The sequence below is a fragment of the Triticum urartu genome, chromosome 7 (genome assembly GCF_003073215.2).
Source record: "Triticum urartu cultivar G1812 chromosome 7, Tu2.1, whole genome shotgun sequence".
Classification (NCBI taxonomy): Eukaryota; Viridiplantae; Streptophyta; class Magnoliopsida; order Poales; family Poaceae; genus Triticum; species Triticum urartu.
The window spans coordinates 282,415,662-282,487,750 of NC_053028.1; positions in this window are offsets into that span (position 1 = coordinate 282,415,662).

Below are 72,089 nucleotides of genomic sequence, written 5' to 3' on the forward strand. Positions count from 1 at the left end.
AGATGCATAGCAATGAGAGGGGGAGAGTGTGTCCACGTACCATCGTAGACCAAAAGTGGAAGCATTATGTTAACGCGGTTGATGTAGTCGAACGTCTTCACGATCCAACCGATCTAGTACCGAACGTACGACACCTCCGAGTTTAGCACACGTTCAGCTCGATGACGTCCCTCGAACTCTTGATCCAGCAGATGGTCGAGGGAGAGTTTCGTCAGCATGATGGCATAGTGACGGTGATGGTGATGTGATCCACACAGGGCTTCACCTAAGCACTACGACGCTATGACCGGAGGAGTAAACTGTGGAGGGGGGCACCACACACGGCTAAGAGAACAACTATTTGTTGTGTGTTCTAGGTGCCCCCTCCGCACATATATATAGGTGGGAGGGGAAGGGGGACAGCCATGGGGCGCCCCAAGTAGGAGGAATCCTACTTGGGGCCTTGTCCAATTCGCCCCCCACCCTTACCATCTTTTCTGGAGAGGGAAGGAGGGGAGAGAGGAGGGAAGGCAGGGGGAGGCCGAATTGCCTCCCCTTCCTGCTCTCCTCCCCTTTTCCTTTCCCCTTACTATTCGGCCAGCAAGGGGGGTGCAGCAGCCCATGCTGGCTGATGTGTCTCCCCTCTTGGCCCAATAGGCCCAAATCTTTGCCGGGGGTGTCCGGAACCCCTTCCGGTGACCCGATATGTACCCCGAAGCACTTCCGGTGTCCAAATATCATCGTCCTATATATGAATCTTTACCTCTGGACCATTCCGAGACTCCTCACCATGTCCGTGATCTCACCTGGGACTCCGAACAACATTCAGTCACCAAATCACATAACTCATATAATACAAAATCGTCATCGAACATTAAGCGTCCGGACCCTACGGGTTCGAGAACTATGTAGACATGACCGAGACACCTCTCCGGTCAATAACCAATAGCGGAACCTGGATGCTCATATTGGTTCCCACATATTCTATGAAGATCTTTATCGGTCGTATCGTAATGACAACATACGTTATTCCCTTTGTCATCGGTATGTTACTTGCCCGAGATTCGATCATCGGTATCTCCATACCTAGTTCAATCTCGTTACCGGCAAGTCTCTTTACTCGTTCCGTAATGCATCATCCTGTAACTAACTCATTAGTCACATTTCTTGCAAGGCTTATTATGATGTGCATTACCGAGAGGGCCTAGAGAGACCTCTCCGATACTCGGAGTGACAAATCCTAATCTCGATCTATGCCAACCCAACAAACACCTTCAGAGATACCTGTAGAGCATATTTATAATCACCCAGTTATGTTGTGACGTCTGATAGCACACAAGGTATTCCTCCGGTATCCGGGAGTTACATAATCTCTTAGTAAAAGGAATATGTATAAGTCATGAAGAAAGCAATAGCAATAAAACTTAACGATCATTATGCTAAGCTAACAGATGGGTCTTGTCCATCACATCATTCTCCTAATGATGTGATCACATTCATCAAATGACAACACATGTCTATGGTTAGGAGACTTAACCATCTTTGATCAACGAGCTAGTCTAGTAGAGGCTTACTAGGGACACTGTGTTTTGTCTATGTATCCACAGATGTATCAAGTTTCTGGATGATAGAATTCTAGCATGAATAATAAACATTTATCATGATATAAGGAAATATAAATAACAACTTTATTATTGCCTCTAGGGCATATTTCCTTCATGATGTATTCCGTGGGATCGAGTTGGCTATTCAGGGTTTTGGACATATATGATTTGGAGAAAGTGGTTGAGGGTTTTTGGAGCAATATCATCAAGCACTTGAGCAGAGTCATAATCAAAACCTCATTCCTTTTTAATAGTATTAGCTTTCCTATGGACTCAATGTGATCTTGGATCACTTAACCAAAAATTTAGAGTCTTGAAGCTTTGTCAATGCATGTCCTCTGCATTTTGAGGGGTCCACATTCTCATGTCCTTTCCATGCCAATTATTGATCTTTTCTGAAATCTATTTTCAATAAACATTAGATCAATGATATATATGTTGTTGTTATAAATTACCAAAACCACCCAGGGATTAGTTGCACTTTTAATCTCCCCCCTTTTGGTAATTGATGCAACATATAGATCAAAGCTTCGACAAATGATATAATCAATGAAATACATCGCCGCTTTGAGAAGTATGTGATAAGCAAGAGCTCCCCCTAAATTTGTGCATTATTAAATTTTTTCCATTGAATGCAAATGCACAATCTATTAGGATCATGGGTCACTCTTCCATGTCACATTTATCTTGGCGGAGCACTCAAGATGATATGATTGCAATGTAACAAGCACTCATCACCAAGCACATAAGTGAATGATCATACAAAGAGCACATGGATAGATATTTAAGCATGCATAGAAATGATGTATGCTACCTCTTGAGCATGCGTTGGTTTTCCCTTGAAGAGGAAAGGGTGATGCAGCAAAGTAGCGTAAGTATTTCCCTCAGTTTTGAGAACCAAGGTATCAATCCAGTAGGAGAAAACACACAAGTCACCTAGTACATGCACAAACAATCAAGAACCTTGCAACAAACGTGATAAAGGGGTTGTCAATCCCTTCACGGTCACTCACAAAAGTGATATCTAATAGAGATAGTAAAGTAAATGTTTTTGGTATTTTTGTTGTATAGATTGGAAAGTAAAGATTGCAAAAATAGTAAACGAGATGCGATGTAAATAAAAGAGATGTAATATAATAGGAAAGAGACCAGGGGGGGTGATAATCCCCAAGTGCAGGGAATCATCGTAGCAATTCCCAAAGGTGGAAGTGATAAATATGGAGTGTCGGACCCACAAGGTGCTAAAGGTAAGATCAATATTATCTCAAGCCCTATCTGCCACTGATACGACTCTACGTACACTCAACGTTTGCTTCCAACTAGAAATGAGAAATAAAACTACATTGTGGATATGAAGAGGATAACTTTGCATGATATCGGAGAGCTAAAATATAAAAGTAGGTGCTGTTATCATAAAGTTAGAATATATTACTAAATATTATAAATAGCGAGTGTGGAATAATGATGGATCGGCGTGTGGAATTGTCTTAGGCAATTGTTAACAAGACCGATAGTCGTCATTGCAATTTTATATGAGGGAGAGGCATAAGCTAACATACTTTCTCTTCTTGGATCATATGCACTTATGATTGGAACTCTAGCAAGCATCCGCAACTACTAAAGATCATTAAGGTAAAACCCAACCATAGCATTAAAGCATCAAGTCCCCTTTATCCCATACGCAACAACCCCCTTACTCGAGTTTATGCTTCCGTCACTCAAGCAACCCACTATAAGTGAATCATGAACGTATTGCAACACCCTACATCGGGAATCTCTCACGCTTGCGTGACACGGAGGGCACAATAGGACAACACCAAAATAAAACATATGACTCATACCAATCTAGATCATCAATCAACCAAAGACAAAGGATATCTACTCAAAACATCATAGGATGGCAACACATCATTGGATCATAATATGTGGCATAAAGCACCATGTTCAAGTAGGGATTACAGCGGGGTGCGGGAGAGTGGAATGCGTAAAAGAGATGAGGATGGTGATGATGATTGTGATGTTGATGAAGACGATCACCGTGGCGATGATTCCACTCCCCATGGCACTCCGGCGCCACTGAGAGAGAGGAGGAGAGGTTCTCCCCCTTGTGCTTCCTCCTCCATGGCCTCCCCCTAGATGGGGAGAGGTTCTCCCTCTGTTCCTTGGCCTTCATGGTGATGATGGCCCCTACGGGATCCTCCTCCATGCCCTCCGGTGATGATGGCCCCCTCCGGCAGGGTGCCAGAGAGGGCCTAGATTGATTTCTCATGGCTACAGAGGCTTGCGGCGGCGAAACTTCCGATCTAGGTTAGTTTCTGGGGGTTTATGTATTTATAGGAATTTTTGGCGTCGGTTTCACGTCAGGGAGGTCTCCGAGTCGTCCACGAGATAGGGGTCCACACCCAGGGGGGTAGGGCATGCCCCCACCCTCGTGGAAAGCCCGGGACTCTTCTAGCCCAACTCTTTTACTCCAGGGGCTTCTTTTGGTCCATAAACAATCGTCAAAAAATGGCATGTCAATTGGACTCCGTTTCGTATTCCTTTTCTGTAAAACTCAAAAACAAGGAAAAAACATAAACTGGCACTGGGCTCTAGGTTAATAGGTTAGTCCCAAAAATCATATAAAATAGCATATGAACGCATATAAAACATCTAAGATAGATAATATAATAGCATGAATACTTCATAAATTATAGATACGTTGGAGACGTATCAGCATCCCCAAGCTTAATTCCTGCTCGTCCTTGAGTAGGTAAATGATAAAAGAAATAATTTATGAAGTGTGAATGCTAGGAGGTGCACAAGTTTGATCAATGATAATTTTAATCACCTTTTCTAGCATCATTATATGTCATAACAGTAGCTCATTTCATAAAACTTTTCATGATCAAGTAACAAGCTATTCACATGTTAAAGTATAGATCATAAAATTTCTTGAAAACTAACAGACCATGCTCTTAGTCATCAAACAATTGCAATTCATCTTATTTTCGGGAAGGGTCTATGTAAGAGCTTTGATTCAGCAAACTCCACATACTCAACTATTATTTAATCTTTCACAATTGCTAACACTCACGTGATATTTATGGGTTCAAAGTTTTAATTGGGCACAGAGAAAGATAGGGGCTTATAGTTTCGCCTCCCAACCTTTTACCTCAATGGTAATGTCAACAATAATAATTTATGAAGACCTACATCCAAGTGGATATATATATCCGGATCGCTCCAACACAAAGTGCTTGCCAAAGGAAAAAGTGTAAAAAGGAAAGGTGATGACCACCATGACTCTTGTATAAAGTATAGGACAAAAATAAAAGATAGGCCTGTCGGATTTCGGGTTCCGGCAGACCCTTGAGGTTCAAACACTGGGGTGCGTGTGGAGATCTCTCCCCTACCGATCTACGTCTGATCCTCTCATGCGAACTAAGATGAAAAAATGATGAACAACACAAGAGACACGAGGTTTATATTGGTTCGGGTCACCGTTGTGGTGTAATACCCTACTCCAGTGTGTGGTGTGGTGGATTGCCTCTGGGCTGATGATGGACAATACAAGGGAAGAACAGCCTCGCAAGAGGTGTTCTTGAGCTGGTGCGATGAACTGCTAGGGTGAGTTCAGTCGCCTCTCTCTCTCTCTCTGCTAGGGTTCTACCAGATATCTCCTTGGCCCCCTTTCTTCTGTGATGGCTAGCTCTATTTATAGAGGCCCTGGGCCTCTCCCCAAATAATGAGCGGGAAGGGCGCCAACAATTGGCCATTTTGAAGGGGAACATGTAGTACAAGTTATCCTGACCAAAGGCGGTCTTCGGCTGCCAAAAGCACTGGCGATGACGTCGTCTTGGGCTCCACGATGACCTCCATCCTGTCGTCCGGCTGGTCTTGGTCTCGTTGCACCGGAATGGTAACCTTTGCCTAATACCTTGGCCTGTGCTTGCCCCCTTTGCACCAAAGGGGAAACAAGGACCCTATGCAGGCCGGCGCCCGCCTGGCCTTGATCGTCATGGCTTGCGTCATGGGATCCTCGCGAGGTACCCCTGCCTTGATCTCTCCGCCTCCTCGCGAGCCTGCCTGATGAGGCTGCTCTTGAGGAAGCTTCCGGTCGTCCGCCCCGTGAGGATTGGCCCCTCGCGAGGGTCTTGTGCTTGGGCTGATGAAGATGGGCCGTGCTGGGCCCCCACCTGAGCCACACCGCAGGCCGCAGGCAGGCAAGTCTGGGGACCCCCGTTCCCAGAACGCCGACAAGGCCCTTCACAGAGGGAAGCAGAGGTTGTCATGTGTTTTTATGGTTGGATGCATGAAATCTTAGTGGAAAAGAACGCCACTTTATATTGCCACTTGTGATATGGACCTTTATTATGCAGTCCGTCGCTTTTATTTCTTCCACATCACAAGATCGTATAAATCTTATTTTCTCCACACTAATAGATCATACATATTTAGAGAGCAATTTTTATTGCTTGCAACAATGACAACTTACTTGAAGGATCATACACAATCCATAGGTAGATATGGTGGACTCTCATGGCAAAACTGGGTTTAAGGGTATTCGGAAGCACAAGTAGCTAGTATCTCTACTTGGTGCAAAGAATTTGGCTAGCATGAGAGGGAAAGGCAAGCTCAACATGTTGGATGATCCAAGACAATATAATGTTTCAGATTTCGGAAGACATAACCCATTAAGTTGTCTTCCTTGTCCCACATCAACCTTTTAGCATGTCATATTTTAATGAGTGCTCACAATTGCAAAAGATTTCCAAGATAGTATATTTATATGTGAAATCTCCCTTCCTTCAATATTCTTTCATGAATTGTTCAAGTGACCAATTCTGCGTTTGCTAACTTCCAATAAGTTTACTACCTATAATTATTATGTGTGAAGTCATTATTCCCCATGTTTTAAGCATATGAAACGTATATAAATTCAAATTTATGACATTCAATTCATTCAACCTTTTACTCATAGGATATGTGAAGCACGTGAGTATATGACAAACTACTCCAAAAAGATATAAGTGAAGAATACTGAGTAGTCAAATAATTAAATAGCCATGGGAGGATTCTTCTTCATTCAAGATTTCAGATCCAATGATTTTACTCAAACAGAAAGTAAAATTGAAAATACGCTCCAAGCAAGACACATATCATGTGACGAATAAAAATATAGCTCCGAGTAAGGTATACCGATAGTTTTGAAGACGAAAGAGGGGATGCCTTCCGGGGCATCCCCAAGCTTAGGCACTTGAGTATTCCTTGAATATTACCTTGGGGTGCCTTGGGCATCCCCAAGCTTAGGGTCTTTCCACTCCTTATTCTCCTCATATCAATATCTCACCCAAAGCTTGAAAACTTCAATCACACAAAACTTAACGGAACTTCATGAGATAGGTTAGTATGATAAAGGGTAAACCATTCACTTTGGCACTGTCAAATACAAGGTTCATAATTGTTCTCACACAATGCCTACTGTACCATATCATTTCTACAATTTATATTGAGAAATATAAGCCATAGAAACTAGAAAACAAGCAAACTATGCAATGAAAACAGAATCTGTCAGAAACAGAACAGTCTATAATGATATGAACACCAACCATACTTCTGCTACTTCCAAAATTATGAAATAAATTGTTGGACGTGAGAAATTTGTCTATAATCTTCTGAAAAAAGAATCAACTCAATCTCACTCTCCTGTAAAAAATGACAGCTAATCTCGTGAGCGCAAAGTTTCTGTTTTTTACAGCAAGATCACATTAACTTTCACCCAAGTCTTCCCAAAGGTCTTACTTGGAACTTCATTGAAACAAAAGATATAATACATGATTAATACAGTAGCTTAATCATGATAACACACAAAAAAATAGTAAGGGTAAATATTGGGTTGTCTCCCAACAAGCGCTTTTCTTTAATGCCTTTTAGCTAGGCATGATGATTTAAATGATGCTCACATAAAAGATAAGAATTGAAACATAAAGAGAGCATCATGAAGAATATGACTAGCACATCTAAACCTAACCCACTTCCTATTCCTAGGGATTTTGTGAGCACACAATTTATGGGAACAAGAATCAACTAGCATAGGAAGGCAAAACAAGTATAACTTCAAAACTTTAAGCACATAGAGAGGAAACTTGATATTATTGCAATTCCTACAAGCATTTATTCCTCCCTCATAATAATTTTCAGTAGCATCATGAATGAGTTCAACAATATAACCATCACATAAAGCATTCTGTTCATGATCTACAAGCATAGAAATTTTACTAGTCTCCACATAAGCAAAATTCTTCTCATTCGGAGTGGTGGGAGCAAACTTCTTCTAAATCCACTTTAGATGATAGTATTATTCATACTCCAAAAGATATAAGTGAAGTTCATGGAGCATTCTACAATTAATATAGACTAACCAATATCCATACTCAAAATATATAAGTGAAGCACACGAAGCATTCTATAAAACCATACTCAAAAGATTTAAGTGAAGCACAAAGAGCAATTCTATAAGATCATACTTAAAAGATATAAGTGAAGCACATGAAGCATTTTATAAACCAATAAAGGGCTATCTCATACTAGCATGCTTCTTAAAGGAAAAACAAAAAACACAAAGGACACAAATCATGTGAACAAAACAAAAACCGAGGTATACCGATAATTGTTGAAGAAGAAAGATGGGATGCCAACCGGGGCATCCCCAAGCTTAGATCCTTGAGTATCCTTGAAATATTTACTTGGGGTGCCTTGGGAATCCCCAAGCTTGATCTCTTGCCTCTCTTTATTCTTCTCACATCGGTAACTCCTCATTCTTCAAACACTTCATCCACACAAAACTTTAACAAAAACTTTGTGAGATCCGTTAGTATAATAAAGCAAATCACTACCTTTAGGTACTGTTGCAAACTCATTAAAATTTCATATTAGAACTATATATACTGTATTCCAACTTCACCATTGTTCATACCCCCCGATACTACCCATAGATTCATCAAAATAAGCGATCAACACATAGAAAACAGAATCTGTCAAAAACAGGACAGTCCGTAGTAATCTGGAAGTTTAGTAAACTTCTGTAACTCCAATTTTTTTAAAAGTATGAAAATTTAAACAATTTGTACAGAAGTAATGTGCAAACAGTTTCAGGCCCATTTGACTTCCCATTAAAAAAATGTAAAATCACGCGCTACAGCCAAAGTTTCTATTTTTGTACTGTACATAGTAAACAAGCAATTTGATCATCCTAAAACCGAAGCTTGGCACATTATTTTTATAATACAATGGGTGTACACAAGGGGATAATTATTTTCATAGAAGCTTCCATGAATTTTTTTACATTGTTTCCATGAGCATGAACACAAGTGTTCAAGGTCGACCCTCACTTCTCCAATGCATAACCTTCCAATCACTTCTCTTATTGAAAACCTTTTTAGGTGTGAGAGGCAAGTAAATGTTTTTGTATTTTCATTCTTTTAATTTTTTTGTATGTTTCACCCACAACTAAACAGAAACAAAAAGGAAAAACAAAATCTACTTAGTGAAGAAAGAAAACAAGTATACACAAGAATATCAACCCCACGCTATTGCTCCCCGGCAACGGCGCGAGAAAAGAGCTTGATAATCCCCAAATGCAGGGAATCATCGTAGCAATTCCCAAAGGTGGAAGTGATAAGTATGGAGTGTCGAACCCACAAGGAGCTAAAGGTAAGATCAATATTCTATCAAGCCCTATCTACCACTGATACGACTCTACGTACACCGAACATTTACTTCCAACTAGAAACGAGAAATAAAACTACGTTGTGGGTATGAAGATGATAACTTTGCATGATATCGGAGAGCTAAAATATAAAAGTAGATGCTGTTATCATAAAGTCAGAATATATTACTAAATATTATAAATATCGAGTGTGGAATAATCATGGATCGGTGTGCGGAATTTTCTTAGGCAATTGTTAACAAGACCGATAGTCTTCATTGCAATTTCATATGAGGGAGAGGCATAAGCTAACATACTTTCTCTTCTTGGATCATATGCACTTATGATTGGAACTCTAGCAAGCATCTGCAACTACTAAAGATCATTAAGGTAAAACCCAACCATAGCATTAGAGCATCAAGTCCCCTTTATCCCATACGCAACAACCCCCTTACTTGGGTTTATGCTTCTGTCACTCAAGCAACCCACTATAAGCGAATCATGAACGTATTGCAACACCCTACAGTGGGAATCCCTCACGCTTGCGTGACACGGAGGGCACAATTGGACAACACCAAAATAAAACATACAACTCATACCAATATAGATCATCAATCAACCCAAAGACAAAGAATATCTACTCAAAACATCATAGGATGGCAACACATCACTGGATCATAATATGTGGCATAAAGCACCATGTTCAAGTAGGGATTACAGCGGGGTGCGGGAGAGTGGAATGCGTAAAAGAGATGAGGATGGTGATGATGATTGTGATGTTGATGAAGACGATCACCGTGGCGATGATTCCACTCCCCATGGCACTCCGGCGCCACTGAGAGAGAGGAGGAGAGGTTCTCCCCCTTGTGCTTCCTCCTCCATGGCCTCCCCCTAGATGGGGAGAGGTTCTCCCTCTGGTCCTTGGCCTTCATGGTGATGATGGCCCCTACGGGATCCTCCTCCATGCCCTCCGGTGATGATGGCCCCCTCCGGCAGGGTGCCAGAGAGGGCATAGATCGATTTCTCGTGGCTACAGAGGCTTGCGGCAGCGGAACTTCCGATCTAGGTTATTTTCTAGGGTTTTTTGTCATTATAGGAATTTTTGGCGTCGATTTCACATGAGATAGGGGCCCACGCCCAGGGGGTAGGGCGCGCCCCCACCCTCGTGGACAGCCCAGGACTCTTCTAGCCCAACTCTTTTACTCCGGGGGTTTCTTTTGGTCCATAAAAAATCGTCAAAAATTGGCACGTCAATTGGACTGCGTTTCGTATTCCTTTTCTATAAAACTCAAAAACAAGGAAAAAAACAGAAACTGACACTCGGCTCTAGGTTAATAGGTTAGTCCCAAAAATCATATAAAATAGCATATAAATGAATATAAAACATCTAAGATGGATAATATAATAGCATGAATACTTCATAAATTATAGATACGTTGGAGATGTATCAGGGGCATAGGTTTCACTAGTGGCTTCTCTCAAGATAGCATGTATTACGGTAGGTGAACAAATTACTTCCGAGCAATAGATATAAAAGCGCATAGTTATGAAGATATCTAAGGCAATGATCATGAATATAGGAATCATGTCCGTGTCAAGTAGACCAAAACGATTCTGCATCTACTACTATTACTCCACACATCGACCGCTATCCATCATGCACCTAGAGTATTAAGTTCATAAGAACGAGTAACGCATTAAGCAAGATGACATGATGTAGAGGGATAAACTCAAGCAATATGATATAAACCCCATCTTTTTATCCTCGATGGCAACAATACAATACGTGCCTTGCTGCCCCTACTATCACTGGGAAAGGACACCACAAGATTGAACCCAAAGCTAAGCACTTCTCCCATTGCAAGAAAGATCAATTTAGTAGGCCAAACTAAACCAATAATTCGAAGAGACTTGCAAAGATATCAAATCATGCATATAAGAATTCAGAGAAGAACCAAATAATATTCATAGATAATCTTGTTCATAAATCCACAATTCATCGGATCTCGACAAACACAATGCAAAAGAGTATTACATCAAATAGATCTCCAAGAACATCAAGGAGAACTTTGTATTGAGAATCAAAGAGAGAGAATAAGCCATCTAGCTAACTATGGACCCGAAGGTCTGTGGTAAACTACTCACGCTTCATCAGAGAGGCAATGGTGTTGATGTAGAAGCCCCCCGTGATCGATTCCCCCTCCGACAGATCACCGAAAAAGGCCCCAAGATGGGATCTCATGGGTACAGAAGGTTGCGGCAGTGGAAAAGTGGTTTCGTGGCTCTCCCTGATGTTGCTAGGGTATAAGAGTATATAGGCGAAAGAAGTACGTCGGTGGAGCTACAAGGGGCCCATGAGAGTGGGGGGTGCGCCTACCCCCTCGGGCGCGCCCTCCTGCCTCGTGGCTTCCTCGTGGAGTTCCAGACTTCGACTCCAAGTCTTATGGATTGCTTTCGGTCCAAGAAAGATCATCACGAAGGTTTCATTCCGTTTGGACTCCGTTTGGTATTTCTTTTCTGCAAAACTCTAAAATAGGCAAAAAACAAAAACTGGCACTGGGCCTCCGGTTCATAGGTTAGTCCCAAAAATAATAAAAAAGAGCATATTAAAGCCCATTAAACATCCAAAACAGATAATATAATAGCATGGAACAATCAGAAATTATAGATACGTTGGAGACGTATCAATGTATGGTATGATCAAGCACAAAGTAACGTGGTCTCATACAAGCATCAAACAAAAGTATCATGAAGTAGCATGAAACTCGAGGAAATCAAACGAGAAAAATCAAAGCACTCTCTCTCTCTCTCTCTCTCTCTCTCTCGAAGCCCTAATGATCTATACTAATTCTCGCCCTTTAGCAACAAGTACCAAAAAGGTCGAAGAAGTAAAGAGCTAATTAAACGTCTCTCTAGGCTCGATCTCCGGCAGCTCCTGGTGATGAAGTCCTCTGACTTGCAGTGCCAGTGTGCATAGTCGTTGTTGGAGTTGAGATGACTGTGTCTGCAAAGATCTCGGCTGATGTCCGCTGAGTTCGTGGTGTAGAGACCGCTGAAGGAACTGACGGTGGATCAACTATGGGTGCAACACCTGGAGCTGAGACTGTGGCTCTGGAGTCGGTGACTGACACGACTTCTGACCTAGGTGACGGTGTCCTGGATTTGGGAGTGCCAACCTAGTTAGCCCATAGTCCATGGGCCGAACTTATGGCCCACCATTCTTATAAGGAAGGACTCTGAAAGCCTTGAACTTTGGCGTGATCAAGGTGGACTCTGCCGAAGACTTGACATACACTCCAAGGACCAAATCGGCCGCCGACATGTGTATCCCTAGATTGGCAAGCGACCATGTGTAACCCTAGGTACCCCTAGTGTCTATATAGCCTGAGGGGTTTAGTCCATAGAGACCACGTTCACAATTACAACCATCTAGCCTTAGGGTTAGAACAAAACTTACGGTCTCAAGGTAGATCCAGCTTGTACTTGATACATCATCATCAATACAATCAAAGCAAGACGTAGGGTGTTACCTCTTCGAGAGGGCCCGAACTTGGGTAAACATTGTTCCCTTCTTATATTATTACCCATGAATCCAAGATCAAGAGCTCGAGGCCCCCTACCCGAGGTCTACCAGTTTTAGTACCGACATTGGTGCTTTTGTTGAGAGTTCCGTTGTGCGATCGAAAAAGGATCAATGGGATTGTCGGTCAACGACCTAGATCTTCATGGTGTGACTTACATGCCTGAATCTTCTGTCATCATATCGCACCTCCTCCATCAAGAGCCAGGCCATAATGAGCGGAAAGTAAAACCCGAGCCCTTCGTTTCTTCACCTACCCCGGCCAAGAATCCCCCCATGGAGGACCAAGGGCTGAGGTATTACCTGGTAAGCGACCTTGAAGGTGACCGGACGGAAGAAGCCGAGGAACCAGATCTCAAGATCAATCCGGCCAATCCATCATCAACACATCCTTCTCAGGACAACGTTGTCAGAGCTTCGAGCCCATGAATGATGGGGATCAAATTTTTGCCCCCACCCACCTCCCACATCGAGTACTGCCCGAATGACTCAGGGCCATCTGATGTCTGGGATCTAGTCTATATACAACAGTTGCCTGACGAAACAATTAGCAATTCTGGACTAGGTTCATGTTTGTCAAGAACAAGATACCGGACTGTTGTGACTCAGATATATTAGCAACTTTTCAGCAAACCTGCAAAGACGAAGGCGTTTTAAACGCCCTTGCCTAGCCCACGTCCAAACGTTCTCTAAATTATCAGGTCTCGTATCAAAATTCTGCACCATAGAGGACGCCTGGATGGCTCAAAAAGAGTAAGCAGATTCAATCTGCACCGAGAGGACAAAGTGTGACAAGCTAGCATGCCGGTAAGAACGCTCTTGCCACGCTTGCGTCAGTCGACCAACCTCGGAAATGGAAAAATCCTGTCATAGGATTCAAGACTGCCCTTGACGACCTGCTGGACAAGCCGTGCCCAATACACTCTGTTCTACTCAACACCAGCCCAACTCAAAATCTTCGAGATTGCCGGGTGGTGAAATAGGTGGCTAGGGGAGCTGAGGCTCTCCTTGTGCACAAGCACGACCAAATGCATTCGGCAGCATCCTCTGACTTGTAGTGCTGGTGTGCATAGACATTATTGGAGCTGAGATGAATGTGTTTGCAAAGATCTCGGGTGATGTCTGCTGAGCTGGTGGTGTAGAGACTGCTGGAGGAATTAACGGAGCAACTTTGGGTGCTACAGCTGGAGCTGAGACTGTGGCTCTAGAGTTGGTGACTAGCACTGCTAGTAACTGATGACCCGCAAGTATAGGGAATCAATCGTAGTCCTTTCGATAAGTAAGAGTGTTGAACCCAATGAGGAGCAAAAGGAAATGACAAGCGGGTTTCAGCAAGGTAATTTCTGCAGGCACTGAAATTGTCGGTAATACACTGGTACATCGAGGTGCTATACAAATGGTTTTCAACCCCTTTCCGCGACGAAATTTAGAACCGTCGCCAAGTGAGTGTGGGCGATAGGGGGGTTCCTTCCCACACGACCCAAAAACCATCGGGGATATGCCTTCCAGGCACACACGCTCGGCAAAATGAGGTCGTGTGCGACCGGTGAGCGCTCAAATACGATTATACATACAATAATGTTGTTTCCGGTCATAAGCACACCCAACATAGTCAGTCCCCGCTAAACGTTTCCGTTCGTATGAACATCCCACACAGTCGCTCGACGAAAAACGTTTCCCTTCGCAGGTACAACACACACAATTTTCCCCGTTAAACCGGTTGTGATAGTGTTGCCATTGCAGACGATATTAACAATTTTATCGTTTGTGTTATTGAATGTATCACACATGGTGCATAGAAGAAACTGTGTGGCAAAGGCTGTCCATCACACACAGTTTTTATGTGGTAAACGTTTGCGCAAGGTGGCCTAACGCAAACAGTTTTCAAGAGAATGTTGTGTGTGATTGTTCATTGATCCAACACATTTTATTCCTAGAAACTCTCCGTGTTGCCTGAGGTGATCGCCCATGGTGTTTTCTGAATAACTATTTGCAATAGAAAAACCAATTTCCCTATTAGTAATAATCCATTTATTAATCAAATGGACATTCATATTAAGCACATAATATATTTTATTTCCATATTAAGTGTCGGAGTAATGGGCCACGGGTAGCCTAACCCGAGCCCCTGAACCTTTCAAGACAACGGGGTCGGTTGCACCCCTCAAGACGTCAAGATAGATCTCCGCCTCCTGGCGGCCGGTTGGCTGAGCGGCCGACTGGCCGGAGGTGGCCGAGTTCCAGAAGACGGCATCACGACAGGCCGACTCCTAGTGAGCGGCCTCCAGAGAGGCCGGCCCCTAGCAGTCGGCTCGTGGCGCCCTCAAAGTCTGCGCCATCATCAAGGAGACAAGATAGTGTATGGCCACGGTGTAACCCATCCCCCCCCCAATCCAGGGCCCGACGTGGCCACAGTGCCTCGTACTAGCGGAGATCTCCGCCCGGCGCGGCACTGTTGCCACTCTGCCCTTGACGTCACTCCTGTCAGGAGAAGTATTGTCCCCACTACTGCCTGTCGGTACGGCCCGGAGATGGTGGGCCCTGCCGGTTAGCGAGAGCCCGGAAGACGGCTGGGGACACACCAGTCGGACCCGAGGAAGGCCGGTTCCCAGCAGCCGGCCTGGCCCTTCCTCAGGGACCCACGCGCCGTTAACCAGACCAGATGCAGAGTGGCTACAGTGATCTCCCACCAGGAGGCAGGACTGTAGCCACGCCTCCCTGACCAAGCACGCGTCATTAGCAACACGACTACAGTAATCCGTAGCCGGCAAGACCCACGAGCGGCGGAGGCGGTCTGTCGGCTCCGTACCAGACCAGCCGGCGGGGCCCACCAGGCAGCGGGCCCCAACAGTCGGCGGAGAAGCCGACGACCAGAGAGACCGACAGCCGGGCCCTACGCTCGGCTGGATTACCATTGTACCCCTGGGGGGTAGGCCTCTATAAACCCCCCAGGGCACCCATGCAAAGGGTCCGGACCTGTTAGGACTAGACTCATACCTAGAGGAGGAGAGAGCGTGCTTGCCTTCTTCCACCTCTAGCAAACAGCTCAAGGAGCACCATTGTACCACTTGCGCCTTAGTGATCATGTGGAGACCCCGCAGAGCAGGACTAGGGGTGTTATCTCCTAGGAGAGCCCCGAACCTAGGTAAAGTACGCCGGCGTTCGTGTCTACGCCTCATCCCACTTCTAGGCACCGGCGACGTTCTACTCACTCCCACCATGATAGGCCATCCATTGGCATATGTCGCTCCCAACCCCCAACATTTGGCGCCCACCGTGGGGCCAGGTGCACCGTCTCCCGGAGACCTGTTCTGGACGGGAACGCTGTTCCTTCCTGGCGAGCGCAGCCAGCCCGACACGCCAGACACCGCGCTGCACGCCACGGAGATTGCCTACGCAGCGAGCTGCCTCGCCAATCTTGTTGGTGAGATTCGCCTCTCCGACGAGCCCGCGTCTGATGCGGGCACCAATGACCCCGAAGGCCGCCTTATGGGCCTCCTCGATCAGCTCCACGTCGCCAGCGAGCCTGCTGCTGACTTGGAGTCGGTTGGCTCCACCGACCCGATGTTGGTCGAGTCTGACTCGGCTTCGCTCGACACGTTCCCTTCCAATGTGGTGGTCTACGACGAGCCGCTTCCTCGCACGGACAACGGCGGCAGCACCGTCATGAAGGTGCTCGTGATCAGCCACGGCGAGCACTCTGGTGGAGGTGGCCAGGACCCGTTACAGACGGAAATGCAAGACTTGGCTGCGCCAATCCTGGAAGACGCCGACGCCGAGACGCTGGAAGCACGCCACGTCCAGCTCGTCGAGAGCGCCAACCGGTTGGCCAGCATGAGAGGCCTTTCGGAGGCCTACCAGCGGGAGATGGACCGTGCTGTCGGCGGCACGCCAGCTCCTAGCGGGCCTAGCGGCGTTGTCTTGGTCCGGCAGTGCGGCGCGACCATCGCTAGCATGTTCGGGACAGATCGTCCCGTCTACGCCACGCCTATAGAAAACATACGAGCTGCCCAGGCGGCAGCAGACGAGCTAGACAAGCTCGAGGGCGACGAGCGTCGCCACATGACGGAGCGAGTTCAGCAGCTCCCCGACGCGGCTGCTGAGCAGCAAGATGCCGGGTGCCGCACCGAAGCGCCCAACTGGCGAAACGACGACCCTCCACCTCGCCGAGATCAAGGCGCGACATTCTGGACGCCAACTGGTGGCATCCGTGATAGAAGAGACAAGGAGCCGGCTGCCAGCCGCAGTCGGACTCACGTCACCATCGAGTGCGACCAAGACGGCTGCCCGAGAGCAGTGCGGCGGCGAGACGACTACCCACCTCCTCCTGCCTACCGGGAGAGCCGCATTTCCCCGCCGCCTATTGATCACCCATCACTCGGCGACCACCTTGGCCACCGAGAAGGAATCAGAGAAAACGATGCTCGCCATCGGATCGACCGCCTCAATTGATCCCTGGCGCTAGAAGAGGATAATGAGTTGGCTCCGCCTTGTTTTGGCCCCCGCATCCGAGATGAGCCCTTTCCCAAAGGGCTCACTCTCCCAAGAGATACGCCCAAGTACACTGGCTCTGTGAAGCTGGAGGACTGGATGGTCGACTACTACACAGCCGTCAGCATCGCCAACGGCAACAAGCGTGTTGCCGTGAACTATGTTCCCCTCATGCTCTAGGGTACGACCCGGACATGGCTGAACAACCTGAAGCCCCGCAGTGTCAACAGCTGGGTTGATTTTACTGAAGCATTCATCCACAATTTCACCAGCACGTACAAGCGGCCGCCCAAGCCTCGCCAGCTCTCCCTGTGCGTCCAAGGCCCCAATGAGTCGACCCGCGACTATCTCACACGCTGGGCCGAGCTGCGCAACTCTTGCGAGGGCGTGCACGAGGTGCAGGCCATCAAGTACTTCACTGTCGGGTGCTGAGAGAGCACTCTCCTCAAGCACAAGCTCCTCTGCGACGAGCCGGCGACCCTTGACGAACTGCTGATCATAGCAGACAAGTACGCCACGCCCGACTCCTCCATGAAGGCAGAGATTCGAGTCAATGTGTCGAGCAAGGTGGCCCCCCAAGTCCCTCGGACCCCGTCTGGAGACGCCAGTCAGCGCAACAACCAAACGACAACAAGCGCAAGGCCATGCAGCTGGCTCCCACGAGCCGGCAGGTGGCAATAGTCGAAGATCAACGGCCAGAAGGGCAGCCTCCTCCCAAACGCCAAAAGGGTGGCAAGCCTAACTGGCTACCGGCCTTCTCGTACGAGCAGACTCTCGATGCGCCCTGCAAGTTCCACAGCGGCGTGAAGCCGTCCAATCACACCACTCGGAAGTGCCATTGGCTCACCAGGATTGCCAAGGGTGACGGACTCCAGCCCTCTCCGCCTGCCGGCCCGCCGCCTCCTCCTCCACAGCAGCCGGCGGCTCGGCCGGCCGGGGCCATACAAGATGATTATCCTGAAGAGCATGGAGCCTACGTCGTGTTCACTAGTGTGGCCCACGACAGGCACAGCAGGCGGCAACAACAACAAGAAGTAAACGCAGTAGCGTTAGAGACCCCGGAATTCATGCATTGGTCAGAGAAACCCATCAGCTGGAGCAGAGCTGACCACCCGGAGGTGATGCCAAACCCCGGCTCTTATGCCTTAGTGTTGGATGCCACGTTTTCCACAAAGTGGTGAGCTGCTTATTTCTCCCGAGTCCTGATAGATGGCGGCAGCAACATCAACATTCTGTACAAGGATACCATGGAGAAGTTGGGAATCAAGCAGAGACACCTTCAGCCCAGTCGGACTGTTTTCCATGGCATAGTTCCTGGCCTTTCCTGCTCACCGATCGGCAAGACTCAGATAGATGTCCTCTTCGGGGACAAAACTCATTTCCGCCGAGAGCCAGTCTGGTTTGAGGTGGTGGACCTTGAGAGCCCTTATCACGCACTGCTTGGTCGGCCTGCCCTGGCCAAGTTCATGGCGGTCCCCCATTATGCTTACCTGAAGATGAAGATGCCGAGCTCCAAGGGAATCCTGACCATAGACGGGGACTACAAGAATTCGTCTGCCTGCGCAACAGAGAGGAGCCGGCAAGCCGAGTCCCTTGTGATCGCTGCCAAAAAACGGCTCCTTGACCGGGTTGTGGCAATGGCAGGCAAGCAGCCGGAAATGTCACCCGACCCCAAAGAGTCGGAAGCCGAGGGCTCATTCAAGCCGGCCAAAGAAACAAAGAAGATACCCTTGGACCCGGAGCACCCGGAGAGGTATGCTGTCGTAGGTGCAAACCTTGACAGCAAATAGGAAGGCGAGCTCGTCGATTTCCTCTGTGAGAATCGGGACATCTTCGCATGGTCCCCCAAAGACATGCCAGGTGTACCGACGGATTTCGCCGAGCACAAGCTACACGTTTGATCTGATGCCAAGCCATTCCGGCAGCCTTTGCGCCGCCTCTCAGAAGAGAAAAGAAGAGTTGTTGGAGAAGAGATAGCCCGGCTTCTGGCAGCCGGATTTATCATGGAGGTGTTCTTTCCGGAGTGGTTAGCCAACCCGGTCCTAGTGCTAAAGAAGAACAAGCAGTGGCACATGTGCATCGATTATACCAGCCTCTACAAAGCATGCCCCAAAGACCCGTTTGCTCTGCCAAGAATCGACCAAGTGATTGACTCTACAGCCGGATGCAAGCTGTTGAGTTTTTTGGATGCATACTCCGGGTATCACCAGATCAAGCTGGACCTGTCCGACAGGATAAAGACCGCCTTCATCACGCCATTCGGAGCCTTCTGCTACTTGACCATGACGTTCGGCTTGAGAAATGCCAGTGCCACCTTTCAGCGTTGCATGCAGAAGTGTCTCCTCAAGCAACTTGTCTGAAACGCTCATGTCTATGTGGACGATGTGGTGGTGAAGACTGAGAAGCGTGGGACGCTACTGGAAGATCTCAAGGAGACTTTCGAGAACTTGCACCGATTTCAGATCAAGCTCAACCCGGAGAAATGCGTCTTTGGGGTGCCAGCCGGCCAGCTTCTTGGCTTTCTGGTCTCATAGCGCGGCATAGAGTGCAACCCTGTGAAGATCAAGGCCATCGAAAGGATGGAAGTGCCCATCCGACTGCTGGACGTGCAAAAATTTACCGGCTGCCTGGCATCCATCAGCCGTTTCATCAGTCGGCTGGGCGTGAAGGCTCTTCCCCTGTACCAGCTCATGAAGAAGACCGCTTTTTTCAAGTGGAACGACAAGGCGGATGAAGCTTTTCTGCAGCTCAAGAAAATCTTGACCACCCCGCCTGTCTTGGCGGCCCCGACTCCTAAGGAGCCAATGCTCCTCTACATTGCCACTACCAGCCGGGTGGTTAGCACAGTCATAGTGGTGGAACGGAAAGAAGAAGGCAAAGCCCTACTAATCCAGAGGCCGCTGTATTACCTGAGCGAAGTACTGTCCGCCTCCAAGAAGAACTATCCCCACTATCAGAAGATGTGTTATGGCATGCACTTTGCTACCAAAAGGCTGAAGCCATACTTCCAAGAGCAACCAATCACTATGGTCTGTACAGCTCCTCTTGCCGATATTATTGGAAGTCGAGATGCCTCTGGCCGAGTGGCCAAGTGGGCCATAGGTTTGGCCCCCTACAGCATCTACTACCAGCCTCGCACCGCCATCAAGTCACAAGCACTGGCCGACTTCCTCGTCGACTGGGCCGAGACCCAGTACTTGCCGCCAGCACCAGATTCCACCCATTGGCGGATGCATTTTGATGGTTTAAAAATGCGCACTGGTTTGGGAGCCGGCATCATCCTCACTTCTCCCAAGGGCGACAAGCTCAGATATGCGCTGCAAATTCACTTTGCCGGCTCCAACAATGTTGCTGAATACGAAGTACTCATTCACGGGCTCCGGCTTGCCAAGGAACTCAGAATTCGCCAGATCCTGTGTTATGGAGACTCCGACTTGGTGGTCCAGCAGTCATCGGGCGACTGGGACACCAAGTATGCGAATATGGCCAGCTACCGCTTCCTCGTACAGCAACTCAGTGGATACTTCGAAGGGTGCGAGTTCCTCCACATGCCAAGAAATGACAATGAGTAAGCCGACGCCCTGGCACGAATTGGCTCCACCCGGCAAGCAATACCAACCGGCGTCACCCTACAACGACTCCTCAAGCCGTCCGTCAAACCATCGCCAGAATCAGATTCCATCTTTGTGCGGGCTCCTCCCGAAGCAGTCGGATCCGACTTGAGAACCCCGGTAGCCGGCACGGGAACTTCGGCAGGTGGCCCGGGGATTGCAGCAGTCGCACCTGGCCCTGGGACCTCAGAGCCCGGCCCGGGGATTGCGGCAGTCGGCCCGGGGACTTCATCAATTCACCAGGCGGTGGCCGACTCCAACCCACCGCCTCCCAGCCCAACCACCCTCGTGCAAGTGGCAGTCCTGGCAATCGAAGAAATTACAGCACCTTCATGGGCCCATCCCATCCTCAACTTCCTGGTAAACAAAAAACTGCCGACTGATGAAATCTCGGCCCGGCAGGTGCAACGCCGGGCAGCAGCGTACACAATCGTCAACAGAGAACTTGTGAGGCGCAGCATCACTGGTGTTTTCCAGCGCTGCGTGGAGCCGGAGCAAGGCCAAGCAATCCTCAAAGATATCCATCAAGGCGAGTGTGGTCACCACGCGGCTTCAAGAGCACTTGTTGCCAAAGCTTTTCGCCATGGTTTTTTCTGGCCGGTTGATCTAGAAGACGCCAAAGACTTGGTCCAGAAATGCAAAGGGTGCCAGAAGTTCCGCTCCAAGCCTCATCAGCCGGCTTCTGCACTCAAGACTATCCCCATTGCTAGGCCCTTTGCTGTACGGGGCCTGGACATGGTGGGACCATTCAAAACAGCACGAGGTGGCATGACTCATCTGCTTTCGCGGCGGACAATTTCACCAAGTGGATAGAAGCAAAACCAATCAAGCAACTGAATGGTACGACTGCTGTGACTTTCATCTCTGACATCACCATCCGGTATGGAATACCACACAGCATCATCATCGACAATGGCATGAACTTCTCCAAGGGCGCCTTGGCCCGTTTCTGCGTGACGTAGGGCATCTGACTGGACCTAGCGTCCATTGCTCATCCGCAGTCAAGCGGCCAGGTGGAGCGAGCAAACGGCCTTATTTTGTCTGGCATCAAGCCCCGACTGGTCAGGTCTCTGGAGTGTTCGGCCGGCTGCTGGCTTGACGAGCTGCCGGCCGTCCTCTGGAGTCTGTGCACAACCCCAGACAAATCAACCGGCTTCACCCCTTTTTTCTCGTCTACGGTGCCGAAGCCGTCATCCCGACGGACATAGAATTCGACTCCCCTCGAGTCACCATGTACACCGAAGAGGAGGTAGAAGAAGCACGACAAGACGGTGTCGATCTGCTGGAAGAGGGACGGCTATTGGCACTCAGCCGGTCCACCATCTACCAGCAGAGTCTGCGCCGATAGTACAACCGAAAGGTCAAGCCAAGATCTTTCCAAGAACGAGACCTTGTGCTCCGGCTGATCCAGCGAACAACCGGCCAGCACAAGCTCTCGGCACCTTGGGAAGGCCCCTTCATCATCACCAAGGTGTTGGGAAACGACTCCTACTACCACATCGACGGTCAGAAGCCTCGAGCACGCAAAAGAGACGACTCCGGCAGGGAGACGGAGCGTCCATGGAATGCGAATCTCCTTCGAAGGTTTTACAGTTAAAAAGCAGTATGTATCATACCGACTTTTGTATTAAATACGAAGACTCCGGGTCCCCCGAGAAGAGCCTGAGGACTGCCCTCCTTTATCTATAAGACAAGTATTACGTCTCTCGTTTGTGTTCTTTCATTAATCTGTCTGGCACCGGGCTCGACCAGTCGACCCGGGGACTTGCCGCCTTGTACTATGAAATGCTTCCTGCAGCCAGACAAGTAATGTGTTGGAACCCAAGCCTTCTCCTGCCAGAAGTTGTAGCTTGCAGAGCGACTGTTCGGTCGGCAGGAGTTAAGGCAGAAAGGGTGACCACATGAAAAATGGCTAAGGACCCAAAGCATAAACATAGTCCAAGCCAGCTTCCCGCCTCGCCGACCGGCTGTCAAAGCAGCCGGCCGGCCGGTTTCTACTTAACTTGCCAAGAAAACTCTAGCTGGCTAAGTACTTGCCTTCCCGAAAGTGGCTAAGTACTTGACCCAGCCATAGTCCGCAGAGCGACTGTTCGGCTGGCAAGACGGCAACCAAGGGAAGGCGGCAAAGGAAAAAGCCAAAAGAGCAGAAAGCAAGGAAAGATAGGACTCGGATAAGATATTTACACATCAAAAGGCCCTTGGCCGACATCCAACATAAGTTTGAAATACACCCCACGGGTGGAACTGTGCGAAGTTAACAAAGTTTGTTGAGACTAATAAGCAGGAAGAAATAAAAGTAAAGTGGCAGCCTAGGAAGCAGCAGACGGGTTCAGCGGAATGGTGGAGTCGGTGGCGCTAGCTGGTCGAGCGGCCGGCTGATTGGTCTCCGCTTGGTCTCCTTCAGTAGCAGCCGGCTCGCTCGGGCGTGGCTCATTGCTGGAGGCGCGGTCGAGTTGAGGTTGGCCGTTCGCTCCGACCTCTGGCGCCTCCTCTTCGCCTTCCTCCTCCTCCTCGTCCTCTTCCTCATCGCTGGAGTCGATCACCTCGACTGAGTCCTCGCCCTCCTCTGGGTTCAGCCCAAACCACTCTGGCGGCACCTCGGCGCCGTTCTCGGCCAGCTCCAGGATGAAGATGCCAGTGTCGGTGTACTCGGCGATGGCTGCCGCCCGCTTGACGAGTTCACCCTCCACTGCCACCAGCTCCTCCTGGGCTTCCTGTCGGAACGTGGTAAACTGGGCTAGATTTAGCCTAGGGTACCACGCCTTGACGAACTCCAAGGCCCGGCGTGCTCCGGTTCGGGCCGAGGAGCCCTTCCACGCCTCAAGGCGGCCAGCCGCCACTGATACGTCCATTTTGCATCATGCTTTTATATCAATATTTATTGCATTATGGGCTGTTATTACACATTATGTCACAATACTTATGCCTATTCTCTCTTTTTTTACAAGGTTTACATAAAGAGGGAGAATGCCGACAGTTGGGATTCTGGGCAGGAAAAGGAGCAAATATTAGAGAGCTATTCTGCACAGCTCCAAAAGTCCTGAAACTTCACGGAAGATGTTTTCCAAATATATAAAAAATACTGAGAGCAAGAACTTCACCAGGGGGGCCACACCCTGCCCACGCGGGTGGGGGGCGCGCCCTACCCCCCTGGGCGTGCCCCCTACCTCATGGGCCCCTGGTGGCCCTCCGGTGGCCATCTTCTGCTATATGGAGTCTTTCGATGGGAAAAAAATCATAAGCCATCTTCTCGGACGAAACTCCGCCGCCACGAGGCGGAACCTTGGCGGAACCAATCTAGGGCTCTGGCGGAGCTGTTCTGCCGGGGAAACTTCCCTCCCGGAGGGGGAAATCATCGCCATCATCATCACCAACGCTCCTCTCATCGGGAGAGGGCAATCTCCATCAACATCTTCATCAGCACCATCTCATCTCAAAACCCTAGTTCATCTCTTGTATCCAATTCTTGTCTTCAAGTTCGGGATTGGTGCTAGTAGGTTGCTAGTAGTGTTAATTACTCCTTGTAGTTGATGCTAGTTGGTTTAATTGGTGGAAGATCATATGTTCAGATCCTATATGCATATTAATACCCCTCTGATTATGAACATGTTTATGCTTTGTGAGTAGTTACTTTTGTTCCTGAGGACATGGGAGAAGTCTTGCTATTAGTAGTCATGTGAATTTGGTATTCGTTCGATATTTTGATGAGATGTATGTTGTCTCTCCTCTAGTGGTGTTATGTGAACGTCGACTACATGACACTTCACCATTGTTTGGGGCTAGAGGAAGGCATTGGGAAGTAATAAGTAGATGATGGATTGCTAGAGTGACAGAAGCTTAAACCCTAGTTTATGCGTTGCTTCGTAAGGGGTTGATTTGGATCCATATGTTTCATGCTATGGTTAGGTTTACCTTAATACTTTTGTTGTAGTTGCGGATGCTTGCAATAGAGGTTAATCATAAGTGGGATGCTTGTCCAAGTAAGGGAAGTACCCAAGCACCGGTCCACCCACATACCAAATTATCAGAGTACCGAACGCGAATCATATGAACGTGATGAAAACTAGCTTGACGATATTCCCATGTGTCCTCGGGAGTGCTTTACATCTTATTAGAGTTTGTCCATGCTTGTCCTTTGCTACAAAAAGGATTGGGCCACCTTGCTGCACCTTATTTACTTTTGATACTTGTTGCTTGTTACAAATTATGTTATCACAAAACTATCTGTTACCACTTATTTCAGTACATGCAGAGAATACCTTGCTTGAAACCGCTTATCATTTCCTTCTGCTCCTCGTTGGGTTCGACACTCTTACTTATCGAAAGGACTACAATAGATCCCCTATACTTGTGGGTCATCAGCCACCTCCAGCCAGTCGGCAGTCTGGCTGGGGGTGCGCGGGGCCGGCATGTCGGGCCACAGGGCGGCGATCGCGTGGGCGCCGACATGCTGAAGGTGGTGCAACATCCGATGAGTCGGCCGAAGACGAGCCTGGATGTTGAGAAGCTGCTCATGAAGGGTGTGAGGGGCATTGGCGGTGACTTCCTCGCCTTCTGCCCTTCGTCCTTCGCGGTCGGCCTCGATAGCCTAGTTGGAGGCACCAGAGTGACCTGGGAAGAAGTGTGCCAGGACCAAAAGCAAAGAATCAGAACAAAAAGAGAAGCCGTCTTGATCAGAGGCCGGCAGTTTAAAAGAAGAGTAAAAAAGGCTGCTTACCGTCGACCATGTCCTCGATCTCGCCAAAGCCGGCCGTCAGCATCGCCTCCTTGTCGGTCTAGGCGGAGTGTTCGATATCGAACTCATCCAGAAGACCCGCCTCCTTGTCCTCCGCCTCCTTCTGAGCCTTCTGGAGAAGCTCCGCTTGCTCCGCCAGTCGCGCGACCAGCCGGTTGCGCTCTTTGGCCAGCTTGCCGCAGTCCACCTCCTTGGCATGAAGTGCGGCGTTGGCTTCGCCCAGTTGCCGTTGAAGGGTGGCATTGGCCTCTGAAAGAAGTAGAAAAAGAAAGAGACGACAACAATCAGCAAAGAAAGATGAAGTTGCCAGGAAGATCCGGCCTGACTGCTTAGCAGTCGGCCCGAATCTCGGGGACTACAGCCCGCTGGTGCACCAGCGCGCCCCCGCAGAGAAAGAACAAGACTTACTCTGGCTCTCTGACAAGTCGGCGGCACGTTGATCTAACTCCTGGACTCCGGAGTTGAAGGCGGCCGCATGGAGGTTATGATAATCCTACAGCAAATATATTAGTGCTTGGAGCTCGCTAATTAGAGTTCCGAGCCGCCTGCTCAGCAGCCGGCCCGTAACTCGGGGACTACACCCAGTGGGTGAGCTGGCGCGCCCCCACGAAGAAATACAAGAATTAAAAGAAAAGAAGCAAGAAGTATACCCGGACGGCCTCTCGCGACTCCAGGAACGCCTTGTTGCAGAGCTTGAGAGCGTCGGCCTCGGCGTGGAGTTTGGCTAGAACGTCCAGAATCGCCTTGTTCAGAGGGCCCGTCCCGCCTCCCCGCACCCACCCAGTGGGCGCGACGCTAGTCGCCTCGGTGTCCGGGATCGAGGAGCTTGCGGTGCCAGCCTCCAGCGGGCGCGGGGCCGAGGCCGCCTTCGCGAGCTGGCGGCGTAAGGGTGTGCGGACCCCGGGAGTCGGGCCCGTCACCATCTCGTTTTCGGCTGGTGGCGCCGGCGGGTCAGCTAGCTGCTTGTCTCGCGCCTCCTCAGAAGGAGGTGGCGGGGGCACGATCACATCCGGCATGGCAACGTCGCCGCTGTCCCTTTCCATGATAGGGTGCTCGCCGCTGGCTTCCCCAGTCTGCGCCACGAACTCCGCTGGCGGCGGCGTAGAGTTCAGGGGGACAACAAACACCGCCGACTGACGACGCGCGGCTTCCTCAGCCTGCTTCTTTAGCACAGTGGTGGCTTCGGCCTCCGCCAGCTTCTTCAGGGCGGCGGCTTCCGCCCTGTCTGCTTCCGCCTTCTCCAGGCGGGCGGCTTCCCGCTCTTCGCGTGCCTCCCGCGTGTTCCGCTCTGTCGCCTCCCGGAGGTCAGCGGCCAGATCGATCCGCCGGGTGGTGGTGGAAGTCTCCGCCGACCCCACGATGGAGGCGGCGGCCGACGCCTCAAGAGAGAGCGGGGCTCTAGATCAAGGGAAACAAGGCGAAGAAACTCAGACAAGATCAGCAAAAAAGGAGAAAGTACGAGAGGAAGATGATACTTACGCGGAAACCAGCTGCGGCTCCTTCACCGACTTGCGGAAGCGATTGGCTTTCGCGGCCGCTTCATCCCGCTTGGTCGCCGCGGCCGAGCCCCTGGGCTTCTTCGGCTGGCTACCGAACAGGCTCGGTGCGGCCCTGCGCTTATGCGCACCACCTCAAGCTGCTAGCGCGGCAGACGAGCTCGCGCCCTGCTGGTCTGACCCCGGCTGGCGGCGCGGGACGACTTCCCCTGCGTCATCGTCTGGCCAGTCATTGAAGCTGGCTCCGAGCCCTGAGCCGCCCACTGCGCTGCCCCCTCCCTCGGTGTCGTCTTCCAAGGCCGCCGCCCCCAAGTCGGGGTCATCCACGTCGCTCTCCGCTCAGTTAGGGAGAAATTGACGTTCCAGCCTCGCGGCGCCGGTTGCCGGCTGGAGGAGGGCGCTCTGTTCGGAGAGCCGGTTGGTCAGGTTAGACAAACGGAACTCGGCAAAAAAAGACAGAGAGAGAGAGAAGGAAAGGAAGTTCACCATAGGCGGGATTTGGCGCGAGAATACGTCTCTTTGCCGAACCGCGACTCTTCCGTGAGCTTGTAGTTCGCAAGGTAGTTCACCATATGAGCTACCTCTACGTGAGGCATCTCTTTGGTGCACAGCCGGCTTGGGTCCCGATGCCTGCTCATCTGACAGATCATGTGAGGGAGGCCCTGGAGCGGGAGCACCCGGCGCGCCACGAAGGCGGACATCAAGTCGGGCCCTGTCAGGCCCTTCTACTGTACCAGCACCCGGAGCCGCGCCATGGCGGCGGCTCCAGAAGGTGATAGCGTCTTGGCCCGGTACGACTAGTTGGGCCGCCTCCCAGCCGGCGGGCCGGCAACGTAAGCCGGCAGATTGACCCAGTCACCCTCTGCGAAGATGCTCTTCACATAGAAGTATGACTGTTGCCACATCTTCACCGTCTGGATCAGCGTGATGGGAGGAAATGGATTGTCGCCCCCAGCCTCCGCACCGCAATGAAGGCGCCGCACTGAGCTGGCACCCCCGCGACGACGGTGCCGAGTTTGGTGTAGAAGAACTGCCCCCAGAGCTCGATAGTGGGGAGGACGCCGAGGAAGCCTTCGCACAGGGTGACGAAGGCGGACAGCAGCACCACCGAGTTCGGGGTGAGGTGGTGCGGCTGGAGATTCTAGAATTCAAGGAAGGCCCAGAAGAAGCCGCTCGCCGGCAGGCCGAGGCCGCGCAGGCAGTGCGGGAGGAAGACGACCCGCTCGCCCTCCTCCGGCGCCGGCGATATCTCCCCCTCCGGTGCGAGGCGAACCCTCACGTAGTCCGCGCTGGGCAGCCGCTACGTCTAACGGAGGAGTCGATGTGGTCTTCATGAACTGCGGAGCCGTCCTAGGCTCCGACGCGCGCCATGGGGACGAGAGGTTGACAGATGAGCTCTATGGAGACGAACTGCGGCAGCGCTTCGGCGGGTTCGGGGCGCTGCGGCGAGAAGAAGAAGAAAGGAGGGAGAGTGGGGTAGAGGGGCGCGCGTGCTTCACCGCTCCCTCTGCTCCCCCTACTTATAGCCTACGGGCTACGAAGCCGAGGGGGTGGGTGTGGGATCGTGGGATTTACTGTGCCCACGACCCCACGCTCCCGCTTTTACCGCACAGGTACTGCGCGTAGTAACTCCGCAGGGAAACCCAACCTCCCGCCTCGGTCGCAGCGGATCCGCTCGCGGCCCGAGGCCCGGTAGTGGCGGGCCCGGCCTGCAGTCGCATCCCGTCACAGACGTGGGCGGGCAGGCCGGCCTGGCTGACCGGCGCCATGTGGCACGCCCACGACGGGCGGCGGGCAGAGAAGCTTGGCAAGCGCGCCACCTCGTTCCCACTGATGCATTCGAGATCCCAAAAGGATCCGACTGGGCCTATGCGACTCCTGCCCGCCGGCTCCCCAGTAGTCGGATGGAGCTTCCTTCAGAGCACCCGGGGGAGGAAACTGTTGAGGCTCCCCAGTTCGGCAAACTGTGGTCCCTCACCAGCTTCGGGGACTACTGTCGGAGTAATGGGCCACGGGTAGCCTAACCCGAGCCCCTGAACCTTTCAAGACAACGGGGTCGGCTGCACCCCTCAAGACGTCAAGATAGATCTCCGCCTCCTAGCGGCCGGTTGGCTGAGCGGCCGACTGGCCGGAGGCGGCCGAGTTCCAGAAGACGGCATCACAACAGGCCGACTCCTAGTGAGCAGCCTCCAGAGAGGCCGACCCCTAGTAGTCGGCTCGTGGTGCCCTCAAAGTCTATGCCCTCATCAAGGAGACAAGACAGAGTATGGCCACTGAGGGAGTCCTGGATTAGGGGGTGTCCGGATGGCCGGACTCCTGGACTATGAAGATACAAGTTGAAGATTCCGTCCAGATTGGGCCTAAACCCGATCTGAGAGATTAACTCTCCCCATGTCACCCATCACGTTGCCGTGGTAGAGGGACAGTGCGGCGACCCTTCATCTATCTTAAGGACTCGCTACGTCCGGATTCCCGATCCCTCCAAGCCGGATACCCGCGGAGGGGAGGATATCACTCAAGACCTGAACTTAGAGTCAGGCGACGGGCTGGATTCATTGGACAACATCCAGGAATCCAAATTTTCGAGTTCGGAAATTCCTCGGCCTCTGAGCCTCAGATGGGGTGAGGCTTCGGATTTAATTCCACCCACCCACCCCAACATAAGCGATCTATCCAAAATCAGGCAAGAACCCGATGAAACAGTACATCATTACTAGGCCAGATTCCTCTTGGTTAAGAACAGGCTAAGGGACTGCCGTGAGGAAGACACAATCTCAATCTTCTGCAATAATTGCACGGACAAGGGAATACTCAACGCCATAAGTCGCCGTGATATTACACACTTCGCTGACTTGGCGTCCATTGTATGAAAGTACTGTGCGATGGAAAGCGCCTGGAAAACCGAAATAAAATTTTGGGACAATCTGGCCCTGAATACAAACCCAGTCCGAAATAAAAGGGTGAATCATCACCACACACCCGGGTCAAGCACTAAAAAGCAAAAACCCTCTACAGGGCATGGAACCGTACTGGAAGGATGGCTTAATGGACCCTGTAAAATTCACAGTACAGAGGACGCCACACCAACTCACGGCCTCAGAGCATGTTGGATACTCCGGCAGGTGGCCAAAATTGGCGAAAATCTCCTAATTCCAGAGGCCACAGAAAGCCACCCCAGAGACACCAATACGGTATTAACAGTCTTCGAGACTTTCGCATCAAATAATATGCGAAAAAGGACACTCCGCAGCCTTGCCGAAGTCTACCAAGTAGCAACAATAAACCCATGGAGTGATACGGCTATTAACTTTAACGCCAGTGATGAACCTAAATTCCGAATAGCCTGAGCACCAGCCGCATTGGTCCTCAGTCCAATAGTGGACAGCTTTCGTCTTACCAAGGTACTCATGCACGGCGGCAGCGGATTGAACCTCATTTATGAGGAAACCCTTCAAAAATGGAAATAGACTGGAACCGCATTGAGCGAAGCAGCACAACCTTTAGAGGAATAATCCCCAGTCGGGAAGTGCGCTGTACAGGAAAAATCACACTAGATGTGGTGTTCGGCACGCCGGATAATTACAGGTCCGAAGAGGTCACGTTCCATGTGGCTCCGTTCAACAGCGGTTATCACGCTCTGCTAGGGCGGGAAGCATTTACAATCTTCCAAGCAATACCCATTATGGGTACATGAAGCTCAAGATGCCCAGGCCTAACGGGATCATCACTCTCGCTAGTGACCCGGACATAGCACTCTACGCCGAAAACAAGACAGCCGCACTGGCCCTCAAGGCACTATCCGAAGCCCTGGCGGCTGAGGAACTGACTGCGCTACGCTCTACGGTGAATAGGGACGATGTGGTACTCAACAAAAGATCCAAGTCCACCTCCTTTAAACCGGCGGACGAAATAGTCAAATTCCAAGTCCATCCAACGGACCCCAATAAAACAGCCTCCATCCGGGCACAGTTAAACCCTGATGTAGACGCCGCAGTGCGAGAGTTCCTACGAGAGAATTGGGACATTTTCGCCTGGCACCCTTCAGACATGCCAGGAATCCCACGCAGGATGGCCGAGCACAGCTTAAATATCCAAACAGGATTCAAACCTGTCAAATAGGCTCTTCGGCGTTTTTCCGAACCTAAGAGACATGCCATGGGAGAGGAGCTAGCAAAGCTATTGGAGGCCGGATTCATCAGAGATATAAAACATCCGGACTGGTTAGCAAACCTGGTGATGGTACCAAAGAAGGACAAATCCTGGCGCCTGTGAGTTGATTTTAAAGACCTTAACAAGGCTTGCCCAAAGGATCCCTTCCCCCTCCCCCGCATCGATCAAATTATCAACGCTACCGCAGGACACGATTCATTGTGTTTCCTCGATGCATATTCTGGCTACCATCAAATCAAGATGGCAGAACCAGACCAAGCCGCAACGGCATTTATCACACCATACGGCCCATTCTGCTTCAACACGATGCCCTTCGGGCTCAAAAACGCCGGCGCAACATATCAGCGCATGATTCAGACATGTCTGGCAAGCCAGATCGGCAAAATAGTGGAGGCATATGTAGATGATGTGGTCGTCAAAACAAGACATTTTGAATCTCTAGTAGACGACTTGAGGCTCACATTTGATAACCTCCGAACATACGACATCAAGCTCAACCTGGAAAAAATGCATTTTTGGCGTTCCAGCCGGAAAGCTCTTGGGCTTCATTGTATCCGGTAGAGGAATTGAAGCAAATCCAGCCAAGATCCGAGCTCTGTCGCAACTGGATATCCCAAAGGACCTCAAACAAATACAAAAGTTAACCGGATGCGTGGCGGCTCTAAGCCACTTTATCTCCCGCTTGGGAGAAAAGGCCCTACCCCTTTACCGCCTCCTTCGGCGCATCGAACACTTCAAATGGACGGATGCAGCCACGGCCGGACTCGACCATACTGGCAACAAACCCAGTCCTGGCCGCGCCAAACATTGGCGAACCAATGCTATTATACATTGCAGCAACACATCAGGTTGTAAGCGCAGTGCTCGTCGTCGAACGAGAAGCGGACGGACACAAAATCCCCCTTCAAAAGCTGGTCTATTATGTGTCCACTGTCCTCACTCCCTGCAAATCACGGTACCCGCATTATCAAAAGATTGCGTACACGGTATTCATGGCATCCCGGAAGCTACGACACTACTTTCAAGAGTGTTCAATAATAGTAGCCTCGGAAGTACCACTTAACGATATTATAAACAACCGTGACGCAACGGGCCGGATTGCAAAATGGGCCGTTGAGCTCCTCCCGTTCGACATAACTTATAAGCCATCGCGAGCCATCAAGTCACAAGTCTTGGCCGACTTCGTTGCAGAATGGACGGAGGCCGAACTCCCTAAAGAGTACGGCACATATTCAAATTGGATCATGCATTTCGACGGCTCCAAGATGTTGGCCGGACTGGGGGCTGGCGTCGTTTTGATGTCCCCCACAGGAGACACAGTTCAATATGTACTCCAGATTATGTACACGGACTCCAACAATGCAGCCGAATATGAGGCCCTTTTACATGGTCTCCGGATGGCAGTATCCATGGGTATTCAACGCCTAGAGGTGCGCGGGGACTCGAACCTCGCAATATCCCAAATAAATGGAGACTTCAATGCCAAGGATCCAAAAATGGCAGCTTACCGCAACGCCATCCTAAAAATGTTAGCTCAGTTCGAGGGGCTTGAATTTCACCATATAGCCTGGGAAAATAATCAGGCGGCAGATGTCCTGGCACGCATCGGTGCAAAACGAGATGTAGTCCCCCCAACGTCTTCTTGGAAAGGCTGTTCAAGCCATCCGTAGTACGGGAAGGTGAGCTGAAGAATAACATCCCGGACCCAACCGCACTGCCCAACATCGAACATTCTGACACAATCGGAGGCTCTGCCAATGAAATAACACCTTTAGCCCACGTAATAATGGCCGTCATCGCCCCGTGGACAGAACCATTCCTCGCCTACCTTACTAGGCAGGAACTCCCCGAGGACCAAAATGAGGCACGCTGCATAGTGCGGCGATCCAAAGCCTACAGAGTCCATGAGGGAGAGCTTTATAAGAAAAGCACTACCGGAGTCCTTCAAAGGAGCATCTCCGAAGAGGAGGGGCGGAACCTCCTGGCTGAAATTCATGCCAGACTCGGCAGTCATCACGCTACAGCTTGGTCCCTTGTAAGCAAGGCCTTCCGTACAGGCTTTTATTGGCCGATGACTCGGGCAGACGCTCAGGACTTAGTCCAACGATGCACCGGTTGCCAGCTCTTTGCAAACCAAAGCCATATGCCACCCACCACCCTCCAAACTATCCCCATTACTTGACCCTTCGCGGTTTGAGGGCTTGACATGGTTGGACCCCTTAAAGGCGGAACCCACAAGCAAAAATACTTACTGGTCATGGTGGATAATTTCACCAAATGGATAGAAGCCAAGCCTGTTAAGACGGCCGAATCCGGACCGGTGATAGACTTTATATCTGGGGTTGTACACCGTTACGGCGTCCCCCACAACATCATCACTGATAACGGCACGAACTTCACGGCCGACGAGGTAAAACTCTCGTGCAAAAACATGGGCATCAAGCTCGATTATGCTTCCATCTATCACCCACAAACTAACGGCTAGGTCGAACGTGCAAATGGTCTTATCATGAGCGGCATCAAACCCAGATTAGTGCGGTCCCTCAAGGAATCTAACACGCACTGGGTAGAGGAGCTCGACTCCGTACTCTGGGGGCTGCGGACCACGCCGAATCGCACCACCGGATACACACCATTCTTTATGGTGTACGGCGCAGAGGCAGTTTTGCCTTGCGACATAATTCATGACTCACCTCGAGTGCGCATGTATGAAGAAAGAGAACCCGAGCTCGATCGGCAGGACAGCTTGGACGCATTGGAGGAGGAGCGTGACGTGGCAAAAGCCCGTTCCGCATTCTATCAACAACAGGCTCGAAGATACCAAAGCAAAGAAGTACGGGCCAAAAATTACAACGTTGGCGAATTAGTTCTACGACTACCGAACAAGAAAAAGGACAAACTCAAGCCCAAGTGGGAAGGTCCCTTCATAATTGACCAAGTCCTGACTGGTGGAGCGTACCGCCTGCGGGATGCATCGGATAACCAACTCGAGCCGAACCCATGGAACGCAGCCCGTCTCCGAAGATTCTATGCCTAGCGCCGGACTCTGTGTTCGTCTCCTTCCTTTGACCATTTTTTATATATTTTCCGTCTTACATTTCTCTTCTTCTCTCTCTCTCTTATAGCCTTTAAAGGCTCATAAAGTGACGCGCTATCCGCGCTCATTAAACTTGGGGGCTTCTTTAAACAAAAGCTTATTCATACGGGCTTCATGCCCAACACATGTGTCACACTTCCACATGTACCTTTTATTCACCATTATATGCATCGATATGACTTAAGTTTTGGCCAAGCTGGGTTGCCTGGCTCCTGTGCTTACCCCTACATTCCCGATTGTTCGGCTAGGTGGTAAAGGGAGCACCTCTGCGATTGTTACTGCCGGGTCAGCCGGACGTGTACCTTAGACTGGGTGAAGCCGAAAGCTAGCGTTCTTAAGGGAATATTCGGTCGGTGAACTAAAGATGATCTCTTTTTATTTTTATGTATACGCCCCTAGATGTTTTTCCCGCGTTTCTTTTCGCAGCATGGACATGCACCTTAGGGCATACCTCCCAGGGAAAGCAACCCCTAACGGAACTATTCTCCCTGGAAGATGTTTCTTACTAACCATGTAATATAACATAACTAGTCGGGCACTTGTCTGTTCACGCACTAATGACCCCTACACCTGGTCTCCATGCATTCCCCGGTTCCTATATAACCGCATGGGAATTCGGACACACTCTGGACCGTCAGGTCCCGAGGCTGAAGCGAAAAGGTCGGCCATGACAAATGATCTACAATCCGGCTAGAAGGCATTATAAATGTCAATTAAATTACATAGTCATTTTGACTGATTGTATTCCTCTTCAATACCATCTAACAGGCTGTCTAATTTACAGTCCTGCTGGGAATACTTAGCGACCAACTCTACTTGGCCGTATACTAAGCTTACAGGGATCTCCTTCCCATCGGGCCCTACAGGACCGACCTCGGCCATGTGGTTGGGGTTAGCCTTTGCGTACCGCGTCTTCACCATGGCCCAGGCCTCTCTAGCGCCTTGACGGCAGGCTGATATCTTCCACAATCGGAAGCACCGTTGTGCTCCCTTTAGCTTCTCTGCAAGCTCTCCAAGACCTTCGGGCATGGAGACGGATGGCCACAGGGCCTGGGCGACGCCTTGCATCGCCTGCCGAACTCGATCGAGCAGTTGCGAGAGCTCGGGAAGAAGGTCACCCGTAGAACCGGGCATCTCCTCTGCATGACGACCTGTTAGCACACCTACAGACATTGCTCTGTTAGTCGACTTCCCCGCCGAACTTTCTTTCAAAGGTTTGTTCAAGCACTTACTAAATATGCCGCGCCGAAGCCGTTGATTCTCCTTCACGGAGTCTGACAGCTGGGCATGAACATCTTTCAGCTCGACGCCCAGCTTGGTGTTGGCATCTTGGAGATCGTTCTTCTCCCGCCTCACCTTTGTCGGCACCTTCTCACCAGCCTTTAGCTAGCGTAGGAGGTGTTGCCTTTCCGGATTCAATCCGGCGCCATCTGCAATTTCATTTTTCAGATTCGCACCCATGCCGTGATTTGCAAAATACTTATCTTTCGAAGTGTATATTACCAGAGGGGGTATCCTTGGGCTCCCCTGCCGCGGCTAGTGCGGCCTCAAGTTGGGCTTTGCACTCTTCCAGCTCCTTGGACAGTAGGGAATTCTTTTTTGTAAGAACCTGCATAACAAATGATCCTTAAATCAGTTATTCTAACTGTTTCAAGTCTCGGGGGCTACTGGTATATATATATAATTACCAAAATTTTCTTACCCATATGTCTTTTACATATTGCTCCGTGGCTCTGGCTAGACCATTTTGAGCGGCACGGAGGTACGCATCTCCCGAGTTGAAGGCATCTAACACCCCTTGGGAGAAACAAGCGTCGCGAAGAATTGTCCGGCGACGCCTGTGGTTCATGGCACTCTCCACCTCAGAGTTGGTGGCAGACAACCCGTCCACATCCTCCGTCGGAGGAGCGTCTGGCGCGCACCTTGCGTTCGCCTCCGCCTCCAGACCAGGCTTTGGAGCCTGGCTGGTGGAGGCGCGATTGGCAGCCTCTCCGGATATAGTCCGACAAGGTCTCTTTGTCCTGAAGAGAGCACGAGTGTCAATGTGCCTCGAAGGTATAACACCTGGGATAAGGGGGCGCGCCATACCTTTGCGCTGACGCCTCGGTCCGGACTGCACTTCTTTTTTGCCCACGGGGCCTTGTGGCCCCTCGTTGGCTTGTCGCCGCAGGTTCGGCCTTCCGCCTTAAAAACCTCCCCTGCAAAGTTTGGTTGTAATCAGGAAACTGAAAACACGAGAGGGCGCACACCTATTCGGGGTACTGGGACTTCGATCTCAGTTACCTGGGAGGCCTGGATTAGCCCTGGGTAATCGGCCGTAATGGCCACCAAGGCGTTGTCCTTGCTCAATTGATGGAACACTCCATCAATCAACTCCACAGATATGTCCGGATCCTCTTGAGAGGCCGGGTCGAGGGACCGTCCTGGGTCCTCGGGTTGTGGAGGAGGGCTGCTTATTTCCTTAACATCCTGGCGCAGTTCCTACGTTGAAGTCGTCAGACTGAATATTTAACAATGGGAATACAAAACGGATGGGCAAGTAAATACGACCGCTTACCCAACTTGGGGGATTGTGCATAGAGAATCCACCATGTGGGTTGACGCGGAGAAATTCCTTCTCTTCTCCCTTATACAAAGTGGACAAGATCTTTAGTAGAGCGGCAGCTGAATCCGGCCCCTTACGGTTGTAGCCTCCCCATTGAAGTCCCACATGGGGTGGCTTCTATACTGAAGCGGTTGCACCCCCCGCATAATGCATTCGGCCATAACCCCGATCATGGTTAGTACAAAATGGGCTAACAATCTTATTCGGCCCATCAGGTAAATGATGTCCCTGTCACTTTCCCTCTGAGGGCTCCATGGACGCCAGCTTAGGCGCTTCTTTAAGGGAGCACTGTCGAATTCAGGGAGGCCGATCCGGACAGGATCCGGTAGCGGGACGTCTTCTATATAAAACCATTCCGAGGGCCAGTCTTCGGACGCCTTCTTTGGGGTTCCGGATAGATATCCGGTCCCAGCGATGCGCCACACTTCGGCTCCGCCCACTTGATACATTGACCCCTCCTTAGAGCGGGGCACAAGGCATAATAACCTTTTCAATAGCCCGAAATGAGCCTCGATACCCAAAAACAGCTCGCAGAGGGCTACGAAGCCCGCGATATGCAATACGGAGGCAGACATGAGATTGTGTAGCTGGAGGCCATAGAACTCCAGGAGCCCCTGGAGAAATGGATGGATTGGAAATACGAGCCCCCTTATTAAATAAGGGACGAGGCACACCCGCTCTCCTTTGGAGGGATTAGGGGCACTCTCCACTTGATCTCCGCCATTATAGATGGCAAGGCCGGCTCGAACCGGGACCATATAGGCCGGGGGGAGAAATCCCTTGGTCTGGAGCGTCACTAGCTCGCTATGCGGGATGGAGCATCTCTCCCAATATCCAGGCTGAGGGTTGGAAGGGCGAGAGGAGGAGTCGCGACGGCTGGCCATGGTGGAATGGACCTTTGTCGGATGCGCTCTGATGAACACTCGCGAAGGGGGGAAGATGTGGTTTGGATCTAAATCCTCGTCCCCTTAAATAGGTCAGCTCGTTTACGCGGCTAGGGGTGTGAATGTAAAAACACTCAGACTTTTCATATTCGTTTGACACGTGGGAAGCGGCCATTATTGGGCGTAGAAGCCAAGGAGCGCAACATCTACAAGAAACCGGACTTTATTCAACAGGTACACGGAATTTGAAGGAGAATCCGCCTTGCAATGCCGAAGACAATCTGCGTGCCGGACTCATCGTCCTTGAAGCCTGGTTCGGGGGCTACTGAGGGAGTCCTGGATTAGGGGGTGTCCGGATGGCTGGACTATACCTTTGGCCGGACTCCTGGACTATGAGGATACAAGATTGAAGACTCCGTCCCATGTCCGGAAGGGACTTTCCTTGGCATGGAAGGCAAGCTTGGCGATACGGATATGTAGATCTCCTACCATTGTAACCGACTTTGTGTAACCCTAGCCCTCTCCAGTGTCTATATATACTGGAGGGTTTTAGTCCGTAGGACAACATACACAACAACAATCATACCATAGGCTAGCTTCTAGGGTTTAGCCTCTCCGATCTCGTGGTAGATCTACTCTTGTACTACCCATATCATCAATATTAATCAAGCAGGACGTAGGGTTTTACCTCCATCGAGAGGGCCCGAACCTGGGTAAAACTTCATGTCCCTTGCCTCCTGTTACCATCCGGCCTAGACGCACAGTTCGGGACCCCCTACCCGAGATCCACCGGTTTTGACACCGACAGCCACGGTGTAGCCCGTCCCCCTCAAATCCAGGGCCGGGCGTGGCCACAGTGCCTCGTACCAGCGGAGATCTTCGCCCGGCGCGGCACTGTTGCCACTCTGCCCTTGACGTCACTCCTGTCAGGAGAAGTACTGTCCCCACTACTGCTTGTCGGTACGGCCCGAAGAAGGTGGGACCTGCCGGTCAGCGAGAGCCCGGAAGATGGCTGGGGACACACCAATCGGACCCGAGGAAGGTCGGCTCCCAGCAGTCGGCCTGACCCTTCCTCGGGGACCCACGCGCCGTTAACCAGACCGGATGCAGAGTGGCTACAGTGATCTCCCACCAGGAGGTAGGACTATAGCCACGCCTCCCTGACCAAGCACGCATCATTAGCAACACGGCTACAGTAATCCGTAGCCGGCAAGACCCGCGAGCGGCGGAGGCAGCCTGTCGGCTCTGTACCAAACCAGCCGGCAGGGCCCACCAGGCGGCGGAGAAGCCGGCGACCAGAGAGACTGACAGTCGGTCCCTACGCCCGACTGGATTACCACTGTACCCCTAGGAGGTAGGCCTATATAAACCCCCCAGGGCACCCATGCAAAGGGTTCGGACCTGTTAGGACTAGACTAATACCTAGAGGAGGAGAGAGCGTGCCTGCCTTCTTCCACGTCTAGCAAACAGCTCAAGGAGCACCATTGTACCACTTGCGCCTTAGTGATCATGCGGAGACCCCGCAGAGCAGGACTAGGGGTGTTATCTCCTAGGAGAGCCCCGAACCTGGGTAAAGTACGCCGGCGTTCGTGTCTACGCCTCATCCCGCTTCCAGGCACCGGCGATATTCTACTCGCTCCCACCATGATAAGCCATCCATTGGCATATGTCGCACCCAACCCCCGACATTAAGCAAGCAGGATTTCATAATTGAAATACATCAGAGTACAACATGATATAGCTTCAGCACTCAGCTACCACATTACACAATTGCACCAGCACCAAGTTTCACATGCAACATCTAGAACCTTTCGAAATTAGCATCATAGACGGTACATAGAAAGACGCATCTCATCTGGGAAACTCCCGAAGCGGAAGGCGAATATTGAGCCTTCATTCATGTTGAAGGTATTTGCAACTTTAGGCCTGTGCCTTTGGATGATTGGCCGTCCATCCTTCGTCCTCTTCAGGAACACTTCAATATTGAACCGTGGGTGTTGTATGAAAACCTTCCCCGCCTCCTGACTATAGAGGTAGTTTGAGAGGTAATCATCAGTGAACTGCTTTGGAAAGGCCTGAAAACAAGGATGTGCATAAATATCTTCTCTATATTGGAAATGGGGCAAAGGAAATAAAAAAAGGCAAGGTATAATAGTTAGTACCATCTTGTAGTTAACTGATGTCTTCTTCATTGTGGAGACAAAGATCTTGTTGTTTTTTGTCGCTAATTTCTTTATCCTAACTATCTTCCTGAGTTTCTTGACTTGACTGATATTCATGGACAACTCATTTCCCCGTATGCAAAAAGGGTCGAATAGTAGGTCAAAACCTTTGACAACAGGGCCTACATGTGCAAGACCAAATTGTTAAAAACCTAAATATTAGAAAGGTTCCTGCAATTGCACAATAACGTGCTATTAGACAACGGATCATGCACGTGCTAACCTCGATTGTAAACCTCAGTGCTTCCCATTGTTTCCCTGCAACACATATAAGGTAGTTAGTCATTAGGTTAAGTAAGGTTCACATACTATTAGTAAAATATGTTGATGAAAAATAAGCACATTGTAGATTCATCAGATTAATTCAAGCCACATGGAAAGCCCATTTATCCAAACCAAGCATGATTAAGAACTAGGAAATATAACACTTGTATACGTTTCTCATGTATTAAGTGCAGCCAAATTCAATTTATTCCTCACATGCACAACAATACATAATTCTACCCACGACAATTGGACATCGCATTGCAGAACTGAACCAGGCAGTTAACTAAACACCACAGCAAATGAACCAAATATTAACTGAGCACCACATTGCACAATATAACATACTCCTAATAGAAGATCAGATAGTTAACCAAACCAAGCATGCTTAACAACTTGGAAATATAGCAATTGTATTTGTTTCTCATGTATTTAGTACAACCAAATTCGATTTATTTCTCATATGGTATACAATAACAGAATGCACCCACAACAATTTAACAACGCATTGCAGAATTGAACCAAACAGTTAACTAAACACCACAACAAATGAACCAAATGTTAACTGAGCACCACATTGCACAATGTATAACATACTAGAAGATCAGACAATTAACCAAACCAAGCATGCTTGACAACTTGGAAATATAGCAAATGTATTTGTTTCTCATGTATTTCATTAAGGAAAAATCGATTTATTTCTCACATGGAAGACAATAAAAAATTGCACCCTGAGGAATTGAACATCACATTTGCAGAATTGAAAAAAATAGTTAGTGAACACTTACAACTAATTAACCAATAGTTAATAAGTGAGCACCACATTGCACGGCATATAGAACATATACACTAGAGCAACAGATTGCATGGTAAAAGTAGATAGCACAATTCACTAGAATTTGTTAAGGAAAGGCAGTAGCTAGCAAACTGAACATGGGTCCTTATAGTGAGCTAATAAGACAAGCTACTCCTCATTGTCAGAGATATCGATGACGATTGGCTCCTTGGACATGGAAGAGGGCAAGGCCTCCACATCATGGGTGCCCTCATCGTAGTGGTGAGTTTCCTGAGCCGCTCCGGGCACTAACCTGCTGGCTCTCGAGATGAGGTAATCACGTGGACGTTGAGAAAACACCTCGTAGTCTTCGTGAAAGGCACCAAGGGTGGCCTCAAGAAAATGCCACAAACTATCGTTTAAAGCAGACAACCGCGCCGCGGCATCGGGGCGCGAGTCTATGGTGGTCTCGACAGCGAGGTGCTCCTCCAAGATCTGGGGGTCGGCACGAATGGCAGCCATCATGACCTCATCCGTGCGTGCGGCTTCGATTTGCTTCTCCGCTGCCAAATACTCCTTGAGATCCTGGCTATACTGCATGCACCATGGCTTAGGGTGGTGCTTACTTGCTGGAGGGGTCGGTGATTTGGGTGGAAGGTGTCGCGCCGGCGGTCGGGGCATGTGGGATGTGGACGGAGGAGGATGGGGGTCGGGTGTGGATTACCTGCGTGGATAGGCGAGGCCGAGCAGTGTGAAGGAGGGTCACCGGTGAGGAGGTGGTGCTGCAAGCAAGGAGTGAAGGTTTGAACTTGGAAAGGAAGGCGAAAACAGGGGAAATGTGGGTTTTGGTAAGGGGGAGGGGTGGGGAGGTAGATATTTCCGCAGAAGCCGAAAATTTTGAATCGCTTTAGCGAAGAAACTGGTGCGCAAACTGTCATCAGACGGTGCTCCAGGATATTTTGTACTGCATCTCACATAGTTGGTGATAATAAATTGTGTGGGATCTGAAGGAAATATGCCCTAGAGGCAATAATAAAGTTGTTATTTATGTTTCCTTACATCATGATAAATGTTTATTATTCATGCTAGAATTGTATTAACCGAAAACTTGATACATGTGTGGATACATAGACAAAACACTGTGTCCCAAATAAGCCTCTACTAGACTAGGTCGTTAATCAAAGATGGTTAAGTTTCCTAACCATAGACATGTGTTGTCATTTGATAAACGGGATCACATCATTAGGAGAATGATGTGATGGACAAGACCCATCCGTTAGCTTAGCATGTTGATCGTTCAGTTTTATTACTATAGCTTTCTTCATGTCATATACATATTCCTTCGACTATGAGATTATGCAACTCCCGGATACCGTAGGAATACATTGTGTGCTATCAAACGTCACAATGTAACTGGGTGATTATAAATATTCTCTACAGGTATCCCCAAAGGTGTTTGTTGGGTTGGCATATATCGAGATTAGGATTTGTCACTCCGAGTATCGGAGAGGTATCTCTAGGCCCTCTTGGTAATGCACATCATAATAAGCCTTGCAAGCAATGTGACTAACGAGTTAGTTGCAGGATGATGTATTATGGAATGAGTAAAGAGACTTGCCAGTAATGCGATTGAACTAGGTATGAAGATACCAACGATCGAATCTCGGGCCAGTAACATACCGATGACAAAGGGAAAAACATATGTTGTCATTACGGTACACCGATAAAGATCTTCGTAGAATATGTGGGAACCAATATGAGCATATAGGTTCCTCTGTTGTTTATTGACCGGAGAGGTGTCTCGGTCATGTCTACATAGTTCTCAAACCCGTAGGGTCCTCACGTTTAACGTTTGATGACGATTTTATATTATATGAGTTATGTGATTTGGTGACCGAATGTTGTTCGAAGTCTCAGATGAGATCACGGACATGACGAGGAGTCTTGAAATGGTCGATAGGTAAAGATTCATATATAGGATGATGGTATTCAGACACCAGAAGTGTTCTGGGGGTACCAGATGCATATCGGGTCACCAGAAGGGGTTCGGGCATCCCCCCGGCAACTACATGGGTCTTAACGGGCCAAGAAGGGGACATACCAGCCCCTAAGGGGCTGGTGCATCCCATGTAGGCCAAAATAAGGGGGAAGGAAAGAGGAGAAGGGAGAAAGGAAGGGGAGGGATTCGGCCTCCCCCTTCCTTCCCTCCACCCTCCTCCTTCCTTCCCCCTACGGATGAATATGGAAGGGGGGAGGCCGAATTGGGAGGCACCCAAGTACGATTCCTCCTACTTGGGGCGCCCCCTTGGCTGCCTCTCCTCCCTCCACCCTCCTCTTTCCTCCCCCCTACGGATATATATGAGGGGGGGCGCCGCTAGAAAACACAACAATGATTGTTAGCCGTGTGCGGCGCCACCCTCAACAGTTTGCACCTCCGGTCATATTGTCGTAGTGCTTAGGCGAAGCCCTACGCGGATCACTTCACCATCACCGTCACCACGCCGTCGTGCTGACGAAACTCTGCCTCGACACTTTGCTGGATCAAGAGTTTGAGGGACGTCATCGAGCTGAACGTGTGCAAAACTCAGAGGTGCCATATGTTTCGTACTTGATCGGTCGGAACGAGAAGAAGTTTGACTACATCTACCATGTTGTCAAATGCTTCCGCATTCGGTCTACGAGGGTACATGGACACACTCTCCCCCTCTCGTTGCTATGCTTCTCCTAGATAGATCATGCGTGAGCGTAGGATTTGTTTTTAAAATTGCATGCTACACTTCCCAAAAGTGGCATGCGAGCCAGGTCTATGCGTAGATGATATGCATGAGTAGAACACAAAAACTTGTGGGCGGTGATCGTCATACTGCATTCATCAAGCGAGCTTATGTCAAATAGGCTCTTTTCACTGGCAAGTTTGAAATCATAGTTGAGCTCTTTGATTGCCCAGTAAGTCTTGTGTTCTAGTTCAAGAGGTAAGTGACATGCTTTTTCATACGGAGACATACCCATAGGGTTCTTATAAGCAGTCCTATAAGCCCATAATGCATCATCAAGTTCCTTAGACCAATTATTTCCAGATCTATTGACAGTCTTTTGCGAGATCAATTTAATTTCTTTATTGATCAATTCTACTTGACCACTAGACTAAGGATGATAAGGAGATGCAATTCTATGGTTGACATCATATTTAGCAAGCATTTTACTGAAAACACCATGAATAAAATGTGAACCACCATCAATTATCAAATATCTAGGGACTCCAAACCTCGGAAAAATAACTTCTTAAAGCATTTTATTAGAAGTGTTATGATCATCACTACTAGTTCGAATAGCTTCTACCCACTCAGTAACGTAATCAACAACAACTAGAATATGTGTATACCCATTAGAGGAAGGAAAAGGTCCCATATAATCAAAGCCCCAAACATCAAATGGTTCAATAACGAGTGAATAATCCATAGGCATTTCTTGATGTCTACTAATATTACCAGTTCTCTGGCATTCATCACATGACAAGACATAATTATGAGCATCCTTGAAGAGAGTAGGCCAATAAAAACCAGATTGTAATACCTTGTGTGCAGTACTATCTCCAGCATGGTGTCCTCCGTAGGCCTCGGAGTGGCACTTGCGTATGACATGTTCCTGTTCAAGCTCAGGTACACAACATCTAATAACACCATCTACTCGTTCTTTAGAAAGGCGTGGGTCATCCCAAAAGTAGTGTCTTAAATCATAGAAAAACTTTTTCTTTTGCTGGTATGTGAAACTAGGAGGTATAAATTTAGCAACAATGTAATTAGCATAATCAGCATACCATGGAGCCTTACGAGAAGCATTCATGACAACTAATTGTTCATCAGGAAAATTATAATCAATTGGCAGTGGGTCATCAAGAATATTTTCTAACCTAGACAAGTTGTCTGCTACGTGTTTCTCAGCACCCTTTCTATCAATAATATGAAAATCAAATTCTTGTAGCAGGAGAACCCATCTAATAAGTCTAGGTTTAGCATCCTTATTTTCCTAAGATATTTAATAGTAGCATGATCGGTGTGAACAGTTACTTTTGAATCAACAATATAAGATCTGAACTTATCACAAGCAAAAACAACTATGATACGTCTCCAACGTATCTACTTTTCCAAACACTTTTGACCTTATTGTGGACTCTAACTTGCATGATTTGAATGGAACTAACCCAGACTGAGGTTGTCTTCAGCAGAATTGCCATGGTGTTATTTTTGTGCAAAAATAAAAGTTCTCGGAATGACATGAAAATCAATGGAGAATATTTTTGGAATTAATAAAAAATACTGGCGAAAGAATCAACACCAGGGGGTCCACACCCTGTCCCGCGCCCCCTGCCTCATGGGCCCCCTGAGGCTCCACCGACGTCAACTCCAACTCTATATATTCATGTTCGGGGAAAAAATCAGAGAGAAGGATTCATCGCATTTTACGATACGGAGTTGCCGCCAATCCCTAATCTCTCTCGGGAGGGCTGATCTGGAGTCCATTCGGGGCTTCGGAGAGGGGAATCCGTCGCCATCGTCATCATCAACCTTCCTCCATCACCAAATTCATGATGCTCACCGCCATGCATGAGTAATTCCATCATAGGCTTGCTGGACGGTGATGGGTTGGATGAGATTTATCATGTAATCGAGTTAGTTTTGTTAGTGTTTGATCCCTAGTATCCATTATGTTCTAAGATTGATGTTGCTATGACTTTGCTATGCTTAATGCTTGTCACTAGGGCCCGAGTGCCATGATTTCAGATCTGAACCTATTATGTTTTCATGAATATATGTGAGTTCTTGATCCTATTTTGCAAGTCAATAGTCACCTACTATGTGTTATGATCCGGTAACCCAGAAGTGACAATAATCGGGACCACTCCCGGTGATGACCGTAGTTTGAGGAGTTCATGTATTCACCAAGTGTTAATGCTTTGGTCCGGTACTCTATTGTAGCGATCCAACCTCAAACGGTCGAATCTCTGTGCATAAGTGTCACCCCTGGATTGGTAATGCTGAGACACATGGTACTTGAAGGATTTATAACGGAGTAGCAATCACACAATTATTACTTTGAATGTCTCAAAAGAGAACTTATTACAATAAGTATGGCTTAAGGCCATCTAAGTGGAATAACAGTGGAAGGCTTGGAAGATAAAGTGAGTCCATCAACTCCAACGACATAGCTGAGTGCACGACAAACGACCTAGCGCACCTTACTCTTCGTCTGAAAAGTCTGCAACATGATACGTTGCAGCCCGAAAAACGGGTCAGCACATGGAATATGCTGGCAATATAACACAGTAGAGCAATGAACAAGTAAATGCTATTACTACATGCATATATGGCTGGTGGAGGCCCTATGGTTGCAATGTTTTTGCAAAAAGCCAATTTTTTCCTAGAACAAAGGAATACATTTTATTTAACTATCATGGTAGTTGTTAAACATTGAGGAGGTTCCTCCAACTCAATCCCCATTAAGCAGTATTAAAAACCCAACATATTAATTTAGAGTGATGAGATCAACATGATAATCCAAGAACCAGATACTCAAGATGTCCATAACCGGGGACACGGCTAACCATGATTAGTTTGTACACTCTGCAGAGGTTTGCACACTTTTCCCCACAAGACTCGATCTCCTCCGTTGTATTTCTCGCACTGCATGGTGTTTGAGAAACGGATGACCGAGACACAGTCTTTCAGAAACATTAACTCTTTACTCTGGGTGGACAGTTACACCTACTTTCCCCTACATCTGCTAGCCCACCACTGAAAGAGGTCATGCAACATACTCAACTATGCTAGAGCCCATAATAGCTTGTGGCTGCACATGGAAGTTTCTAGCATGAATAATCTCATGATCCCATGGAGCCTGGGTGCCGAACCATAGGATGATCACACGAGTACTCTGGGATATCCTAGGACAACACTGGATTCTCCAGGTGCCCGCAACCAATCCACCCAGATGTGTATTTAAGTAGTCACCTTAAGTAAACCAATAATTAAGAATCTCACATCTGTCATGGATACACTCAAACCCAAACCACGTCTACGAGCATAGCATGGGAATATAAGCATAACGTAGAAGTAACTCCCAAGGGTTTGATAATAAAAGTTCAATAGGTTCTACCTCATCATCCACTTCCCAAACCCACAAGTTAAGAGATCCTACTCATGCAATGTTTGAGGGTTGAAACTAATGCATAAAACTGGGTAGAAGGGAATATGATCAAAGTGTTACTCCTTGCTGATGATCCGCAAAACCTAGTGACTCGTAGTGGCACGGTGCGCACTCCGGGAATTCTAGTGCAAACAAACAATAGCATACATAAGCACTCAAGCATAGATGCAAGGGGAAAACTTCAAATAAGAAGATCAAATCTAAAAACTCAACTAAAGAGATTTGATCTGCAAAAAGAATCAATCGAATCGGAGCTACAGAACTGAAACTACAGTCGAAAGAACTTAAAAAAATCTTCTTGAAACCAAGTTTTAAATTGTCAAAACCTTGTTCAAGTTGATTAAACAGAAAGAGGGTTTCGAGACTTAGATTTTGGCATTGGTTTCACTGGATTTGGACAAACGGTTAAAAAGTTACAAGGGTTTGAAGATCAGGGGCTAATCTGCGATAAAAATAATCACGGATAGGTCCCTGGCTGAGAATAAAATAAAATAAAGACTAACGAACGAACATTCGCTAACAGAACCAATCTAAAGAAAACCGATCTAATAAAATAAACTGTGAAATTAAAAAACCGGGTTAAACTAAAAAACGACCGGTCAACGGCGGCGGCTCCGGCAGCGGCGATGGCGGCGGCTGGGGTTTGGGGCGGGGCGCTGGGCGGCTGGGTGGGCTGGGGCGGCCTCACCTCGCCTTATAAAGGCCCGGGCGGCAGTGTCCTGTTCGGACAAGGCCCGTTAAGGCGGTTCACGTTTTTTTTAAAAACAGATTTCGCTGGAAAATATCCTAGCAAATAAAATAAAAATCTAAAAATACCAAAACAAATTTTCACCGTCTAAATAGAATATTTAGAACAAAGTGAACATTTTCTTGGCCTAAAAATGCAATTTTTCAAAAATGCATATTTCCTAATTTCAAATAAAATAGCGATAAAATCCAAATAAAATAATTTATTTGATTTTAATAATTTTCCTCCAATATTTCAATTACTTTGGAGAAGTCATATTATCTCCTCTCATATATTTTTAATTTGAAATATTTTTTGGAGAGAAAAATAATAAAATCAAATTGATCCACTTTTCAATATTTGAGAAAATTCAAATATGAAAACCATAAACCCCCCCCCCCAACTCTCTCCGTGGGTCCTTGAGTTGCTTAGGATTTTGGGATCACAAAGACAAAATGCAAATAAAATAGGATATGCATACGATGACCTATGTATAACATTCCAAATTGAAAATTTGGGATGTTACAAACCTACCCCCCCTTAAGATGTATCTCATCCTCGAGATTCGGGTTGGCTAGAAAATAGGTGTGGGTGGTCTTTCCGTAGATCATCCTCTCGTTCCCAGGTGGCTTCATCCTCAGTATGGTGGCTCCACTGAACTTTGCAAAACTCGATAATCTTATTGCGTGTAACTCGGCTGGCAAAGTCGAGAATCTTGACATGTTTCTCCACATAGGTCAGATCACTATCCAACTGAATTGCTTCCAGGGGTACTGTATCTCTCAAAGGAATATTGGCCATCTCAGCATGACATTTCTTCAACTGGGAAACGTGAAACACATCATAAACTCCTGGTAGTCCTTCGGGTAACTCCAACTTGTAGGCCATTTCTCCCATACGTTCCAAAACTTGGTATGGTCCTACAAATCTTGGGGCTAGCTTTCCCTTAACTCCAAAACATTTAACTCCACACAGGGGTGACACCCGAAGATATGCTCTATCTCCGATTTCATAGACTACTTCCTTGTGTTTTGAGTCTGCATAACTCTTCTGCCTAGACTGAGCTACCTTCAGTCTATCTCGAATCAGCTTAACCTTCTCTTCTGACTCTTTGATTAAATCTGGTCCAAACAACTGGCGGTCTCCAACTTCATCCCACATCAACGGTGTCCTGCACCTTCGTACATACAAGGCTTCGAAAGGTGCCATCTTCAAACTAGCTTGGTAACTGTTGTTGTATGAAAACTTTGCGTAGGGAAAATTATCATCCCAACTAGATCCATAATCAAGCGCACAAGCTCTCAACACGTCCTCCAGAATCTGATTGACTCTCTCGGTCTGTCCATCTGTTTACGGCTGAAAAGTTGTACTGAACTCTAGCCTGGTGCCCAGAGTCTGGTGCAGCTGGTGCCAAAACTTTGAAGTAAACTGGGTTCCTCTATCTGATACAATAGTCCTCGGAACTCCATGCAGACATACGATTCTGTTCATGTATATCTTGGCCAACTTCGCACTGGTGTAGGTGGTTTTCACTGGGATAAAGTGAGCCACTTTGGTCAAGCGATCCACTACTACCCAAATAGAATCATATAGCGATCGGGTCCTGGGTAATCCAGTGATAAAATCCATGCCAAGCTTGTCCCACTTCCATTGGGGTATCGGCATAGGCTGTAGTAATCCTGCTGGCTTCTGATGTTCTGCCTTCACTCTCTGGCATACATCACATACGGCTACATACTCGGCAATATCCTTCTTCATACCAGTCCACCAGAAACGTTCCTTCAAATCCAAACACGTCTTGGTGTTTTCAGGGTGTATCGAGTATGGTGAGTCGTGAGCTTCCTGAAGTATCAACTTCCTAATCTCTGCATTATTGGGCACGTAAACACTGTCCTCAAACCATAAGGTGTCGTGCTTGTCCTCACGAAAACCTTTGGCCTTTCCTTTGCTCATCTTCTCCTTTATCTCAGCAATTTCCTTATCATCCTTCTGAGCTTCTCGAAATTTTCCCAATAATGTCGACTGAATTTTAATGATGCAACAAAACCTCTAGGGACTATCTCCAAACGTAGCTCACTGAGATCTTCAACTAACTCCATTGGCAATCCTCCGCTTACGAGGGTATTGGCGTAACTCTTCCGGCTCAAAGCGTCTGCTACGACATTGGCCTTGACTGGATGATAGTGCAACTTCATATCGTAATCCTTTATAAGCTCCAACCATCTCCTTTGCCTGAGGTTCAACTCCTTCTGCATGAAAATGTACTTCAAACTCTTATGATGCATGTACACACCACAACGGTTTCCAATAAGAAAATGTCTCCAGGGTTTGAGTGCATGCACTATGGCTGCTAACTCCAAATCATGTGTTGCATAACTCAATTCATGTGGTCGAAGCTGTCGTGAGGCATACGAAACAACTCTTCCATCTTGCATAAGCACGCCTCAAAGTCCTAAACAAGATGCGTCGCAATACACTTGGAAGTCCTTGCGTATATCTGGCAGAATCAGCACTGGGGCCATAGTCAAACATTTCTTCAACTCCAGAAAACTTGCCTCACATTCATCCGTCCATTTGAACTTGGTGTCCTTCTTCTACAACTCTGTCATGGGCTTTGCAATCTTAGAGAAATTCTCAATGAATCTCCAATAATATCCCGCGAGTCCCAGAAAACCATGGATCTCTCCAACTGAGGTGGGTGCCAACCACTCAGTGACTGACTGGACCTTATTAGGGTCTACTGCTATACCTTCTCCTGATATAACATGTCCAAGGAATCCAACTGCTTTCAACCAAAACTCACATTTGCTGAACTTGGCGTATAACTGATGTTCCCTTAGCTTGTCGAGAACTAAGCGCAAATGCTCCTTATGCTCTTCTTCGTTCTTCGAGTATACTAAAATGTCATCAATGAACACCACAACAAACTTATCCAATAACTCCATAAACACCTTGTTCATCATACTCATGAAATAGGCAGGGGCATTAGTCAATCTGAATGACATAACCATGTACTCATACAGCCCGTACCATGTGGTGAAAGCTGTCTTAGGTATATCTTGTTCTCGAATCTTCAGCTGGTGGTATCCTGATCATAAATCGATCTTGGAAAATACTTTAGCTCCTTGCAGCTAGTCAAACAAATCATTGATCATCGACAGTGGGTACTTGTTCTTGATCGTCACTTCATTCAACGCGCGATAATTTCTCAGAGATTTATCCTTCTTCTCAACCAAGAGCACTGGGGCTCCCCATGGTGACGAACTTCGTCGAATGTAACCTTTCTACAATAACTCCTTAATCTATTTCTTAATCTCCTCCAGATCATTTGCGGGCATCCGGTATAGTCTCTTTGATATTGGTCTGGTGCCTGGCAATAAATCTATCAAAAACTCAATGTCTCGATCCGAGGGCATGCCTGGTAGTTCCTCTAGAAATACATCTGGGTAATCCTTTACTGCGGGCACTTCTTCCTGAACAACTCCCGTGAGGGAATTTACATGAGTACTCTTAGGAGTATGCCTGGATACATACTTAATCCTTTCCCCCTCCTGTGTGGTGAGTAGAATTGACCTACTGGCACAATCAATGTTTCCTCCATACTTTGATAGCCAATCCATACCGAGTATCACGTCCAATCCTTGTGATTCCAAGATTATTAAGTTTGAGGGGAAAACATGCCTACCTATGGTCAATGGCATCTGAAAACATCCACTGCTTGTCATATACTCCACTCCGGGTGAGCTTACTAACATAGGTGTCCTAAGAACTTTGGTGGGAAACTTATACTTATCGACAAATCCCCTTGAAATGTATGAATGTGATGCACCAATATCAAAAAGAATGATTGCAGTAGATGACTTAACCAAAAACTTACCTATTACTGCATCGGGCTGTTGTTCAACCTCCTCCACGTTCACGTGGTTCACCTGTCCCCTATTGAAAGGGTTGGGCTTCTTCCCAGAGCTTCCATTGCCATTTCCATTCTTTGCTTCAGAACACTCGGTGTCGTAGTGTCCAGTCTTTCCTCACTTGAAACAAGTGATGTGACTTAAATCCTTCTTGGTGGGCGTGCTTGGGTTAGAGCGGTTCTGGTTGCTGCCTGCTCCATTCGTCTTTCCATTCTTGGGGCTACTGTGGTTATGTGAAATTCCTCCATTGTGGGTATGGCCTCCATGGTTATGGGTAAACCCTCCCGAGTTCGGGGTGAAACGAGGCTTCTGTTGAGCTCGTGAATTGTACTTCCCTTGTCCATACTTCCTTTTGCGACTCTCAATTTGCTGCTGATCCTTCAATCATGAGGGCCTTATCTACCAATTCCTGGTAGTTGTTAAATGTCGCCACCATCAACTGCACACCCATCTCATCATTCAGCCCATCCATAAACTTCTCTTGCTTCACGGATCTGTGGCCACATCATCCGGGGCATAGCGAGCTAACTTGCTAAACTTCTCCACGTACTGCCCTACAATACGGTTGCCCTGGCGTAAGTTGCGAAACTCATGCTTCTTCATGCTCATAGCTCCAGTGGAAACATGAGCAGTGCCGAATGCTTGCTGAAACTGCTCCCAAGTAACATTGGCTATAGGGAAGGTGGTTGTGTAATTCTCCCACCATGAGGCTGCATGTCCATCCAATTGGTGTGCGGCAAAACGCACCTTCTCAGCATTTGTGCAACCTGCAGTGGTCAACTCCCTTCCAATCCTGCGTAGCCAGTCATCTGCAACTATGGGCTCGGTGCTACTGGAAAACACCGGCGGTTGTAACCTCAGAAAACAGTTTAAGTTGTCAACTGGTGGTGGTGGTGGGTTGTTGTTATTGTTGTTTGAAAGTGCAACTATCCCTGGGTGGTTTTGGTAATTCCTAACAACATATAGCTCATTGAGCTAATGCTATTTCAAGATAAATATTTCAGGAAAACTCAATGATTGGCATGACATGAATTAGAAAAGTGGACCCCTCAAAATGCCAAGGACAAAAGTATTGGCTCAAGCTCAAAGCACAAGACTCTATGTTTTTCATTTTAGTGATCCAAGATCACATTGAGTCCACAGGAAAAGCCAATACTATCAAGAGGGGGTGAGGTGCTGCTTAATGAGGTTCTTGCTCAAAATGCTTAGTGATATGCTCCAAAGCCCTCAACTACTTTCTCATATCCACATATGTCCCAAACCAAAAGTTAAACTCGGCCCCACCGAAATTTTCTATCCGGCGCCACCGAGTTCTCTTGACATAGCCACTGCCAGAAACCCTAGTCTTTTCGGTCTCACCGTTAGGGATCTCGGTCTCACTGAGATAGGATTATAATCTCTCTATTTCCCTTCATAACATTTCGGTCAATCCGAGATGAGCGATCGGTCCCACCGAGATTGCAATGCAAACTCTCTATTTCCCTTTCGTAACGTTTCGGTCCAGCCGAGATGAGCGAATCGGTCCCACCGAGTTTGCCTGACCAACTCTCTAGTTAGTCTATTACCAAAATTGGTCTCACCAAGTTTGTGTAATCGGTCTCACTGAGATTAAGTTATGCCCTAACCCTAATGACATCGGTCCCACCGAGTTGACATGTCGGTCCCACCAAAAACCCTAATGGTCACATTATGAACCAAATCAGTCCGACCGAGTTTCATGATTCGGTCCCACCGAGTTTGGTAAATTGTGTGTAACAGTTAGATTTTGTGTGGAGGCTATATATACCCCTCCACCCACTCTTCATTCGAGGAGAGAGCCATCAGAACATGCCTACACTTCCAACATACATTTTCTGAGATAGAACCACCTACACTTGTGTTGAGGTCAAGATATTCCATTCCAACCACATAAATCTTGATCTCTAGCCTTCCCCAAGTTGCTTTCCACTCAAATCTTCTTTCTACCAAATCCAAATCCTGTGAGAGAGAGTTGAGTGTTGGGGAGACTATCTTTTGAAGCACAAGAGCAAGGAGTTCATTATCAACACACCATTTGTTACCTCTTGGAGAGTGGTGTCTCCTAGATTGGCTAGGTGTCACTTGGGAGCCTCCATCAAGATTGTGGAGTTGAACCAAGGAGTTTGTAAGGGCAAGGAGATCGCCTACTTTGTGAAGATCTACCCAATTGAGGCAAGCCCTTCATGGGCGACGGCCATGGTGGGATAGACAAGGTTGCTTCTTCATGGACCCTTCGTGGGTGGAGCCCTCTGTGGACTCGCGCAACCGTTACCCTTCATGGGTTGAAGTCTCCATCAACATGGATGTACGATAGCACCACCTATTGGAACCACGCCAAAAATCTCCATGTCTACATTGCATTTGCTCCCTCCAATCTCCTCCCTTTACCTTCATATGCAATTGTTTTACTTTCCGCAGCTATACTCTTAGAATTACTTGTTTGTGCTAAGTTGCTAAAATCTGCCAAGACTTAAAATTGGGAAAAGGCTAGATTTTTATTTGGTCAAGTAATCTAATCACCCCCCTCTAGACATACTTTCGATCCTACATTGTTCTTGTTGTTGCCTTGATTCTGAACTAGCAACTGCATCAGTGTATTCTACTGTTGGATCAACTGAGTGAGCTCCGGTGGGAAGGAAAATCCGGGGTCACGTCTCGGAGGCATCTAATGGGTTTAGAGAGGAGAGAACTAGAATTTAATGAGGTCTAGTGAGAAAACACTACTCATATGCACATGAGACAAACACAATCAATATCACTCAAAAACAATTTCAAGCAAGGGCATACAATCGATCTAACTATCATTACAGTGCTCGGACTACTAATGTATACATGGGGAATACTACTAATAATATGGTGGTCTACTAGAAATTTTGATCGGTAGAAGATTCCATGATATCTGCTCCAGCTTCGTCTTCATAATCATCATCACTGGGGTCGTAGTCGGTGTCGTCGATGATGATGTAGTCCTTGGGGTGGTCATCATCTCCTCCTGGCGCAGGGTCTCCCATGAATACTCCTAGCTTCCTTGTCAGGTCGTCATTCATCTCCACTAGTACGGTGATTTCCTCCTTGTATCCGTCGTATGTAGACTTGAGTTCCTCTTCCAGCTCCATGTTCCTAGTCATCAACTTCTTCAGATCTATATATCATGCTTGCGCACATCTGGTTCTCCTAACAACGAATGTGATGATTTAACTCCTGGATGAAGGCTGCAATGGACCTATCCTTCCTAGTGCTGATCATCTCCCATTGCTCATCTTGGCACCCACATATCAGGTAGATAGTGTCCTTAAGCTCCTTGTGATAAACTTCGCCGATGCGTCCCATAGCAATGTGGGCTGCCATGCTCTTTCCTAGGCTCCAGGTTGGTGCATCAAAGGAAAACTCTATGGGCTCAGTTACTGGCGTGAAGGTCCTTCCTCGAACTTGAACTCGAATCATCCAACGCTCCTCTTCTGGTAAAGTGGCGGGGTAGGTCCTGGTGAAGCTTGGTATTCCAATGTTTAGGTAACTAGTGACTTCCTTCAAGTTTCATCCAAAAGGCATGTCTTCATCCGGCTGTGTAAATTTGTTCCTTGTGTCCGCCATCCTGTAGAGTAGAAAATGGAGAGGAGTCAGAAATGGGTAGAGAAGAGTGACCTATGGCTTATCTTAGTGGTCGTTTCCTACATTCAGCGTGTGCTCTGATACCATCTTGTAGCGATCCAACCTCAAACGGTCGAATATCTGTGCATAAGTGTCATCCCTGGATCGGTAATGCTGACACACACAGTACTTGAAGGATTTATAACAGAGTATGTGATGCCCCGAGACCGTTGCGCTAGGTGTCTTCCAGTTATTCATGTTGTTGCCCTGTCATTCGTTTGCATGTTGCATCTTGCCATGTCACCGTCCGCATTGCATCATCATGTTTTCAAAACTTGCATCCGTCCGGGTTCCCCCGTTCTCTCCGATGTCCGTTCTGAGTCCAACCACACTTGCACGCGCCCGCGGCATGTCTGAAATATTATTTTATAAGTGGCCAAGAAATGTTCTCGGAATGGGATGAAAATTGGCGTGTGGTCTTATTATGGTGTAGATAGACCGCCTGTCAAGTTTCATCACATTTGGAGTCCATTTGATGCCCCAACGGATAACTATAGCGACAGTATAGTCGGTCAAATCGTCAGGCATTTTCGGTATCCGGAAACAGTCGCCGGGCCACTCTCTCTTCTCCTCTCTCAGCCCAAAGCTTTCTGCACAGTCTGCTATCCACCGCCAAGCCCCAAAACCCTTCCTTGCACAGTGCATCGACCCCCTCACGTGCGCGTCCGAAAGTTGTCCCGAACCCGACCCGGGCAGTCGTCACCGTTGTGTCCGGATCATCCCCAAACATCTACAAAATATCATCGTTTTATTTATTGGACTCCTCAGCATATTTATTCTCGTCCATCGGATTTCGATCCGATGATCCAAATCCCTCTCCTTTCACCTACATGCTATATATAGCCCCTAACCCTAAATTCTAGGGACCTTGTCCCATCCATCCCATCCCCACGCCGCCGCCACTCTCCTTGTTTTCAGCATCGGACCAACCAGCCGCCCTCCTTGTTTTCCCCCAGATCCAATCCACCAACAAGCGCTCCCCCATGTCCCTCCTCGATCCTGAGCGTAGTCACCTGCAAGGCCACCTCCACCTCACCTCCCTTCTCCTCGCTGACGGCCCCGCCTGCCCCGGAGCACGTGAACAGCAGCAGCAACCGAGGCCCCCTGCTCCTGCCTCCTCCTCCCGTCCTCTTCTTTGTCTTTCCCTCTCTCTAATCCCTCTCCCTCCCAGGTACTCTGTCACCATGGATGCCCGATGTTGCTTCATCCTGGAATGGATCCTCGCACCCGAGCTCTACATCAACCCTGCATCACCAGAGTCAAGCCATCGCCGGCCTCCGCGTCGAGCTCCGCCTCCAGAGATCCGTGCCCTGCCTTCCATTCCCGCACCACGATGCCCCTCCTCAGGCTCGACCCTGTCCGCCGAGCTCCCTGCCGCGCCGGAGTCCCGCCGCTTACTTTCCCTACAATGCCGCCAGGTCTCGTCGCTGGAGCCCCAAGACCTCACGCCAAGTCCCTCTACAGGAGTCGCGCCTGTCCGCTGCTACTCGTCTTCATCGAGCCGCCCAAGTCCCATGAACGCCAAGGCCGCCCCTCGCCTCCTCAACGGTTCTGGACCCCTACACCCCGTCACCGGCGTCCAACGCCATCATGGATTCGCGCCAAGGGTTCCTCACCGTCGCCCCGTTTCTGCCGCTGTCTGCCCGCTCCTCGCCGGAGAACGATGCCCCGCACCTGGATCGCTCGTATCCGCCGCCGCCGCTGCTGCTCTGAACCTCGTGCCCCCGCTGCTGTCTGCTTCGTTCAGTCGAGAAGAGCGCTCGCCCGCGCTGTTGACGCATCGCCCTTCCGCGTGGGCTGCCGCACCGCCTGCAGGCCTTCCAGCGCTCAAGGCCATCCGGGATCCAGCAAGGCCCAGCTCCCTAGAGCCCAACGTGAGCAGCTCCCCCCAGCGCCTTTTTTTTCTCTTCTGTTGGGCCTCCTCTAGTTTTATTTTCGGCCCGATGTGTTTTTTCCCTTGCCTGCGGTTTTGTCTATTTATCCAGAGAACGTTGTTTTACAGAAAAGACCCTCATGTTCATACATTTAATATCTCACAAACTATGCATCACATGTTAAAACTTTATATATGAAATATGCTTAGAATTTTGTCTAGTTTCATAATATCCAACTTTATTGCATGTTTGAAATATTTAAAATGTTGTTTGATTAAATTTGCTCTTATGCCATGTTAAAATGGTTTATTTCATAACTAAATAACCATAGCTCCAAACTTAATAAACTTTATATGTAAATGGGGTAGAAAAATGCCTAGTTTAACATGGTGCACTTTTATTGTATGTTTAACAACTCTAAAATTGGGTTTAGGGAAGAACAGCACCAAATATAAAATATGCATATGGGGATTTACCGGAATTGTTGTTCGTTGTTTCCGGCCTCATTTAAACTTGCCTAGATAGGTAGTTTTCATTTGCTTCACCTCTTGCCATGTTTAACAACATTTAATATTGTTGGGTACATAAATGAGAGAGAACTAAATAATGGATGTGGTGTTTTCTTCAATATGCAACGGAGTTGCAAATTGAGCTCCACTTAATTTGTAGGATTGTTTGTGCATTTTGCCATGCCATGCCTCTTTAAACCAGACATGCATCATACTTGATTGTGCATCATGGCATGTTCATGTGTTGGTTGTTTACTATGTTGTGTGCTTCTTTCCGGTGTTGTTTCTTCGGGTTGGTTCCGATAACGTAGCGTTTGTGAGGATCCGTTCGTCTACGTCCGTTTGTCTTCTTCATGGACTCGTTCGTCTTCCTTGCGAGATCTCAGGCAAGATGACCATACCCTCAAAATCACTTCTCTCTTTGCTTGCTATTTGCTCGCTCTATTGCTATGCCGCGATGCCTACCACTTGCTTTATCATGCCTCCCATATTGCCATGTCAAGCCTCTAACCCACCTTTCCTAGCAAACCGTTGTTTGGCTATGTTACTGCTTTGCTCAGCCCCTCTTATAGCATTGCTAGTTGTAGGTGAAGATGAAGTTTGTTCCATGTTGGAACATGGATATGTTGGGATATCACAATATCTCTTATTTGATTAATGCATCTATATACTTGGTAAAGGGTGGAAGGCTCGGCCTTATGCCTGGTGTTTTGTTCCACTCTTGCCGCCCTAGTTTCCGTCATACCGGTGTTATGTTCCTTGATTTTGCGTTCCTTACATGGTTGGGTGTTATGGGGACCCCTTGATAGTTTGCTTTGAATATAACTCCTCCAGCAAGGCCCAACCTTGGTTTTACCATTTGCCTCACCACCACCTACTTTTCCCTTGGGAGTCGCTCTCTCGAGGGTCATCTTTATTTTAAGCCCCCCCGGGCCAGCGCTTGTCTAAGTGTTGGTCCGAACTAGAGTCCTTTGCAGCGCCACCTCGGGGAAACTTGAGGGTTGGTTTTAGTTGTACAGAGCGCTCATCCGGTGTTGCCCTGAGAACGAGATATGTGCAGCTCCTATCGGGATGTCGGCGCATCGGGCGGTCTTGCTGGTCTTGTTTTACCATTGTCGAAATGTCTTGTAACGGGGATTCCAAGTCTGATCGGGTCTTCATGGGAGAAGGAATATCCTTCGTTGACCGTGAGAGCTTGTGATGGGCTAAGTTGGGACACCCCTGTAGGGTTTTGAACTTTCGAAAGCCGTGCCCGTGGTTATGGGCAGATGGGAATTTGTTAATGTCCGGTTATAGTAAACTTGACAGTAAGTTAATTAAAATACATCAACCGTGTGCGTAGCCATGATGGTCTCTTCTCGGCGGAGTCCGGGAAGTGAACACGGTACTTGTGTTATGCTTGAACGTAAGTAGTTTCAGGATTAGTTCTTGATCACTTCCAGTTCACGACCGTGCTTTGCTTCTCTTCTCGCTCTTATTTGCATATGTTAGCCACCATATATGCTAGAGCTTGCTGCAGCTCCACCTCACTACCCTTTCCTACCCATAAGCTTAAATAGTCTTGATCTCATGGGTGTGAGATTGCTGAGTCCTCGTGGCTCACAGATACTTCCAAAACAGTTGCAGGTGCCGGTGATACCGAGCAGGTGATGCAACCCAGCTCAGATGGGAGCTCAATGAAGATCTTGTTCGTTGTATCGTTTTCGTTCCCAGTTGATCAGTAGTGGAGCCCAGTCGGGGCGATCGGGGATCTAGCATTAGGGGTGGTCTTTCTTTATTTTGGTTCTATAGTCGGACCTTGATTGTATTCTGGATGATGTAATGCTTTATTCATGTATTGTGTGAAGTGGCGATTGTAAGCCAACTCTCTATCCCTTCTTATTCAGTACATGGGATGTGTAAAGATTACCCCTCTTGCGACATGCCTACTATGTGGTTATGCCTCTAAGTCGTGCTCCGACACATGGGAGATATAGCCGCATTCGTGGGTATTACAAAGTAGCAATCACACACTTATTACATCGAATGTCTCAAAAGAGAGCTTATTACAATAAGTATGGCTTCAGGCCATCTAAGTGGAATAACAGCGGAAGGAAAAGAAAAAGGTATTAAAGGTGAAGATGTTAACAATTTATCACCTATTGAAGAGATACTTGGTCCTGATAACCCGACACAGGTAGTAAAGGTAAATTCTCTCTATAGATTTGATGAAGGTGTTATTCCTTGTTATAAGTTTGCTAGCCAATGCTTAGATGAGTTTGATAATTTTATTGTTAAACAAGAAAACTTCAATGCTTATGTTGGTAGACAATTGAAACGTAATACTTATATTGTTGAACACTTGAGTGATTATATGTCCAGAGTTAAAGGTGAGCTTAAACTTATTTGTAAACATGCTTCTATGGTTACCACTCAAGTAGCACAAGTGCTTAAAGCTCAAGATGATTTGCTCAATGAATTAAATAATAAGAAACATGCTTCTATTGTGACTAGAGGGGGTAGAATGACTCGGGAACTTTTGTATCCCGAGGCCACCCTAAGAGAATTGAGCAAGATTCTCACAGAACTAATGTTGATGCACCTAGTCCTTCTAAAAAGAAGAAAAAGAAAAAATATAGGACTTTGCATGCTTCTAGTGAACCTGTTGTTGACACACCTGAGAATCCCAATGATATTTCTATTTCTGATGCTGAAACACAACCTGGTAATGAACATGAACCTAGTGATAATGTTAATGATGATGTTCATGTTGATGTTCAACCTAGCAATAACAATTATGTAGAGATTGAACCTGCTGTTGATCTTGATAACCCATAATCAAAGAATCAATGTTATGCTAAGAGAGACTTCGTTGCTAGGAAGCATGGTAAAGAAAGAGAACCATGGGCTCAGAAACCCATGCCTTTTCCTCCTAAACCATCTAAGAAAAGGGATGATGAGGATTTTGAGCGCTCTGCTGAAATGTTTAAACCTATCTTTTTGCGTATGCATTTGACTGATATGCTTAAAATGAATCCTTATGCTAAGTATATGAAAGATATTGTCACAAATAAAAGAAAGATACCGGAAGCTGAAATTTCCACCATGCTTGCTAATTATACTTTTAAGGGAGGAATACCAAAGAAACTAGGAGATCCTGGAGTACCAACTATACCATGCTTCATTAAATGAAACTATGTTAAAACTGCTTTATGTGATCTTGGAGCCGGTGTTAGTGTTATGCCTCTCTGTTTATATCGTAGACTTGATTTGAATAAGTTGACACCTACTGAAATATCTTTGCAGATGGCCGATCAATCAACTGCTATACCTGTCGTTACTATTTTAACGGACTTTGTTATTCTTGATATTCCCAAGGATGATAGTATGTCTATTATTCTTGGTAGACCCTTTTTGAATACTGCAGGGTATGTTATTGATTGCAACAAAGGCAATGTCACTTTTCATGTTAATGGTAATGAGCATACGGTACACTTTCTGAGGAAACAACCTCAAGTCCACAGTATCAATTCTATTGGAAAATTTTCAACTATTATTATTGGAGGTTTTGAATTTCCTCTTCCTACTGTCAAGAAGAAATATGATATTCTTATTGTTGGGGACGTTCATATCCCCGTTGAGGTAACTTAGTGTTATTCGAAAATTCTCAAGTTTCATGCAATTCGAAAAGAGTTTGTTAACAAGACTTGATCAACCTTGTTAGTGGATTCCTTTTGATGAGCGTGAGATGGATGAAGTTAGAAAGCACAACTCTCTGTACCCCCCTTTTACTTTCTGTTATTTAGATTAAATAAAGCAAACATAGTATTTTCTGTCTGTTTTCTGAATTATCCTTGTGATAAAAAATACCCCGAAAATAAAATTTCTCCAAATGTCCTGAAAATGAAATATGATTTTTTGTAGAATATTTAAGAATATCTGGCACTGAGAACACACCAGGGGGCCACACCACCTGGCCACGAGGGTCCAGGGCACGGCCACCCCCCTGGGGCGCCCCCCTACCATGTGGACCCCACGTGGCCCCCCTCCACTTATTCCAGCACCCACACACTTTGTGTTCCTCTAGAAAAATCATCCCACGGCTCAAACCCGTGTTCTAGCTCATCTTGCTGCCATTTTCGATCTCCTTGCTCAAAGCTCCATTCACAAAACTGCTTTAAGGGATTGTTCTTCGGTATGTGACTCCTCCAATGGTCCAATTAGTTTTTGTTCTAGTGCTTTATTTATTACAATTTTTTGCTGCTTAGATGACCCTGTTCTTGAGCTTGCATGTCAAATGTATATGGTCAAAACTAGTTTTAATGCATGATATAGCCTCTAGGCACTTGTGGGAGTAGCTATCAATCTTCTTGAGTTTGGTTCACTTTTATTTTGAGTCACTAAAAATTTCAGAAATTTTTTAGAGGAAGGAAAATGTTCAGGAAAATGTACCAAGGCGGTTCCTCATGGAAGCAGGGACCAAGGCTCGTGTTACGTGAGCAGGACGATGAACCACCAAGGGAAGCTCAAGTGCGGCCTTGTGAATGGCCGTTAGAGGAGTTTATGGTCCAAGCAGACATCAAGGATGAATTTGACGCGTATATGCGTAATGCTGATCTTGAGGACTCCGTGTTAGATAAGTGCCGGCAATACCACTACCTAACTGATTCCTTTGTGAGAAGGTTTAAATTGACATCCTTGTGCAATTCTCACACTGTTTTATTTGATCTTTATGATGAATCATATACCATGGACCTAGAAGATTTTAATATTGCTTGTAACCTCCCGCAGTGGGGCGATGTTAGTGAATCTCGCAAATCTGAATATAAAGACTTTCTTGCTAGTATTACGGTGGGGGAATATAGATAAATCACACAAGCTACCATAGGGAGCATTCATTTCCCTTCCATACATTATTTTGCTATCTTCATTGGTAGATGCATTAACAGTAAAGATGAGGCTTGTCACATGTGCGTTCTAGATCTTAGTATCCTCAAGAGTGAGGTATTATGTGATAAACAATATATCTTGGGGGCCATTTTTGCATGAAGGTTACATCACAACAGTGTAAGTGGAGATTTGTTTGGTGGAATTTATGCAACTCGTGTAGCTAATTATCTTAATATACCCATACATCGAAATGATATAGAGTTACCTCCTACTTACCTAGATTATAATGCCATGGTTCGCCATCAGTTTGTTGAGAGGAATGAACAATTCCTCCAGTACCGACTAATCTTTGACAGACGGCGCACCGGCCATGTTTCCCCTCCCCGCTCCTACTTTCTTTGACTTTCAGGCAAAAAGGAGATATGTTATAACCAGGGAGGAAGAAAACGAATATGAGAGGTGGACAGAGGCAGCTTGCCTCCAAGCTGCAGCTCGTCAGGCATTAGTTGTTGCATCTCAGTATGACCCCAGTTACAACTTTGGATATCCACCAGGCCATCAGTGGCCATAGACCAACTTACGCCAAAAGCCTAAGCTTGGGGGAGTACGTATTTCTCACGGACATTGCGTTCATGTACACACACTCATTTCAATTGTCAGTGCTCATACTTTTTCATTGTACTATCCATGCTAGTTTATTTTCTGTTCCAGCATTCTTCTTGTGTGTTTGAAAAACCTTAAGAAAAACAAAAAATAATTAGTTGTAGCTTTTAGCTAGTTTACTTTCCATGCTTGTAGTAGTAATAATTAAAAGAAAACCCAAAAAGATTTCTCATTCTTCTTTTGCTTGTTGGGAGATTTCCCGTGTAAATAATTTTATTTATTTTATTTGGGGGTCGAGAGGAGAAGACCATGATGAAAATGTTGAGTGGCTCTCATATGCATTATTGTTGACCTAACCAAGAGCCCATATTACCTTGTCTTCTCCCTTGTATTAAATGCCTACAGATTCCAGCTTAGTCCAATGCATGTGCACTATTATTATTATCCACACCGTTCGGTCGTGCAAGTGAAAGGCAATAATGACGATATATGATGGACTGATTGAGATGAGAGAAGCTGGTATGAACTCAACCTATCTTGTTTTTGTAAATATGATTAGTTCATCATTCCTGATTCAGCCTATTATGAATGAAACATGTTTGCAAGGACAATTAGAGATTATGGTTGCTGAAAGTGCAACTATCCCTAGGTGGTTTTGGTAATTTCCTAACAACATATAGCTCATTGAGCTAATGCTATTCCAAGATTAATATTTCAGGAAAAGCTCCAATGAATGGCCATGGCATGGATGAGAATGTGGACCCCTCAAAATATTAAGGACAAGAAGATTGGCTCAAGCTCAAAGCTCAAGACTCTACATTTTATATTAGTGATCCAAGATCACATTGAGTCTATAGGAAAAGCAATACTATCAAGGAGGATGAGGTGTTTTAATGAGTTCTTGCTTCATAGTGCTAGTGATATCAAAACCCAACTACCTTCCCACATCCACATATGACCTAAATCAAAAGTCAAAACTTGCGCCCTACCGATTCTTTCTATCCGGCGCCACCGAGTTTCAAATGTATAGCCACTGCCACAAACCCTAGGCAAATCGGTCTCACCGATAGGGATTTCGGTCACACCAAGATGGGGTTGTAATCTCTCTGTTTCCCTTCGTAACGTTTCGGTCCTACCGAGATGAGCGATCGGTCCCACCGAGATTGCAATGTAAAACTCTCTGTTTCTCTTTCGTAACATTCGGTCCCACCGAAATGAGCGATCGTCCCACCCGAGTTACCTGACCAACTCTCTGGTTTGCTTTATTACCAAAATCGTCCCACCGAGTTTGTGTAATCCGGTCACACCGAGATTACGTTATGCCCTAACCCTAACCATATCGGTCCTACGAGTTGCATCTCAGTCCCACGAAAATCCTAACGGTCACTAGGTTTGCTAAATCGGTCCGACCGAAGTTTTTCACTTCGGTCTCACCGAGATTGGTAAATTGTGTGTAACAGTTAGTTTTTGTGTGGAGGCTATATATACCCCTCCACCCACTCTTCATTTGTGGAGAGCCATCAGAACATACCTACACTTCCAACCTATATTTTCTGAGAGAGAACCACCTACACTTGTGTTGAGACCAAGATATTCCATTCCTACCATATGAATCTTGATCTCTAGCCTTCCCCAAGTTGCTTTCCACTCAAACTTCTTTCCACCAAATCCATATCCTGTGAGAGAGAGTTGAGTGTTGGGGAGACTATCATTTGAAGCACAAGAGCAAGGAGTTCATCATCAACACACCATTTGTTACTTCTTGGAGAGTGGTGTCTCCTAGATTGGCTAGGTGTCACTTGGGAGCCTCCGACAAAAGATTGTGGAGTTGAACCAAGGAGTTTGTAAGGGCAAGGAGATCGCCTAACTCGTGAAGATCTACCGCTAGTGAAGCAAGTCCTTCGTGGGCGATGGCCATGATGGGATAGACAAGGTTGCTTCTTCGTGGACCCTTCGTGGGTGGAGCCCTCCGTTGGACTCGCGCAACCGTTACCCTTCGTGGGTTGAAGTCTCCATCAACGTGGATGTACGATAGCACCACCTATCGGAACCACGACAAAAACATCTGTGTCTCCAATTGCGTTTGAATTCTCCAAACCCTTCCCTTTTACATTCCACTTCTATACTCTTAGAATTTCATGTGTAGGTTAATTACTTGACTTGTGCTAAGTTGTTAAAATCTGCCAAGGCTTAAAATTGGGAAAAGGCTAGATTTTTATTTGGTCAAGTAGTCTAATCACCCCTCCTCTAGACATAATTTCGATCCTACAAGTGGTATCAGAGCTTTGGTCACCATTTGCTTTGATTTATATAGCTTTTGGTGATCATAGCCTTGGTTTCACAACCTAGGAGAGTATGGCGTCTAGCGAGGGAAATTACCACCGTAGAGGTCCTTACTTTGATGGTACTAATTTTGCTACTTGGAAGCATAAGATGAAAATGCATATTCTTGGACATAACCCTGCCATTTGGGCTATTGTGTGTATTGGCTTGCAAGGTGAATTCTTTGATGGGAGAGAACCGAACCGAGAAGCTACCGCGGAAGAGTTGAAGATGCTGCAATACAATGCTCAAGCTTGTGATATTCTCTTCAACGGACTGTGCCCCAAAGAATTCAACAAAATCAGTCGTCTGGAGAATGCAAAGGAAATTTGGGATACTTTGATTGATATGCACGAAGGTACCGACTCCGTCAAGGAATCCAAATTGGATGTGCTTCAAAGTCAACTTGACAAGTTCAAAATGAAGGATGGTGAAGGTGTCGCTGAAATGTACTCTAGGCTTGCTCTCACCACAAATGAGATTGCCGGCTTAGGAAGTGAAGAGATGACCGACAGATTCATCATCAAGAAGATCCTAAGAGGCTTGGATGGAAAATATGATACCGTGTGCACATTGATCCAAATGATGCCCAATTACAAAGATCTCAAGCCAACGAAAGTCATTGGAAGAATTGTTGCTCATGAGATGTCACTTAAGGATAAGGAAGAGCTCCACAACAAGTCAAGTGGTGCTTACAAAGCCTCATGTGATGCTCCCACATCATCAAGTGAGAAACAAACCTTCAATGAAGAATTGAGCCTAATGGTGAAGAACTTCAACAAGTTCTACAAGAGTAGAAGCAAGGAAAGAAGTTCCAAGTCAAGATCCTACAATGACAAAAGATCTTCAAGTCGTGAACATAATTGCTACAATTGTGGAAGACCCGAACACTACTCCAATGAGTGTATGGATCCCTACAAAAGAAGAGAAGATTCTCCCAAAAGAAGAAGTAGGAGAGAAGAATCACCACCAAGAGAGAGAAGGAGTAGAGATGACCGTTATGAACAAAGAACATCACGGAGAAGCAAGGATTTGGAAAGGAAGGACAAGTCATCAAAGAGCTACACAAAACGAAGACATCAAGCTCATGTTGGTGAATGGGTATCCGGCTCCGACTCCGACAATCACTCCAACTCTGAATATACTCAAGATGAAGGTGTTTCCAGTCTAGCACTTGTGTCAACCAACTCCTACGACATATTTGAGTCACCAAATGAAGGAATTGGAAGATGCTTCATGGCTAAAGGCCCAAAGGTATCACACCCTGAGTATGTTGATTTCAATAGTGATGAAGATGATTTGCTAGGTAATGATGATTTACTTGTTGACAATTCTAGTGATGAAAACTATGATGAACTTGCTATTAATCATGCTAATCAAGATAAAATGAACGACAATGATAAGAAGGAGATTGAGCGTCTAACTAAAGAACTAGACACTCTTAAGTTAGCTCATGAAACTACCTTGGAAGATCATCGAGAACTTTTAAAGACTCATGAGAAGTTGCGCTTTGAAAAGCTCAACCTTGAGCAAGAGCATGAGTTCTTAAAGGCAATCAATGATGACCTTCGCAAGAAAAGTTCTTACATTTCCAAGCGTTTACTCTTGTCTACTTACATGCCACAAGTTAAATCTAGCAACAAGAACAAGAAATATTCTTCTTCTAGTAGTAACAATAATCATGCTAAAACCAACATTGCTGCTTCTAGTAGTTCTCTTGATTCCACTAATGATTCTCTTAGCCAAGTTACACTTGAGAAAGAAAATATCTTATTGAAGGGAATTATAGAGAAAGGTGTTTACAAGAGTCTTGCCGGAAGTAAGAAATTTGAGGAAATTGTACACAATCAAGGAAGACACTGAAAGAATCAAGGTGTTGGTTTTGAACGAAAGTTCAATGCCAATGGAGTTGAGTGGGAGGAAGATCAATACCCCAAGACAAAGTTTGTTCCTCAACAAGAGAAGTATGATCCTACTTCTTTCCAAGGAACACAAGCTCAAGATGATCTTCCACCACAAGACCACAAGCTAAAGGGCAAGGACAAGCTTCAAGAGGATATTGATGCATTTGAAGAAGCCCCTAAGGCATTGGTCAAGTGGGTTCCCAAGACTACATCAAGTTCTACTTCATCAAGTACGACTACAACTCCAAGGATTCCCATCAAGATGGTGTGGATCCCGAAGAAGAAGAACTAGAGAGTTCTTGAGGGTGACTCCGCCAACATACTTCACTCATATCATTTTGGCAAGAACAAGTGCAAAAAACTTCCATATATTGCACTAGTTCAAGGAGTCACAAACCCTCTTGTTGGTAAGACAAGGGACAAGGTAACCTAATGCATTCATGGACATCATCTCATGTGAATATCACTCTATGTCTATGGATATCCTTGTTTGTTCCTTGTGGGACTAACCCGTGTAGGTATTGAAAGTGCAACTCACTCCAAAGGATTGCTCCAAATGATCTACATCAACTTTGAGCACCGACATCTTCAACACCTACATGAAGTCATCATCGACAAAACCCAAGGTTAGTTCATCCCTCCTAGGGGGATATCACATCTAGGGGGAGCTTTACTCTAATCAATTGAGCTAAAGCAACTCTAACGATGTGAACACAACAATGCATTATGTAAAAGTGGTAACCCCACTTGTGCTTAAACGATGAGTATGACCTATGATCAAATGTTCTCATTTGACTCCTCAGTGAATATACTCATATATATAGATGACCTAGCCATCGCCAAATTGCTTGATAGATGCTAGAGTGATTGTGCATGCTTTGCCACATATTTCATTTGCCATCTTATTGTGTGAGCATCTTGGTTTCATGTTTTACTCATTCGAGGACATCCATTTGTTGCCTTGATTGTTTGGCTTTTTCTCCTTTGCTACTTCGGTATCACCGAGTTTACAAATCGGTAGCTCCAAAATGCTTTCTGTGGAGAACTAAAACTAAGTTTTTAAGTCATCTTTTTTGCAAAACCTCTGCACTTTGTGATGCTTATCCACTCTATCTGATCTACATCTATTCACAGGGTCTGTTGTTAGTGAGTTTGCAAAGATGTCTGATCAGAGTGACAGTCAGAACAGGTCTGAGGAACATGTGCAGCTGAGTGAGGGTTCAGATCCCTCGAGCACTTCTGATGATGGCAGCAGGAGCACTCCCAGCAACTTGACAAAGGCAGCCACCAGATCTAGGAAGAAGAGAACCTCAGAATTCGAGGATGAGGATTATGTTGCCACTGAGGAGGGATTAAGCTCCAAGAAGAAGGTGCTGAAAAAGGAGTATGGCACAACTGCTACAGTTAAGCCAGGAATGAATAAGAAGGCTCCAACAAAGAGAATTCCTATGTCTAAGGTCAGAGCCTCTACTCAAGAAACAATGGAGTTCACTCTTGAACCCAAAGAAGCTGGAGAGGAAAAGAAGAGAAAGGAAAGAGTCAAGAAGACCATTGCCAGAGTCAATGGCCAGCCCTCCATGATGAAAGATCCCTCTGAAGATGATGAAGAAGAAGAGGATGCTCCAGCACCCAAAGCTCAGAAGCTTATGGGAGATGCTATAAAGTCAGAGGCCGCAACATCAAAGCCCAAAGCTGCCCCCAAAGCTCAAGCTCAGAAGCCCAATAAGCCCAAGAGGAACACCAGAAGTATACCTGCTGAAGAAAAGAACAAGGCCCCAGTGCCTCAGGCTGAAGAAGAAGAAGATGAGTCTCTTATTTTGAGAAAATCGAAGCCCAAGATTCTAGACCATAATGATGCTCATCCAGTCGCTGAGAACATGGACATTAGGAAAGATTCAGGACTGAGATTGTGGAGAAAGTCTGATCCTTATGCTGTGAGGAGGAGGACTGCAATTCACTACCGGTTTCATACAAAGGAACAACAAGACTTTGATGAAACTATTCTGCTTGACAAGAAGCCCATTGCGTGTGACATGAGATGGGTGTTGGGGAACGTAGTAATTTCAAAAAAATTCCTACACACATGCAAGATCATGGTGATGCATAGCAACGAGAGGGGAGAGTGTTGTCTACGTACCCTCGTAGACCGGAAGCGGAAGCGTTATCACAACGCAGTTGATGTAGTCGTACCTCTTCACGGCCCGACCGATCAAGCACCAAAACTATGGCACCTCCGAGTTCTAGCACACGTTCAGCTCGATGACGATCCCCAGACTCCGATCCAGCAGAATGTCGGGGAGGAGTTCTGTCAGCACGATGGCGTGGTGACGATCTTGATGTTCTACTGTCGCAGGGCTTCGCCTAAGCACCTCTACAATATTATCGAGGATTATGGTGGAGGAGGGCACCGCACACGGCTAATAGATCTCAAGGATCAATTGTTGTGTCTAGAGGTGCCCCCTGCCCCCGTATATAAAGGAGCAAGGGGGAGGGGCGGCCGGCCAGGAGGAGGCGCTCCAGGGAGGAGTCCTACTCCTACCGGGAGTAGGACTCCCTCCTTTCCTTGTCCAACTAGGAGAGGGGGAAGGAAGGGAGAGAGGAGAGAAAGGAAAGGGGGGGCGCCGCCCCTCCCTCCTTGTCCAATTCGGACTAGAGGGGGAGGGGGCGCGCAGCCTGCCCTGGCCGCCCTCCTCTGCTCCACTTTGGGCCCATGAGGCCCATTAACCCCCCCCGGGGGGGGGGGTTCCGGTAACCCCCAGTACTCCGTTTTATATCCGATAGCTCCCGGAACCATTCCCGTGTCCGAATATAGTCGTCCAATATATCAATCTTTATGTCTCGACTATTTCGAGACTCCTCGTTATGTCCGTGATCACATCCGGGACTGCGAACAACCTTCGGTACATCAAAATATATAAACTCATAATGAAACTGTCATCGTAACGTTAAGCGTGCGGACCCTACGGGTTTGAGAACAATGTAGACATGACCGAGACACGTCTCTGGTCAATAACCAATAGCGGAACCTAGATGCTCATATTGGCTCCTACATATTCTACGAAGATCTTTTATCGGTTAGACCGCATAACAACATACGTTGTTCTCTTTCTCATCGGTATGTTACTTGCCCGAGATTTGATCGTCGGTATCTCAATACCTAGTTCAATCTCGTTACCAGCAAGTCTCTTTACTCGTTCCGTAATACATCATCCCGCAACTAACTTATTAGTTGCAATGCTTGCAAGGCTTAGGTGATGTGCATTACCGAGAGGGCCCATAGATACTTCTCCGACAATCGGAGTGACAAATCCTGATCTTGAAATACGCCAACCCAACAAGTACCTTCGGAGACACCTGTAGAGCACCTTTATAATCACCCAGATACGTTGTGACGTTTGGTAGCACACAAAGTGTTCCTTCGGTAAACGGGAGTTGCATAATCTCATAGTCATAGGAACATGTATAAGTCATGAAGAAAGCAATAGCAACAAACTAAACGATCAAGTGCTAAGCTAACGGAATGGGTCAAGTCAATCACATCATTCTCCTAATGATGTGATCCCATTAATCAAATGACAACTCATGTCTATGGTTAGGAAACATAACCATCTTTGATCAACGAGCTAGTCAAGTAGAGGCATACTAGTGACACTCTGTTTGTCTATGTATTCACACATGTATTATGTTTCCGGTTAATACAATTCTAGCATGAATAATAGACATTTATCATGAAATAAGGAAATAAATAATAACTTTATTATTGCCTCTAGGGCATATTTCCTTCAGTCTCCCACTTGCACTAGAGTCAATAATCTAGTTCACATCGCTATGTGATTTAACATCAATAGTTCACATCACCATGTGATTAACACCCATAGTTCACATCGTCATGTGACCAACACCCAAAGGGTTTACTAGATTCAATAATCTAGTTCAGATCGCTATGTGATTAACGCCCAAAGAGTACTAAGGTGTGATCATGTTTTGCTTGTGAGAGAAGTTTAGTCAACGGGTCTGCCACATTCAGATTCGTAAGTATTTTGCAAATTTCTATGTCAACAATGCTCTGCACTAAGCTACTCTAGCTAATTGCTCCCACTTTCAATATGTATCCAGATTGAGACTTTGAGTCATCTGGATCAGTGTCAAAACTTGCATCGATGTAACCTTTTATGACGAACCTTTTGTCACCTCCATAATCGAGAAACATATCCTTATTCCACTAAGGATAATTTTGACCAATGTCCAGTGATCTACTCCTAGATCACTATTATACTCCCTTGCCAAACTGAGGGCA